Here is a 72,089-nt window from a genome sequence, read left to right as displayed (position 1 = left end):
GATCGCCTCTCCCTCTACAGGTTGGGTACCTGTGGGCAATTTTTTTGGCGTGGTTGTGCATGTTTATCTGGTTGGGTCAGATGTTGATGCTTTGGTTTGGGAGAAGGAGCCTTCTCGGGTGGAGGAAGGTTGGACAAAGGTTAAAGAAAAAAATACAAATATTCCCAACAGTCCTCTGATTGACTTCTTAGATGTCACTCTTTTGGGAGTAAAGGGTCTTAAATGTTTTATTGAGTTTTATTTGGTGGCAGAAGTGTGCTGTGTTATCTGTGAGGCCACCCCAGTCACATTATTTTGGTTGATGACCTATTTCATCTCTATCCTATTGTATCTTTTGTTCAGGCTCCATTGAATTTTTTTTGATATGTAAAGGGTTTTAGGCACCCTTCAAAACTTATTTTTCTTAATCAAAAATATGTATCTCTTTATATTTCCCCTAGCATGTGATTAGAGAAGCTTCTCTTTATGTATATGTATGTGTGTATATATACATACACACACACACACACACACACACACACATGTGTGTGTCTATGTATATATGTATGTATATATAGAGAAGCTTCTCTTTATGTATGTATGTATGTGCATATATATACACACACAAAGTTTTCTTTGTTTATATACATACATATATAAACACACACACATATATGTGTGTATGTATATATACACATATATACATATACATATGTATATATATGTATATACATACATATACAAAGATCACAAGTGCATGACAATGAGATGCAGAGATCACAAGGGCACAATAACGAAATGTAGTGATCACAAGGGCACAACAACGAAATCCTAGATCTCCACACATCTCCACAATCCACAAGATCTCTCTATATATATACATACATACATAGACACACACATATGTGTGTGTATTTATGCATATATACACATATATACATATACATATGTATATATATGTATATACATACATATATACATACATACATACATATACACACATTATACACATACATATATATACATACATGCATATATACATATATACATACACACATACATACATCTGCATATGCAATTTTATCACCTTGAAAAATTGTATTTGATCCCGCTAGCTAAGAACAACTGATTGTTCATTTTATTGTACCTAATCTAATGACAGTTCTATAGGAATTTATAATCAACCCAGCTAATCAACAACTAGACCCATTTAACTGGGTTATGACTTGTTTCTTTTTGAAAATATCTGCTACGATATGTTTTTGTAATTTTTCTTGCGAACTTTACCCATTTTTCCTAGTCTGCATTATTTGTGAGTAGGATTTTGATGTAAGTCACTTAGCATGAGTTGAGTGAGTTTTATTATTTTATTATTTGGATTCTGGAATATGTATGCAGCTGGATCAATTTTTATGTTGTGCTAAGATGTAATAAACACCTTTAAAAGATATCTCTGTATATATATAGACATACATTTATAGACACACACATAAGTGTGTATACTTATGTATATATACACATACATATACATAAAGAGAAGCTTTTCTATTCACCTGCTGAGGGAAACATAAAGAGATGTTGAAGGTGATCAGATTTTTTACAGATTTGACTATGAATGTCTTTTCTATTTTCATAACATAATTATTAGTAATCTCTGCTCTTTATATTTGAAGTTACTGAACATCAAAGGGAAAGACATTTATTTGCTATGATAATTTTTTTTGTAAAATTTCTTCCAAACTCTGCACATTTTTTCTGGTCTACATTATTTGTGCAGGATTTTGAGGTAAGTCACCGAGCACAGGTTGAGTGATTTTTATTGTTTTATTATTTGGATTCTAGAATATGTATGCAATTGGAACAACTTTCTTGTTGTATTAAAATGTAATAAGCACCTTAAAAAAGATCTATCTGTATATATACATACATAGACACACACATATGTGTGTACATATTTATACATACACATACATATGCATAAAGACAAGCTTCTCTATTCACCTATTGAGGGAAATATAAAAAGATGTTGAAGGTGATTAAATTTCTTATAGATTTGACTATGAATGTCTTTTCTATTTTCATAACATAATTATTAGTAATCTATGCTCTTTATATTTGAAGTTACTAAACACCAAAGGGTAAGGCATTTATTGATTTTGATATCTCTCTTGGTTGTTCAGTTGGGTATAATTATTGTTTCAAAAGACACAAAGCCAAAAAGCATGTCACAAGAGGACATGTCCCATGTCCACTCATGACATGACTGTTGATGTAAACAATTATTAACCTTATGCTATTAGTTTAGTTACTGCTTAAACAAACATGATTTATATTAAGTCGCTGATCTGTATAAACATAAATGGATCATCTACTCAATCCTATTACGACTTAATGTGAATGCATCTGATCATTACCTAGATGATATTATACACAAGATCTTTACTCAATCACCAAAAGATAATATAATTTGTAAGTATAGATTTATGGATAATTAGTTTGGTATGAATAGTTTCGATTGAATGCAAGGATAATTGCTTGTGTGAAATCAAGACATGAATGATTAATTTAATTTAGCACAAGTACTATACAACTGTGTATGTATGCATGTAAATTAGTTCACTATGTAAATTGATATACACACATACATGCACATATGCATTAAATCATCATAATTAGTTATCCTTGAATCTAATAAAAGCTATTATATATCAACAAGAGATACATGTTTAAAAGGATAAAAAAAAGAACATTTACATAAGTACCTCTTCTCCCCTTGAAGAAAATCACAGAGCTTAGGGCATAGAGATCACAAGGGCACAACACGGAAATGAAATGCAACGATCACAAGGGAATGTCAACAAAATCCTAGATCTCCACTGATCTCCACCCTCTTTCGTACACAACTCTTCACGATTGATCAAAACAAATGGGGAATGATTAATGTCGTGTTTTCTTTGTTTGTTTGTTTATAATCCATAATCCACAATCTACAAGATCTCTCTATATATATACATAAATCCAGACATATATATATATATATAAAGAGAAGCTTCTCTATTCACCTGCAGAGGGAAATATAAAGAGATATATGTTTAGAAGGGAAAAAAAAATTTAAAAATTACATAGGTACCTCTTGTCCCCTTGAAGAAAATCTCAAAGAAGAGAATGAAGATCACAAGGGCATAACACGGCAACAAAATGCAATGATCACAAGGGAACAACAACAAAATGTTAGATCTCCACTGATCTCCACCAACGTTCAGAGCTCTCCACCCTCTTTCATGCACAACTGTCCACAATAGATCAAAACAAATTGGGAATGATTAATGTCGTGTTTTCTTCTTCTTTTTGTTTATAATCCATAATCCACAATCCACAAGATCTCTCTATGTATGTGCATATGTACATACATAGACACACAAATATATGTGTCTATGTATGTATATATACAAAAATACATATATTATATACATATATACATACATACATACATATACACATATACATATATACATACATACATGAAAACAACAATGCACTTTCTGAGAGTTTACAAATTTTCAACAAAATTAATGTTTTACAAGAAAATGCACCTAAAGAACTGTTAGCTCAGAAGCAAGAACATGGTGTTGAAATAGTAAAAAAAGCACTTGACATGAGAAGTCTACAAGTGAGGGTGTTGACCAACCTTGAAAACATGAATGCTGAAATGAAAGCTATCGATGATCAAACAACTATGTCAGAGTTACAACACAATGTGGCATTGATTTTATATATGGTAGAGGCAGATATTCAGAAGTTTGATAATCAAAATCTAAGGCACACAAGAGAAGGAGAAGAAGCATCTTTAGAAAGAGACTACACAGTAGAAACAACAGCTCGACAACATAGAGGATATTATGGGAGCCATTCGATAGAATCAAGGAAAGTGTTGTGGTATGTACTATGATATTGGAATCACTTGCAAGTGTCTTTGAGAATTTACAATCCAAATATCGAGAGGACTACCAGTTGTGTAATTTTTCATGTGTTTCATATTCATTTGCTTGTAAGGGTGTTTCCAATATTGACACAGTCTCCTTGCGATGATCCCAAGTATCAATTGCTTATAAAAGTGTTTCAAGGTTGGGAACCACTTCAACATCTTTTGCATGGTTTAAAGGTAATGTCATTGTGGCAGAGGCTTATGCATGAGAATGAGCATCATGATTATGGCATTTACACAGAAACGGAACTTGCTTCTTCAACTCCTTACACTCAACTCTTCACTAAAGCTATTATTCCAACAATGAGAATAGTTGCTACAAATTCCTGGTAGCGAAGGGACCTTGAACCTATGCTAAATTTTCTAGGGACATGGGATAAGTTACTACCGGCTTCAATACTTCATAACATTTTGGATCATATAATGATGCCCAAATTAACAGCAATCGTAGATACTTGGGATTCCCACTAGGAGAGTATGTCAATACATGCATGGTTACATCCTTGGCTTCCATTCTTGGGCTAGTGTATGGAGCCTTTATATCCAACCATTCGTTATAAATTGGGGAATGCACTTCATGCCTGGCATGAAAGTGATGCATTTCCATATGCAATTTTATCACTTAAGAAAATTGTATTTGATCCTATTAGCTGGGAACAACTGATTGTTTGGTTTATTGTCCCTAATTTGATGATAGTTCTACAAGAATTTGTAATCAATCCAGCTAATTAGAAACTAGACCCATTTAACTGGGTTGTGGCTAGTTTCTTTTTAAAAATATCTGCTATGATATGTTTTTCTAAAATTTCTTATGAACTCTACTCATTTTTCCCAGTCTACATTATTTTTGTGCAAGATCTAGAGGTAAGTCACTTAGCATAGGTTGAGTAAGTTTATCTATTTGATTATTTGGATTCTGGAACATATATGCAGCTAGATCAAATTTTTTTGGGTGTTAAGATGTAATGAGGGCCTTTAAAAGGATCTCTAAGAAATACATGTTTAGAAGGAAATATAAAGAGATACATGTTTAGAAGGAAAAGAAAATAACATTTGCATATCCCTTGAAGAAAATTAGAGCAAGGGCACGACACAACAACAAAATCACAGGGCAAGGGCGTGAAGATTACGAAGGCACAATGCGACAACGAAATCGTAGAGAAAGGGCATGACAATGAAATCATAAAGCAAGGGCACAACAACAAAATGCAGAGCAAGGCCACGATATTGTCCACCCTTGTTTGGAGCTCTCTAGCCTCTTTCATGCACAACTCTCCACAATCAAAACAACTAATGAATGATTTATGTCATGTTTGTTTTTTTTAATACTCACGTAGGTGTCACAAGTATGACGCCAATTCTGGTATTGCGATGGTGTCAGGGACAATTGCATAAAACAAACATGAAAATCATCACAAATTATACTGCCATCGTAAATTTTCGTTGCAATTTGACCCCAAATGTTGTAGTGAGACTTAATGTGACAAAAACTAGTGGTGCATAGATCAATCGTTGTCTATTTCTACGGTAAATAAAATAATAGCAAAGAATGAAAGATACTGTGACAAAAACTAGTGTGGGCGGAGGAATTTTTATCCATTCACACCATTTAATACATTCATTTGCTTATAATTTCAAATCACCACCATATCATCAATCCATACGGCCAAGCAGGGAAGATGAGAAGTCAAGTAAGTTTATGGTTATCCAGTTCTGCACAAATTTGTGTTTGGTTTTCAGCCAAAGCATCCTTTAATAAATTCATAAAACAGAAATAAATGTTTCTATTTTAATAAACAAACATACTAGAAAAAAATCAGCACATCATGGAACTCTCTATTGGCAATATGGCTAAGTAGGACAAGTTAGGATTGTCATTTATGACAACATATATCTCAAGATGAGAAGACACAATGTACAAATAAAGATCCCACAGTTGGATGTAGAAAATTGTCTAAGTGTTGGACAAATTAACTAGCAACACAGAAACAATTTTGTTAAGTACAGATGATAGAGTACTATTTGGCATGTGTGTAGTTAAGGATAGGTAGCACGAAGTGTAATGATGACGTAGCTAAGTGCACAAGTTTCTATGGAAAAGTTATGCAATTAACAACAGTAAAGGCAATAAACAAAGCATAATAGTAAAAGGTGAATTACAAGTTAAATAATTATTTTGGTTATGAAATAATTACTTCACTAATTAGCGACAACATCCTAGATGTTAACCCTTTGTTAGCAAGAATTAATTTTTGTATTATACTAAGTGTGTGAATGCTTGAAGGCTGACAGGGAAAGTTTTGTAAAAAGATGAGGTATAAATAGACGATCAAATATGCAAAGTAAATATAAATGTGAAATATGATATGCAAAGTATTATGCGAACTATATGATGCGAAATCTGATGTATGATCAAAAGATTGCGAAGTACAACAAACAACAATAAAAAGGTTTTGTATCCATCTCTTTTGTATATAAGAACTACATTTTATAATTGCATGTTTGGGCAGTGGGCTCATCTTGCATACATTTGTATTTGTATTAGCAACTTCTCACAGGGTTGAAGCAACTCCTAACAAAATTGAGACTATTAACAAGGCCTAGTCCTCTAACAAGGACCGAGATACTATATGTAATTCATAGACTTCTAAGAGGATCAATATCCTTAACATGATTCTTTTGTTTACTGAATCATTTTGTGGGTGCCATCCCCACTGGGGTTTTCCCTTGGTCACAGTTTCCCTATGGATTTATTTATTGTTCATTATTGTTGAGTTACTATCATATGCATGTTATAAAGTAATTAAAAATATTCAGTTGTAGACAAAAATTTGTAGAATACAGATTCACCCCCTCTCAAGATTATCTATTTCTAACACTCTCAACACTACCTTTACATATACACAAGTTTTGACCAATATTTCCTTCCATTGTTGTCTCATACAGAAGAGTGAAGCAAAGATGCACAATTTACTTATGTATTAATTGGCCATATAAACCAAAAAAGGCGTGTTTCAAACCAAATGTTCAAATAGCAAGGTTATAAACCAAGTACAAGAAACAGTGAAAAAGGTCACTGGACGATCGAACAGACAGACCAAGCATATTAAAAAATCTTGACAGTTCCATTAATGATTAGTAGTTGCCCATACTTAAAAGCACCAAGATTCGAATAAAAATTGTCAACACACAGAAAATCATATGTTTAGGCACTAGCTCATCACATCTCTTGATACTATCCAACTCAAGTCGAAACACCTTGGATTAGATATATGAACTACATGCAGGGTGCCAAATAGTTTCCTACATTTCTGAGAAGTTGCTCCAACATGGTAAAGAAATCTATATCTGCCACCCAAGTGATACAATATTTTCACACGTTGCTAAAAAGCCGCTTCAAAGCACGACATACTGATGGTTTCCCCAAAAGAAACTTGAGGCCATGCATATTTGTATATCTATTCAAAATTACATGAATGACATGCGAACAACATGCGAAAAGCACTTCAATTGCAAACTGAAAAAGAGTGTCATGTGATAATTCTAACCCAAAAAGCTTTGGAGGAGGTCTTCCTCTTTGAAGATGCACTAATGCTTTACCATCATGAATTTTACAAGCCTGCAACTTCATAACCTAATTTGTATTCAATGAAACAAAAAGCATCTAAATCATTTTAGCAAAAATATTTCTCAAAATTATCCACAACGGAACTGGTTGTTTTAAAGTAATACTTCTAACTACAAACAAGAAACTATACAAGCTGTTTTAAAATAGTACCTCTGACTGCAGACAAGAAACTATACAGATTGTTTCGAAGTGATACCTCTAACTGTAGGCAAGAAACTATAATAGATTGCAGATTTGTCATGTGTGCATATGACAAATCTAGAGTTGTCAATGTTGAGAGACAATGATCGTTGAATAAATTGCGATCTCATTAAACAAAGTTATTTATATTGTCATCAAAAAAGAACAAAGGGCACATGTCTCAAATGTAGCAACAAAAAAATTAAGCTAAAAGTTAACAGTAAACAGATAAAAATAACCTGCAAAAGGAATCATCAAGGGACTGCAAGGATAATATTTCAAGAGTTTAGGCATGATAAGCAGTTAGAAGCATTCATAAATTTATTATCTTCATCCATTACACTGAATGATTCATAATTCCTTAAGTAATGAAAACACATCGTGCAACAAGGATACCATTTTAAATTATGTAATTATTTATTATGGAAATTGAAGGTGGAAATGAGGTGATAAAAGCACAATCATAAAAGAGGTGCAAGCTTTAAGTAAAACACGTTTCACAGCATGCCTGTTTGTTTCGTAGAATTAACAAAACTAGGTTTTGATTCAAAATCAGATTTTGTTAAAATCAGATTTTGTATTTCGAAATCTAGTGTTAGGAAATTTATTTGTCCCCCTTGGTTCACCTGGAAGATGAGTAAGAAGTTGCGTTTAGTACGCAATATTGGAATTAGAATTAGATCTTTTTTACTCTTTTCAAATTTTTTAATATTTAATTTTTATTTATTTATTCGATTTGTATTTTATAAATTTGTTAAAATAATTGTTAATTTTTTTAAGTTCTTGAATATTAATTTTTTAAATTTATTTCTAACAAGGTTAGTTTTGCCAAGTTAGAAAAAGTAGTTAAAATAAAAAAGTATTTCTAATGTTACTATAAATTTGGCATAAACATGTGTACAAATTTGTAATTCAGCTTAATTTTATTTATTGACATTTCCATACAAAAATGAATTAATATTTATTATACAATAACAACTTATAAACAAAAAACATGTTAATTTTATTATTAATATTTATCATACAAAAACACGTTACATCATGACATTACAGCATATGGTCCAAGTATGGTTCGAAAAAAGAAGTCAATCTATATACAATATCATAATTTTATGACTCTTTTGCATATGGTCCCAACAAAGAAGTTCAAACATAATACAAAGGCATGGTAGAAACGTAATGTATGCCTTTGTCATAGAAGCAACCAAGTCCTTATCCACCTCTCAAACCTTGCATAACTTGCACTCAATTTCTTCAGCAATTTAATGTCATACTATTGTTTGGAAAAACCAAGAGTGGTGGAGTGTGGCAGCCAATGTAGAGCTATCATATCAAAAAATTCACAACCAATTTAGAGCTATCATATAAAAATATTCAAGCTATAATGGCAAAACTAAGCCTAAGAGTTTTATGATATGTTCAATCTATTCTCCTCCAAACTTCAGTCGTATATATTTGGCTCTCTCCCTTCCACTCATTCTTAAGAACCCTTTGGCTCTAGTGCTTTCAAGCAAAAAACTATTTTATATGCCTCAAGCATTTTATCTTTGATAAGATAAGGAATGGCTTTGAGGGAATCATACACTTTATCATAAACTGAATCTAAATGCCCTTCATCCATTCTGATATTTTGAGTTTCTTTGAGACCAACATTTAAGCTATTGATGGTTTCAGATATGACATCCATCAAACCAGCCACACTGGCTTTTTTCCTTTTTGTTTTTCTTGATGATGATGGTGACACAAATTGTTTGCCAGTTGCACTACTTTGATTAGAAGGATTCATGTCATAATCCATATCAGCAGCACTATCCATTGGTATATTAAAATCCCCATTATCTAGATCAATTGCCTTATCCATGAGGTGCCTTTCTTCAATTTCATGTGTTGTTGCAGTTTTCATGCTTTTAGCTATGTCATTCCCCACAATGAAGGGTAACTCATTAAAGTATTGAAATGGTTTTCTCTTACAAACTTTGGCATTTTGAAATTTTCTCTGCATGTAGGCACTAGCACTAGCACTTGCAGCCAAAGGAGCAAGGGGTATGCCGATAGTGCAAAAATGCAGTAATATGTGTAAGATACATGCCCTCATTTTTTTTTTATCATATGACACAGATTAAGAGGATCAAATTTTTCTTTTGTATTTTACCATAGACAATATTGTATGGCATTTGAGAGAATAACACATCTCAAAAGAAATAAAAAAATGTGTTCTTAAACATGACCACATGCAAATCTGTACATCTTAAGATAAAATTCTAATTCAAGGTCATTTCGAATAATGAATAATTTGCAGTAAAGATGTTTAGTTGCCATAAAGTTTGGAACTTTGAAATGTAATCTCTTTTTTGAATCGAGGAGCTTATTCAACTAAAATACTTTGATGCGATCAATCCCAAAAGGGAAACCTCCTCTCTCCCCTTGACATACATCGACATGAATACAAAGGGTCTCTCCATGCACACCAGTCAAACAAGAGAACATCTGAATGTGAGTCACTAAATAACCACACGAGGTATCTTTTCAACATGCCTATATCACAACAACTTTGAACATTAGGGAAATATGATATTGAAATGAATAAATGCATCCAATTCTAAAACTAATGAAGTTAACACAAACAAAGTTCTATAAATTAAGGGAAAGGATGCTATTTAATACCTAACCACCCTAGAGGGAGAGTTTTTGTAGTTGTGATTCTTCTTGTTTTCTAATAATGGTATATGGATCATCCTTCATTCTTGAATATCGCTCAAAGGAGAATGGTGGCTCTATATGAAGGTTGTCCAGTGATTTAACTCTTGATATAGCCGTAAAAGTCAAACCTTGTTCTTTTGTTGTACCAATATCAATTGTTGTTTTTTGAAGCATCAACCCCTGGGATTTATGTATGGTGAGTGACCATGACATGGATAGTGGTATTTGTCTATAACTTCCCAAGGTGACAGGTGCTATAGGTAAACTTTTTGGGTTGAATTGGTCCCAAGGCGGGCCATTTTAATTATCAAATCATACAACCACATATAGAGGTAGTTCTGGGGGTTTACAAATAGGTGTGTACACAATATCTACCATCTCCCCAAGTGATCCATTTACAAGGCCCATTTAAATCTAAAGGTTTCTTGTTAACATTGTTTGTTGGCCTTTACATAGCAATATTTCTTTTGGAAGGTGATCGACATCACTAACGAGGTTTGGTTGTAAGTGTGGTTTTTTTGCAATACTAAGTGCAATAGGAAGATTGAGTAATTTAAGCATTTTTCAATTGTGTAGCCCGACTAAATTTTTTGTAGAGTAAAGGTGCATTGACTGATCAAACATACTTTTTTCGGAAGAAGATAATTTTCCATTTGTATGTTGCAGAAGTAATTCCCAATCTTGTTCAGTGGATTCTACATTTCACAAATTGTACAACATGTGATGAAATTTGATCTAAGTCTGAGTGTCACCTTGTTGGCGAAATATGGTTGTCAATGTGATAACCTTTGTAAATTTATCACAAAGGTATTTTGCATTTGAGTGTGATGCATAAATAGGTTTATCCATGATAGGGGGTAGTTGCGCTAAGTCACCCACAAGAATTATAGAACCACCACCAAAGCACTTTTTTTGTTGATGGGGGAAAGCCTCACACAATCTACTATATATTTTCAGAAGAAGTTTTGGCCCAACAAAGCTAAATTCATCAATAAGGAGGTATTTCACATGTCTCATCTCTTCTTGAAAGACTAGTAGTGATTGTCCACACTAATACATTAGGGGTCAATTTGCGACGTCAATTTGCGATGGTTGGAAAAGGTAATGTGTTTTTGGATTTTTTTTTTCAATTTTAGCCCGATGCCATCGCAATTGCGACGTCAGGCGTCGCAATTGCGACGGCCGCGGGATATAAGAGAAAAAAAAACCGAAAACCCTCATTTGAAAGAAATCACACGACACAGGGTTCTTCCGAAAAGGAAAGGCAGGAGATCACTTCAGTAGAAAGGAAAAGAGGGGCATTGAGCGAGGCGAACTTGAGGCATTGAGAGGGCCGGGCACAAACCTGCATCGGCAAGGTGCAAAACAAACAAACAGACATTCACCTTATGGCAATTTTTTATTTTTTTTCCTTTCCCAAGTTTGATCTTGTAGATTGACTAATTTAAGTTCATTTTACTTTTTTTTGTTCTTCCTTTGGAGGGAAAGTGGGAAATGCTAGTTTAAATGTCAAAATTCCAGTAAGGAAATTTGTCATCACACATATTCCTTTGTTTTTCTTTACCTCAGTCTAAGTCTCGGTTCCTCCTTGCTTGCGGGCTCTCGCAATCTCCCACTCTGTTATCGATCCTTTCTACTACCTTCTACTATCTTACCACTATTGGGTTTCATACCCGCTCTCCATTCTTCCATTCTTGAGCTCCCTCTATCGGGTTTCTCCTCTCATTACACATCAGCTTCTGCATATTAAATCTCCCAAAAATACTCTTATCGGCCTCCAAAACTGGTAGAGTATCAACTAATTTTAAGAACAACCTCTCACTCCATCGTTATTGGGCTCAGCCTCACATGCACCACTATGTCTCCCTTCCAAGTCGGGCTTTCACTTTTTTGCTATCCTGACATTTCTCAACCATCACCCATCATATCAGGTACAAGCTCATCTTTTCAAAAGAGACTCCATCCTAATCAACTGAATCCAAACTAACCTAGCTACATCAACTAACTCAAAATGAATGCCTTGCATGGCATAGGAATTGACATCAAGAAGACACAAAATGACTTACTAAGACACATTGCAATGTAAAATAACCATCTAAAACTATGTAAATTGCCTATGGCTTGGCCACATAACTCCCTAATGAAATAATGACTATCCACCATGATACCCAAATTCAAAATATCACCAGTTTTGTGATGCACCCGCATCAATTATCCTAAGTAAAATTAAGTAGTGTAATTAGTAAAATTTAATTACACTAACACCTCCTTTAAGTGCAGCTTATGAGAATGCAATTAAGCTTACAAAATCTAGAAGGAAATGCATGTTGAGTCCCAACTGCTAGACCATGTTAGGTACCAATGTGAAATATACAAAATAAAATATCTGTCATAAAGAAAAGAAAGAGATAAAACCTCATGGGAAAAACCCTCCCCCAAAAAGAGATGAGAAAAAACAAAAGTGAATGGATGGATAGAGTAGACCTCCATTATGACATACAACATGCATATACAATAAAAAATCTCCATACTAGAGAGAAGAAGTGGACAATAGACTAAGTAGCCCCCCTCAATATAGAATGTACACCTGTCGCAGATGTTCCATTCTTGATGTATAAACTACTCTATGAGTGTAGAACAACATTCCCCCCTTAGGAAGAAACAAAACCAAAGGTGCATCAATGAAGCCTCCCCAATTTGTAGGAAGGAACAATGCATGTAATCTCTAAAACCTATTCAAGTTTCCTCATGTCAACATTGGAAGGAACCTCCCCATATTATGTGTACTATGCTACTCTATTGAAAAAGATAAGTTAGGATCAATTGAGGATGAATGTAGAACATGTGTCAAAGACTCAAGTGTCTCCTTTGAAGATAAAGTAACATCCTCCAACTTTTGTATCAAAGTATCCACCATCATATCAACCTCAAAATGATGACCAACTAGAGAGTAAAGATGAGAAACAACATGTTCCCTTGAAAATATCATCTTAATCAAAGAGACAATGAATGCCATTAATAGTGTCTCCCAAAATCTACAATGTAAGATTCCACAAACAAACCTACAATGTCTATCAACTAGTCATTCCATGGATTTGACTTTAGAAGAAAATGAATATCCTATTGTATTAAATCACTTGAATCCATGGTTGTATGAATGCAAGCATCATCATGAACAATAGTAGAAATAATCTCAATAGGAGGTAATACATTTTCATATTAGTTGTCATTAAGACACATAGGATTTTGTATTTCATTTTAAGACATGGTATCAAATCCAAAGGAATGTTTATTTCATAGCCATTGGAGAACCTTACTTTCTTCAACCTTTGGAGGGCCATAACTCAAATCCAACATCAACACTTTGCGCGAGCATTTTGAGCAAGATCGGACCTCACCATTGCATCCGAGTGGCCATTCCAACGAAATTTGATTATAAATTTGTCTACCATTTCCAAAAGTCAAATTTGGAGCTATTTTTTTTGCAAATTAAACCCTTATACTTTGATTTTTTATTTAGTAATGGTTTATGATGAATTTTCATTTCAAATCTAATAATTATCTCATTTCCACTAATTTGATTTTCATCTTCATTTTTTATAATTTTCTATCTGTATCTACCATAGTAGTAAAAATCTTATTAGTAAAAAAAAGGCAAACCAAAAGATTTAGAAATTATCGAACTATTACGAATCAATCAAGAAAAAATCATATTTTCAACGCACGTAAAATAAAGATAAAAAAATTAACAAAACATGGTTTTATAGAATAGAGATACAAAAATAAAATAAAATTAAAGCTTATTCCATAAACTATGAGATACATTTTTTCTTATTTATGTTCATATTGTATTTGATTAAATTGTATTGCACAATACATACTACACACTGCATAAATGATAACTAATTGTCTCTAATGTCTACAACAAAAGAGTATCTGTAAATTTGTATGATGTTCTCCACAGATTTAGTTTCGATAACACTCGTTGAGTAGCATTTGGCCATGAAAGAAAAGAGGCGAAAATCAAAAAATCAGTGTTTAGGTTGCTGTGCTTGCTGGCACGTTTTGGCATGAGGGAGCAAGTACCAAAGTGTTGGGCCTATCATTCTTGCAGAGGGTGCTCCTGAGCTTCCCATTTCTACAAATGGTGTAACACTTGTTTAATTGCATGTTTAGTTTGGCATGCAGATGAGCATGTGTAATATTTTTCTTGTAGATCTATTTATTTTTCTTGCAGGGAGACATAGCATAATAAAAGGAAATATGGTTAAAAGTATTTGTTCATAGCTCATTTTCAAATTGTTTGAAAGATCACTCAAGTCATTCTTTAAATGTATGGATTTGTGGTTTTTTCTGTCGATGCAAATCATAGTGGGTACATTTCTCTTATTGGTATTCTAAGGGTAGCATGTATTGTTGAGGCATGTATGTTGAATGCCGCAATTCCTGTAGGAGCAACTGTAAGGAGTGGATTATTATTTTTGAGATACCAAAACCCAAAATGCACATCTGATGCAATGTACCAAGTATGATTTCCCTATGCCCGTTGTTCCTTGTATGATCATGTAAAGGGGTTGGTTGGAGGAAATTTCATTGTGATGCTCTTTAATAGTGGCAAGTGCTTGTTTTTGTTTGGGAGATAATGGATATGGTGGAGCATGTTCTTGTAATATGGAGTGATCATCTCTCTAGGATGTCTTGTTCATACTTATGAAATGCTCTGCAATGTTGTGCAAGTGGGAAGGCATAGAACATTCATCCCAATTGTTTATTTTATCAAAGTCATGTCGACCGAGCATTTCAAGGGTGTTCAAGCTCTCACTACCAACAACTCCCATATGTGATAGAAACTCCCATTCATTCATTTCACTTGTACTCCTTGGATCCACCTCAATTGTATCATCTAAATCTTGTTCACAGTCAACCTCTATAGTTATTAGTGATCTACATGCCAGATATGGTAGTTATTTAATTTCATATGTTTCCAATTTGCAACAATGTCATCTTTAGTGAGACCAATATCTATAGAGATGCTACAATAATTTTTGTACAAGAGTAGCTCACTCCAACAAAACATCTCGAATTGTTCAGACTCCTCATCAGGGATACTATAGAAACAAGGAAAAACACTGACAATTTCCTTATGTTTTCTAACTTTCCACTTGCACCCTTTGTGAGCAACCAAAAATGAGAATGCTCTAGCAATGTCAATTAATGACATTAGTTCCAACTCGGTGGGCCGTTGTATGTAGGAATGCAAATAACTCACTAGTAATGTATTATCACCTGGATTTTTGTTAATCTGATGGAAAACTTTACGTCCAACATTTAGTGTTATAAAAGAGCGACTACTAACCACAAGTGGTAACTTGTCTCTTGTGCACCAATATCACGATCTGCAATAATCTCAGACATAAATCTACGATATGTTGATAGTGTGTGGTCTTCATCTACTTCTTGTTTGCATATGCATGTTAGCATATCAATACAACTCTCTGATTTCCTTTCTGCCTTTGATGCATATTTTGCTATATATTTGAGTACAAGCATCTTCGATACAACTAGTTGGCAATCCATATTGGCTCTCCATATCGAAATCATAGTTGGGTTGTGTATGTTCATCCTATCATCATTCCATATTGGCATATACATTTTTTTCCCAGACTCATCACAAGCCAAACAAGAACTAAAACTTTCTAACCATGGGGCTTTGTAGCAACACTCTAGAATACTACCTCATTTGCGTAAGCATGTTGCTTCACTACATTGTGTGTGTCATTGGACATGGTTGATCGATTCCTCATAGTCTGCACACATATCTCTAGAGAGGATAGTAGTTGTATCCAACAAACAAAGATCTTCTTGCAAAGATCGATGTTGGGTGTTGTTTCTATAAGATTATGTGCAAGGATTCCATGCTTTGACATATTTTTCAAATAATGTCCTCACTCATTCTACCTCCTCGTGACTATGCCAATCGAGTCCATCCATGTCAGGTGCACCTAGAATCCAAATGAACCCATGTGTATTCCTGATTCTCAATGTTGCCATTCATATCTATACCAGTAATTTGACACATGAAAGAATTTTTCTAATACTTCTTCACGGAATATTGTGAGCCTTTCATGCAAGAATAAAGATGTGGTGTGTGGGTTATTGATAATGTTGTCTATGCATTCTTTATTTGTTCATAGGACTGATGGAAGGCCATTTGAAAATAGTCGTTGTAATTCATGCCACTTAGTATTTGTAGCACTAAAGGTGAAGAAAAGAGTAGGGGTTCCTAACTGGTTGATCATATTTGAAAGTTCACTACGATGTTTATTCCAATACGCACGAGTTCCCCTCAAGGAAGATCCAAAGTCCATCAATTCCTCAGCCAATTGAGTATCAGGTATTTGTTGTATGTGCAGGAAAAGGTTTTCAATGGTGATTGGGATGGAGTCCTCTAGATTTTTCTTGACAAAAATAGAAGAGAGTCCTTGAGTTCAATGTCGCATCATTAGATTTAGTACAAAATAGAAAAACTTTGGATGGCTCCCAAATCTACTATCATGGTATCTCATTAAGTGCAATACATATTCATGCATCTTAACTTCTCGATAGTGGGGTTGTATTGGTAATGCAATACCACTTGGGAAGAGTGTGGGAAAAGCCATATCCAAAAGTCCTTCAATGTTGTATTCATTTATTGGAGAAGGATCAAGCTCAGGCCAAAGAATAATAGTATCCTTGGCATCGAAAATTTGCATTTTTTCTTTGATAATATCTATTTCACGTTGTCTAGTTGGTAAGTTAGCCATAAATGATGATGAGTATGATATGTCATTTTCATTTTCATCCTCACCATATGGACCTTCAAATTCAATTGAGAGCTCATGTTCATTGCCTACATCAATAGTATGAAGCATGCTTGAAATGTCTATACTTCTATCTAGGAGTTGTTGTAGACATTCATAGTCTATTAGAACATCCTTATAGTTTGGGTCGTATTTTATCCTATACTGTAATGCAGCCCAAACACGATCCCTACTTACATAGCAATCATAGTAAGTTCCATGGATGTGGAGTCGTCAAACTATTAAAACGTCTAATTCTGAAATCCTATGTGGGAGGTATTTCGCTATTGATTTAATGTCTTGTGGAAAGCTAATTGTATGACCATAATATTTATATTGTCCACCACGAACATGAGTTACTTGAACTATTGGATTTACTCGTGCTATGAGCATTTCTTCAACTTGGGTTAGACTTTTTAACACATCTGGTTGTTTTCCTGAGTTCATATTATTAGATGTTGCAAATCGATGTTGCCCTTTTTCATAAACACATCTAGTGCACACCAAGACACAATCTGTTGAAGAGGTGTGCATGCTAGGGTAACATTCATTGCATACTTTGCATCTTCCAATGTTTGCCAATGCATTTATCTTAGTACAAAACTTCTTAGAGACTACTACAAAGTCTGTATCCATTTGGGGTGTTCCAATATCTATGCCACATATTTACTTTTTTTGTTCATTGCATATGACGACGAATACTAATTTCTTCTTTGTGCTGAGCATAATAATCATTATCTCTTTTTCGACGCTGGTTTTGTTTATTTTCAATTTTTGAAAGCTTTCTCTCACAAGTTTGAGGGGAGGAGCTCACTATCTGCAAAGAGATCATCATATTTCACGGTCAATATTATATTCGTAATAAATTGTGAAATAAGATGTCAATAATATCAATGTGAAACATAAACAAGTAATAACCTAGTTGATAATTCAACGCAAGGTAGTAGAAACACCAATTTTGGATTCAAATACCAATATTTTAATTCAAAAAGAGTATATCATAAATGATAAAGTTGTTGGTAAAAATCATATTTGGACTGAAGTAAATACAATCATAAAAATTAAAAATCAACAACCAATAGTTTTATTCTCTAAAGATATAACTTTACTAATTACAATTATAAGCAATTAATTTTGCCAAATACATGGTATTTTCATATGTTAGTATTTAGCAAATAATGTTGCTAGTAATAAATACAATTATAAACAATTAAATAAGATCACATTTCAATTGAAGTAAAACAATCATAAAAAATAAAAATCAACAACCAATAGTTTCATTCTCTAAAGATAGAACTTAACTAAATATGAATATAAACAATTAAATTTGCCAAATAAATGGTATTTTCATATGTTAGTATGTAGCATCAATGTTGGTAGTAATAAATACAATTATAAACAATTAAATTTTCCAAATACATGGTATTTGCATATGTTAGTATGTAGCATCAATGTTGGTAATAATAAATACAATAATAAACATTGATATTTATTTCTTTATTCTTTAAAGATGATGATATCCCAGGCATCACTCTTTCGGAAGGTAGTTGTAAGGCATCATTTATTTTAAGCACACATGTCGATGGAGAACCCAAGTCTGGGCCTTGTTCCTTGCATACATAGAGAGATTCACCAATAATGTCATGATGCAAGCAAGTGATGTCTAGTTTAGATACAACAATCCACCTGTAAAAGACCATATTGAGTCAAAGTATTATATATTGTAACATATCACAAAAGGGTAGATTCAAACATGTTTATGTTTTTAGAAATAGACTATATTGGATAAATTTATAGAAGAGCTTACCTAAACTTGCAAATTGTAGGGTAACTATACCCTTTGAGTAACACTATAGACCCCTTTACGATTTCTCTTGAGCCCACATAATCATTATATTTCTTTGGAGTTGTTGCTTTTTGTTTGGAAAATCCATCAGAGAGGTCCAATCTATATCAAGGTGTTGCCTTACGATTCGGCCCCAACTCAAAAATGTCTACGACTTGGAGGTGTGGTTGTAATTGTAGGCTCCCATCATTAATCATTGTAATTGCAGATTCAGTCAAGGGAGCCATTTTTAGTCATAGGAGGAAAATTAGATCTATAAATGAGACATCACATGAATCAAATATACATGTATGATATTACTTTGTTTCACACAAAATAATTATTATAGTTGATAGTATATTCATTATTGTGTTCACAAATGCATACTAGATATATATGTGTATATCTCATTACGAATGTAAAAATTCTTCTTCATGGAGCAATGATATTATAAATCCAAACAACCCAAAAACAACAATATTGTGTGACAAATACCTCATTGTAAGTCTTTTGGTTTGTTGAGGATTCAACAATAATTTTTTTAGTTGGAAGGCACCTGAGCATTCAACAAAACATGTGATATTAATTAGCCAAGGCATACAATCAATTGAAAGGTATAACATCTACTATTAGAGAGAGATACTTTTGTCAAACAACAATACCCATAGAGAGAGCTCAAGATCAAGATGATGTGAATAATGATATGTATAGAATTGAACACAATGTGGAACCAAAAGAGGGTTACAATAAAATTCATATCATGAAAATGAATAGTATTGATGGCTTAATTCATGGGAATGACCAATGTGATTCTATAATGGTTGACCTTATCAATGGTAATCTTATTCATAGAAATTTAATTAATAATAGATATATATTTCTTCTATCTAGCACTGATTTTTTACATATGGCTTTCCATTCAATTAACCCCAAATTATAAAAATTGTTTATTGGTTTTGATAAAAGTAATATCACGAAAATAAAGGGTGTTGATGGCTTAAATCATGAAAAGAACAATGCGATTATATTATAGTTGACCTTGCAAATGTGATTTTAATTTAATCAATAATAGATATATATTTCTTGTATTTTTTTACATATCGCTTTCCATTCAATTGACTCCAAATTATAAAACTTGTTTATTAGTTTTGATAAAAGTAATATCGCAAAAATAAAGGGTGTCGATCTCTTAATGCCTTTTACAATTGGTTAATCAGCCCCCTATAAGACTATTGGACTTACCATATATATATATATATATATATATATATATATATATATATATATATATATATATATATATATAATATGTAAATAAAAGATCAAATTAAAGTTCACTGTAATGAAAGTATATTGACTTGACAAAATGAAAATAAATATAGAATTCTAAAAGTTTGACAATAGGTCCATGTACCAAATTGTGTACATGGACTCCAATCTCTTAAATGACTCTGCACCTCATATTATCCGATTATTTGGAATTTAGTGCTTTTTCCTAAGAAATCACTTCACACTATTCAATCTTTGATCACTTTCCACGGTCCTAACATTTGATTTGACCTATAAGCTTCTTTCTCTATCAAACTCTACAAAAACCACGCGTATTCATGCTAAGATTGATGGGAACCTTGATGATCCAATCCACCACATGTAAAGGAAAAAATAAGTTTTAAAAAATTAGCCAAATTTCACTATTTAGTACTCTGTGCCTAACAATCAAACATTAGTATTAATATGTGATGTTTAAGTAGTCTGTAGATGATCAAAGGTAATCCAACATAGAGAAATCATTTGATCTAACTTGAATTGTTATGGTTGGAATATTGAGCTTAGAAACTAATTTCAAGAGTCTTAGAATTGGGCTTTACACCTGATAATTGCATTTGCCTAAAATTTGCTAAAGCTTTTCCAATAGATCCATTTTGTGCATATCCTACATTGGCTATTGTCAATGAAAAAGGCAGCTAAGAAGAGTTGTCTTCACTTCAAGGGAGTTGTCTATTACAATTGTCATATGGCCTTCAACAAAGCAGTTGATTTTATAGCAAATTGTGAGGTACATAAAACTAATTTGGTTGGGTCATTCTTTGTTAGTGGAGATATCCCTTTTACAAAATTGGCATGTGTTCCCAGCAAGGTGGCTCTGGTTTGCTAGGTGCTTGTTGTGGGTGTTCATATGATAACTTGAGTCCTACAACAAGAAAATGCCTATGTCCTATTTTCATCTATCATGAGATGGTTGTATTGCTATTTGTAAAAGTCATGCTTCTCATTCAATTTGCTGGTGCTGAAATGTTGAGTGTGGGTCTTTACCTTCCTCTAGGAGGTGATATATAAGATGTGGAGAAATGTTGAGTTTGTGTCTTTCCATTTCTATGCAGGTAATTTGGAGAATCTTTGGATAGAGAGAGAGCCTATGATGGCAATAAATTGTTGCAAAAGTAGATTACACTTAAATCTAAATTATCTTGAAATGGCTAACATAGAAATCTGTAAATTTTTATTTGGATAAAATTGCAGACTATTGAATAAAATAGTAGTGTAAACTAGCAAAGCAACTAATTGCTATTAGTACATATCAAAATAATGTTCACTACTTTTTCAACTGAGATATTATGAAAATATTAAGAAAGTGTAAATGTGTTTCACAATACATCAATGAAGTTCTATAAACACTGTAAGAAATTGGGATATATCAATGGACAAAACTATTGCCAAAAATGGCACAGATATTTCAACCTGGTTTGAAAATTTCAAGAAAGTGAAATTGCATTACAAAGTTCAAACAACAATATTTTATGTAATTTGCATGAACTTATACATAGGAACTCAACCAGCATAAACAACTTTTGACATACAAGTAAAAGTAATATGAAATTAAATGGCAAAAAAACACAAGCAAAGGTCATATTTTTTCAGCCTATACTTGGATAGGGTTGGAGAAGGCATAGAACCTAGTACATGGCTAGGCTGGGAATTGTTATCCAGTACAATAATCCTTGCTAGTAGAGATGCTCTCACCAGAAACCTAATATCTTCCAAGAACTTCAAACATTGAATCTTATCATGTTCTTTTTATTCTTCAGGTTGCTGAATTTCCAGTACTTCAAGAGAGGGCGTACTTTGAAGTAAGCAACTTATTACTTCACCTTCTTTCTGGCCAAACTCAAAAAATGTCTATGCTCATTTTCTTGAGATTAAGATGTGGAGTGATGTAAAAAGGTATAACCATCTCCTGCATTGCAAGGAATAATTTAAGAATTTATGACAAACTCTAATAACTTACTAATTAAAAATAGATAAATAAAAAATTCCATATTATTTATCCAAATTCTACACACGTGACCTAAAACTACTTATACAACTGGTTCAAAATTTGTGAAGCTTGTACATACCTTAAGAGATAAGCCCAACAAAGAGAATATTGTAGTCGGTAAATAATTGTAAATGAGCCGATGGGTAGGATAGTATGTTATGTAGCCGACTTGTGCTCGATGGGTTCCTTCGGGAACCTTCCGAAAGGCCCTTCGATGAGTATTTATACCCCCTTCGGGAAGCATTGTAAGGGGCAGATATCATCAAGCATAATGTAATATTTGGCATATGCGAATAAAGGAAGCAGTTCTGTTGTTCTCATCTATTGTCTGTGTGCATCAATCAGTTAATCTATGCGGTAAACAAATATCTAAAGATTCAGAAGCATTTGAAATAATTTGAATAGAGGAAAATCTATATTTTCATGCCTTTCCAAGGCTATGTTAAGTTTGTTCAAGGACTGAAAGTTTGCTAGGATTTCAAGAAACCTTGCTGCAAATTTCGTATATCTAAGATTAATATCTGCATCTATCAATACCAGTTGTAGCTCCATCATAAGTATTTCCATAGTACATTTCAAGATGAGTGACTTCATAAGAAAGCTCATAAAAGAGAGCACCATTCACTCTCAAATTCTTAATCATGAACGCCTTCATAAGTTTGAGCTTTGGGCAGTCAACTAATACAAACTTAACTCCATGCTACCCCACATATTTTGCGGTGAAATTAAAATTCATATCACCTTTGATGAAGATTTATTCTGATATTTATTTGATATGATTGAGCTTATTTTCAGATATTGCAGATTGTGAATTTATGTTTCAAGTAGCTATATTACTAAGCATACAGATTTTGGGTATTTAAATTTATTGCTTTTGCATGCACAAAACGTAATACACAAAATATATAATTTAGACAACACTATATTAAACAATATACAACAAGTACAAGAGTACATTTAAGTAACAAAGGTTGAAGTTGTTTACAAAATATGCTTCATTTCAGCACGCTTGTCTAACCGGACATAGCTGTAGGTGGCCCATTCTTCCAAAGAAAACAATAAGGTGTGCACACGATCATAGTTCAGAGTTGTCTACAAAATAAGGCTCATATAAGAAACCTATGCTTGGCCAACAATATGTCTAGGTGGCCACTTCCTCACAAAAGTACAAAATGACATACATTCTATCAAGTATACTATTGTACGATATCAAATTTATTATATTCATAGGTATAGATGGTATAAACTACACATTATTAAGGTAATTCTAAAATGCAACTTTGATATTAGGAGCACAACCGAGAGCATAGTAATCATCTGCATGCATGTCACGTAGGAAGTTACAATATCCAGTTAACATGTCACACGTCGTGTGAAACTCAAGGACTCTTGCCTCCATTAGCATCACATCAGTATCTCGCACAGATTGAATTGTTGAGCACGTTTCCTTTGCATGTTCGAGTATGTTAATGCAACTAAGAGCAACTCCACTTGAAAAATTTGGAATATTGTTTGTAAGAAATCCAGTCTTATTGATTGATTGTGGTGACTGATTCGGTAACATGAGGGGCACATTGCTACTATTAATCTCAATAACAATCATAGAATTGAGTGCATTTTCCATAGTTGACTAAAAAAATTCAATAAAATATTAGTTTCAGAAACATGTGTCCAACATGTGGCAAGAGAGTAAATTTCCAATTCTAGATTCGAGTAACCAAAAAAATCTATCAAAAACAAAAAATAGAATATCATAACTTACATAATTGGGCCTGAACTTAATTAAATTAAATTTAAATCTTGAATACAATTAATATTTAAAACTATTATACAATTGTTTGGTGATTATTTAACATACTTAATAGCACAACAAGATGCAATTTAGTTACTACATAGCTGATTCACAGAAAATGACATGAAGTGGCTATCAATATACAAAAACTTAAACAACAACCTGTATTATTTGAAAGTATGAGATGCATGCTAGCACCGTAACTAGTTCAAGTTTCATAGTAATTAATTTTGAATACTCTTGAAATTAGTTCCTGAGTACCCAAACGCCAAGTGATGCTAGCTTTTTAAAATTTATAGGCAAAAAGGACTCCAATACCCATCCACATTATAGCACGAAGAGGCCAAACTGAAATTTCAGCTTTCCTATTATTTTAGTAGTAATCAGCTATTGCATAATTGAAAGCAATTCATGCAGAAACTGATATGAAGTGGCTATCAGTATGAATATTAGGTGCTACCCTGCAAAGTTTGACACAAAGTAAAACCCTAAATCTACACCACTAAAACTGATACAACAACTGCCCCTAAGGGAGAAATAAGACATGTATCTACATAGGAAAAGATAGGTAATTTATACTTAGGTCAAAGGCATTAATTTCCCCCAATACAAACTCTGATAATTACATTGGAAGAAACATTGAATACCCAAATCATACATTGTAATTAAGCAAACAAGTCCTATGTTCATAGAGATCCTATTTTCCAAAAGCTCATGATATTTATAATCTCATCCTACTATTTGCATTGTGTATCATTTTTTATAAATGAAAAATTTACATTCTTAAAGGCAATATTGCAAAGAATCCCCAAGCTTTTTACAAGCCTAAAAAGGGAAAAAGGCAATGGGACAAAGTTGAAAGAAAAGAAAAAAAGCCGCAAATAATGCTGTGAAATAACTAGGAAATGGACCAAAAACAACAGATGATCCAAGAATTATATAGAGAGTTTTCATATAAAAACAGATGATTATGCACTTCAAAGGACTCAAATCATAATAAATTGGGCAAATTTGGAGCTAATATACACCACAAAGCCTAGCATATATTTTAAAACTAGCCAGCAACTTTCCCAATACAAAAAGCAAACTCCTAGCTTTGTATTCAAGGAGCTGAAGGTGATGCTTCCATGGCATAGAGTTGGCAAGAGGAACTCCTACAACATCACCCTATAGAAGAAACAACTTTATGATTCAAAAGAAAGGGAAAGTTTATCAAGAAGGATACATGCACACATTTAGATTGTATAAAGATAAGTTTGAACTAGGAATCTTGAATGGGACATTACGAATACTAAAAATTGCAACAACACTTAATACAGACAAAAACAAAAGAAGCAGTCAGAAAGAGCAAAGCACAATACAGATATGCATAAATACAAAACTATATTACTTAATAAACTCGAAGTCAACCTACTATTTTTAACATGATTTTAAATTGAGAAACAATAGCATTTTATAAAGGCTTATTGAAACAAGGGTTTCCAAGATTGCTAACAAGACACAGAACTAATGGAACTAAAAAATGATTAAGTTGATTGATTATGAATTTGTTGAGGATTGTGAAAGAGAGAAAGAACAAGTGAAAGACCAACGCCTATATCAAATTCGGCAACACAGTCCCTAGAATCACCAAAAACATGTAATAACTGAAACTAAGGTGATACCTTGATCAAGATATCACAAAAGACTATGTTATTGTGAACATACAAGTGAATTGGACTCTACCACTACTGGTTCATCATATTTTAATAAAAATAATTGCTTAGGTTGGAAGATATAAACATAACATAGTTAAATTAATTAAACAATACGGAAGGACATACAGAAGGACATAAATAGTGTGATAGAAATAGGACAAGCTTAGCTGACCTTATCCAATATCTTTGAACATTGTGACATCATGAATGTGGTCATTTATGGGAGGAAAAGAGAATGTCGCTTTGAGATGCTACTGGTATAAAAAGAAAAGCCCCAAAAATATTTCCCCAAAATAGGTCAAATCAGAATGTACATGGAGAAGAAAACATTTTGATCTTATCTGTAGCAAATAATACTTCAAATCACCACCAAAATAACCAGGAATCCTATTTCACTGTTTACAATCTTCTTCTCAAATCAGACTTTAAATTAAATAATCACCATGAAAATATCACAAACCGTAGAGGGCACTCAAAACCCACATTTTACACCAAAGAAAAAATCTTTAACCCAATTGCTTCAATAGATTAATGTTTTTCAAATAGTTTTTAGACAAACAAATATATAGATTAGCAATGCATCAAAGAGCACGATTGAATACGCATCATAAAAAATGAAAAATAGAGTAAATGCTAGAAGATAAATTGAAAAGATTTGAAAATTAATGCGAATATGGGCAAATTTTGATTGCAGAATGAGATGACCTTAACCCCGGCAATGATTTCTATCCTATTATATAGAACTCAAAACCGTAAAGCCCAAGATAAAAAAAATGATCGAGATTCATGGACTTACCTAATTGAAAGAGACAGTTCACAAAGCAAGTTTCTAGCTATTTACGTGTTTAACAGGATAATGTTTAGACTATTCACAGGACGTTTTAGAGACATTGCAAGCAATGGGATAAAATGAAATAACTCCACATAGTATCTGGCATAAAAAATCAATATACAAATATCGCAGATCTGTGGAAGATTTATTAAGATCCTAATGGATATGGTAATAGATATGTCAGTGCAGGAAATTGCATTTATTACTTGATTTTATTAAGTAGATAAATATCGCCTTTAATGTCTGGTTTTCCAAACAGACAGGGTTAGAACAAAAACAATTCTAGAGTGTAATAAGAAGATTTAATGCATAGCCAAAGCAACTGTGCCAAATGTTGAGGAGAACTAAAAAGGTTAGAGAGACTTCAAAATGGGCATAGAAGATTATAATCTAACTCGGTCAGAACTAGCCAAGAGATTGTTTGGTCACCAAATCTGGAGAAGCTAATTTATATTGTCAAATTTTAGTGCCAAATAACATAGAAATTACGTATGCCAGCCGTCAATATTATTGGATCTTAATATCTCATATCCTTACGCTAGAAAAATTGCCATTTCCTAAGCTAAAATTGGAAGTTAATATGTCTTAAAAATATCGCAATCAGAGGAATCTCGAAGATCACGTGTTAATTTATTTACCTGATTTTATTGATTGAGTAGATAAATACTGCCTATAGTGTTCAATTTTCCAAACGGATAGGTTTCAATGAAAAGCCCACCTATAATAGCCTATCGGTTAATAATGAATGAATTAGTTTAGTGTCTTTCATTAAATACTTTATAAGAGAGATTATACTTTAAATCATATGAATTTGAAAGAGTAAATTACCTCAAGAAGCTCATCTCATACACTCTCCTCAGCATCCATACACTGAGTGGCCTCGTTCCATGCAAACCCACTTGCATTTTTCATGTTTTTAATTTGTTTTTGAAATTATCTTTTGCCAAATGCAAGTTCAAGTCCGCATTGAACTTCCTTTCAGTTGCAGTCAATGCCTATTTTCAAAATCCTCCCTCCTTTTCTGCAGAGTTGAACTTGCTCTTGGAGAAATTCAAGATACTTGTGTTCCATTTCACAAGTCCATAATACCTTCCTCCCAAAAGGAGGTAGATGGGTTGCCTGTATTTCTCCACCCATGCTATTGACCAATATTCAATCTCACAACGAGTCTACAAATTCAATCACATTGAGCATATAAATCAACATAACCAATTCTAAATACAAAGTATATCAGCATGTTGTTTATAAATCAGCACAACCAGTTCCAAACCAACATAAATCAGCATAGTCAGTTCTAAATACAAAGTATATCACATGCTGTTTATAAATTAGCACAACCAGTTCCAAACCAGCATAAATCAGTATAGCTACTATACTAGTTGCTCAACTATTCATTATGGAAGAGTGCATAACCACAATGAGCATAAATCAACATAGCTACTATACTAGTTGCTATACTATTCATTATAAAAGAGCCCACAACCACAATGTTATATTTCAGCAGAACACTATTCATTATAAAAGAGTTCACAACCATAATATTATGTTTCGGCAGAACTCATATAAGTGTAGCTACTAAACATTAGCATCGATGTTATGTCCTTAATTGTATTTATGAGTGATCTATTTTTATTGAAGCTGACATATTTGCATAATCCAGACTTTTGACAGTATTATGAAGGTTCGACCATATTTATGTCTAATCTTGTAGTGAAATGGGTTTAGTTAATCAAAGAATTTAAGGCCTACAGATGATGACATAGAAACTTTGGGTAGTGAAAGACAACTGGATACAACCCAAGGATAAGAAAATCAGTAATTAAAAACAAATAATAATCAGTTTATAGCCCAAGGAAAAGAAAATAATAGCACATAGAAACAAGAAGCACAACATTTGACTAAACCATAAAATAACTCATACAAATAGTAAAATAAAATAATAGTTTGAAATTGAAATAATACTCCTAAATTTCCTCCTATGCTGATAAAATGTACGTCATAGATAAAGTAGAAACACAAATAAGCTTTTGATCAATCATATTGACAGGGTATTCATGAATAATCTAAATGGTAGAAGGTACAATATCACAAATACAATATAAAATAGATGCAATCAAATTCGGTTATAATGATATATCAATGAGACAAATATCATATCAGTATGTTCATGCAATGTTCATGTTTTCTTTTTTAGAACTACGAACGAGATCTATAATCTTCCCACATTCTTCGTGCTATCTCATCTCAAAATTTTCCCCAATCATCTCTATCTCGCTGAGTCATCCCATACGTCTCAATTACTGGTACATTTATCGCATTACGATCATCATCCTCTTCAATTTCAATTTCAGCTGGAACACCATTCTCTATTGTAATGTAGTCATGTAGAATGCAACATGCTAAAAAATGCTTAGTTTGTGTCATGATTTGATAAGACATTGCAACATAAGGAGGTTCTTCCTCAAATTGACCATCTACATTAGCCCCATGATCACTTCCCTTGGGCTCAGGTTCATAATCATAATCACTTGTCTAATTAATTTCTATGTCTTCTTCACTTTGGCCGGATCTAGATGTCATTTATAAAACTACATTTCACAAAATGAAAATAAAATTATAACAATGATCATGATACATTTCAGCCCAAGTGAAAATAAGTTATACAAACTAGTTTTAGCCTACTTAAACCTTTACTATTTAAAAAAATTATATATATAAAAAAAGAAGCTAAATATTAAATTTTAAATACGTTTCAGCATATTTTTATTTTAAGAAGAATGAAAAAATTAATATAGATAATAAAAATTATAGAACTATCAACTATCTACTATCGACAAGATTCAAGAATGAAACATTCAAAAATTTAAAGTTGAAACTTGAAAGTAAAACTAAATACTAAATTTAAAAATTATAAATTGATTTCTAAAATAAATAAAATGTTGTAAAATTTTAAAAAAAACCTACCTTGAACTTGAGGAGACACTTGCCAAATCAAATCTTCTTACTCATCTTGCTCCTTTTGATCTTGCAATCCCTTGCAAAATCACCCACTAAACTCTCACAAACTCCTGCAAACTCTTTTGCTCACTTAGCGCCTTGCTGCTCCAAAACAATGAGACCCACACCTAATAAGGTCTATTAGTCTTATTAAACCTTCAAATAGACCACATGGGACCCACACCCAATTAGAGTTAGCATGCACAAAAAACAAATCTAAAAATAATTGTAAATTTTTTAATTTTTTTTTAACTTTTTCAGCCATTCAGCCGGCCACACCCCACGAGCACCTTGGGAGCACCCCCGCACCCATGCACCTGCCACACACTTGGGTCTCATGTCCCACCCGGGTGCTCGACCGATGCGGCCGAGGTGCGGCAACACAATTTCAGCTCCAAAACAAACTCCTGCAAACTCTTTTTCTCACTTAACGCCTTGCTACTCCAAAACAATGAGACCCACACCTAATAAGGTCTATTAGTCTTATTAAACCTTCAAATAGACCACATGGGACCCACACCCAATTAGAGTTAGCATGCACAAAAAACAAATCTAAAAATAATTGTAAATTTTTTAATTTTTTTTTAACTTTTTCAGCCATTCAGCCGGCCACACCCCACGAGCACCTTGGGAGCACCCCCGCACCCATGCACCTGCCACACACTTGGGTCTCATGTCCCACCCGGGTGCTCGACCGATGCGGTCGAGGTGCAGCAACACAATTTCAGCTCCAAAACAAACTCCTGCAAACTCTTTTGCTCACTTAGCGCCTTGCTACTCCAAAACAATGAGACCCACACCTAATAAGGTCTATTAGTCTTATTAAACCTTCAAATAGACCACATGGGACCCACACCCAATTAGAGTTAGCATGCACAAAAAACAAATCTAAAAATAATTGTAAATTTTTTTATTTTTTTTTAACTTTTTCAGCCATTCAGCCGGCCACACCCCATGAGCACCTTGGGAGCACCCCCGCACCCATGCACCTGCCACACACTTGGGTCTCATGTCCCACCCGGGTGCTCGACCGATGCGGCCGAGGTGCGGCAACACAATTTCAGCTAGCGGGGGTACTCGGGTGCATGATGCACCCACACTGAGTGCATACACAAACCGGGTGCTTCAGGTTTTTGAATCGGATGTGTGCACCCGAGTTACATTGGGAAAAATTCTAATTACACCAGCTGATTATAATCATGTCTAACAATGGCCACAAAGAAGAATGTAACACTATGCTATCAATGTTGTCTTCAAAATAAAGATATCATTACATGTTATGATGTTTGTATACCTTATACAGAAAATAAAACATCCTCCAAATTGACGCATTAGAATACAAATATTTGATAAATGCAAACTAGCCAACTTTAAAAGTAAAACATAGCTACCAAGGTGTGTGTGATCATGTAAAATTTACAAAGTAAGGGTGGGGTAGAAGGCTGCATCTAGTGACATTCTGAATGCCCCACGAATGTCTCTCAAACATTTAGAATGTGTAAGGCAAGGTAGGAAACAACACTATATCTACTACTTTTACCTGTAGTAATGTCCAAAAGCATCCATCCTCATCAAGATACTATTTGATGATCAATTACCACCCACCATATTAGTCAAGAATATTTTTTAGTGTCACATCCCACTCCTCTATTATTGCTATTAATTACATTAGCTAGCATGCAGTCCTCTAGCATTTGAATGCACATAATCTCTTTCTTAATTAGTGGGTCCTCATTTAGAACAAAGGAAAGAAATTTCTAGTTAAAAAAATATAAGGTATATGTTGAATTGCTGAAAACTATAGACATCGCATTCTAGGCATTGTAACATAGAAAAGAAATCACAAAGATCTAGTTATTTCAAGTGAGAATGGTTGTACAAAAAGGATAGTGAACCAAGCCAAAACACATAAGAGCGCATGGTACCTAAGGGTCCGTTTGGTTGCTAGAATATGATTTCAGAATTGGCATATGAAATCCTTGATTTGGGATTCTAGAACTTAAAATCCAAGTTCCGATTTTGAGAATTCGTTTTGGGTCCGTTTGGTTCACCAAGAATTCAATATGAGAATACGCATTTCCTCCGTTTGGTTGCACATTAGGAATTGGAATTGGAATACTGACATGAACAAGTTTTTTTTTTAAAGATGAATGAAATATATTTTTAATACATCATTTTAGCGTGATTACACATTATATGATTTTAAACCCATGATATTTATTGTCATCAAAATTGTGGAAAATACTTAGTCCACCAAAATAAAACTACATTAATTTATAATTTGTTGTGATATTACTAAAAAAATGGTCGAATATTTGTATACAAAACAAGAGCTCCTAAAGAGCTTGAGTCGAATCCGAAATCAACAAAATCTCAAATTTTATCTAAATTTTGTATTGTAAAATTTAATATAAAATAGAAAATGCAAGTATGCTTCTAATAATACAAATATATAAAATGTAAGGTTCAAAATAATAGAAATAAATATAATATAACATTTGTGAAATATAAAATATCTTTTAATTTAACTAGAACAATTTAAGTAGTAAGAAACAAATATAAAAAATATTGTACAATATTTAAACAAAAGAATATTTAAAATGAGTTAGAATATATAAGAATTGTTGAACATCTTTATATTATTTGTATTTTTCAAGATATTTTTGACACAACATAAAATACACTTTATTTAGAATTTTTCATATTTCAAATTTTCATATAATTATCTTGAGATTGTTAATTTTGGAAAAGAAAGTCTAATAATTTCAAATTTTAAATTAGGAACTAAATTAAATTTACAAATTTTCTTTTAACTTAACTCATAAAACATATAACAAAGTTCTATCTTTATTTAATCATTCTCGCATAAGGTTCCAATATACAAGGCCGAGTAAAAGGCCAAAAGGCAACGTAAAACATGTAATAAAGTTCTATCCATATTAAGCGCATTGTCAAAAAAGGGCCCAAAATACAAGGCCGAATAAGAGGCCAATAATTACACATAGAAGGTAGCGTAAAAAGATTATTTCAGCCTCTCGTGCCTTAAACATTTTACACATTTCATCTTTTGTCATTGAACCAATGTTAGCCCTGGGCACCTCTCGTGGCTTACACATTTTCCACTGGTTTTTTTCATTATGAGTAGTTGTAGAGTCGAACAACTTGAAATGTCCACAACCCCTGCCCACCTGCAATACAAAATATTAGGTCATACTAATATTATTACATGTCATTAGTTTGAAACATACAATACATAACATGTCATAACTAATAACCTTTTTACTCTCAGGACAGCACCAAAATTCGCGCTCAAAATTTTCACTCGTGCACAAGACTTTTAATATGCACGCCCCAGCACCACATGGGCAATTATAAATGAGCACAACTTTCAAATCCATGAATCCTGTATCAAAAAACAATGCACCATGTCTTAATTGGTGTAGAGGCCAAACAAGCATATAAACATTTAGGAAATCAATTGCAAGGAGGATTTATATTGTTATTACGTACTAATGTATAAATGTTATGTAATAAATAGTAAGATAAAATGTTTATCAAGTGGCTGAGATGACCTTAACTTGTTTCAGCTTTACTTGGTTCAACTATGGCAAACTTAATGAAGTCCAATGCAGTGAAATTCAAACAGAACACCACCCTTCCACGTGATTTTAAGATGAATTTGATCCATGGTTGTGTTGAACCAACTATTGGTTATATTTTGCCTATAGAAACTAAAAAATCAATTATAATATATACATACATAGGTGGCTAACATTTGTGCTCTTCAATAGAGGCTAACATATCATTTTAGTTGCAAGTATAATGACATCTCAAACCGAACCAAAAACATCAAATGAGTAGTTGTTTATCGTACAGGTAAAGTAAATGAACGCATACAGACAATGAACATGAACAACATAACTTATATTATTATTCGCAATAGTAGATGGATGATGCTTTACAATGATCCCAGACGGGATATAAATACTACCGCCGAACCTTCCCGAAGGAGTCTGTCGGCCACAATTATTCTATCTGCTACAAACTATTTACCGACGATGTCAACTACAACATACAAAAACACCGCCAGACCGTCGGCTACAGAAACACCGCCGGACCGTCCGCTACAGAAACATCGCCGAACCATCAACTACAGAATACAAAATACCGCCGGAACCATCTAGTAACAGCAGAACTTATATTATTATTCGCAATAGTAGATGGATGATGCTTTACAATGATCCCAAACGGGATATAAATACTACCGCCGAACCTTCCCGAAGGAGTCCGTCGGCCACAATTATTCTATCTGCTACAAACTATTTACTGACGATGTCAGCTACAACATACAAAAACACCGCCGGACTGTCAGCTACAGAAACACCGCCGGACCATCGGCTACAGAAACATCGCCAAACCGTCGGCTACAGAATACAAAATACCGTCGAAACCATCCAGTCGGCTAACACCATCCCCCCCAAAAAGAAAAGTCGTCTCCTGACGACTGACAATATCTGAGACAAATTAGCAAAAAATACATTTACAGAGTGACTACAATAAGAGAAATCTGCTTCCGACACATCACTGTCACCTTCGTCCCGTGCCTATAGCCTCTGCTAACACAACACTGTCTCCTCAAGCTGACCTTGATAGCCACCAGTGCTGCTTTCTCTGTTTTCAATTCCTCGGTACCCTGAGCCAAGTGTCGCTGCACTACGTCCAACTGGATGATTAGCTCCTCCCGAGCTCTCTATGCATCCACCAAGACAGCCTCATAGCCAACACCTGCTCCCACTGCCTCTAGTACACAGAAAGTCCATGCCTGCAGCAACTTCAACTCTTCTCAACTGATCAGACTCCCACGACTGATATCCTTCACGACTAGGGGTCTAGGGGGCAACGCCCCCGACGGGGTCGAGTGGCAGCGCCCCGGGTGTGCTCCCTGTCGCAGTACAGGGCGGGGTCGAGAGGCAGTGCCCCTCGCCGCCAAGACCAAATTAACACTTCGCAACCCACACAGAAATGCACGGATCACACCATTTCTGTTATTATCTGCCGATTCTGCACTCTTTCTGGCAACCACGGATGCGTCCCCTTCCCTTTGGCATCATCTGTCACTCATTCTGAACAACTTGATTCTGTCGACGATTTTTTTTTTTTTTTTTATAGTACTGAACCTCTAACTGGCACCCGCGTCCTACTCCATGGCCTTTCTGTCCTCACCCGCGGCCTTCCTGTTCTCCCTGCGGATTCTTGCGTCACCCGCGGCCTTCCTGTTCTCCCTGCGGCCTTTCTGTTCTCTTCGCGGCCTTTCTTTTCTCCCCGCGGCCTTTCTTTTTCTACCTGCGGCCCATTCTTTCACCGGCGGCTAACTAGGCGAGGATTCTATAAAATATTACGCCCGCGAGAGCTTTTTTTCTTTCTCCGTCGAAGCAATATTATCCCCGCGGGGGCTCTTACTTTTCTTGTCGGAACCTTCGTTCTCTGTCAAAGCAATCATTATGCCCTGAGGCTTCACACTCCGCGGGGGTCTCTTGCCCGCAGACCCACGGAACTTTCAACTTCACTGGCCGCGAATAGCTGTTGCCCGCGGGGCCTCCAACTTCGACGCCCACGGGTATGCTTGCCTGCGGGGCCTTTCTTTCGTCGGCCACGGGGTCCTCCAACAGCTGTTGCCCGCGGGTAGACTTGCCCGCGGGGCCTATCTGTTCGCGGCTTCTTTTCTTTCTTTTTTTTTTTTTTTTTTTTTTTATCAAAAGAAAAATACAAAGCACCTCAAATTTACCTCGGACCGTCGCCATTCGGCAACGACCAGGGAGTCTCCTTCTACGACAATGACAAAGTCTTCCTGGCACCATATATTTTGAATTTGGATCCGTTGACTGCCGGAGGTATCTTCTGCCCGTCCAAAGTTGATAATCTGACCGCTCCATTGTCGCTGACCTTCCACTTTCATTTCATTCTTACCGTCGTACACCTTACGTTTGTTCTGTGCCACCCCCGTCGCCCACTGTGCCTGCGGTCATCACGCAACTGGATTATTTCCTTGCTGTTGGTGCCCTTCCATTAATTTTATGTTGCGGTGTAACCTTTGCTTTCCACGCCTTCCATTCACCATGTACCGGACAGTGGGATTTTTTGTTTTTCTGTGTTCAGACTGTATGTTCTTCTCCTCAGCTTCAGCCATGGCAAATTTTCCTTCTTCCACTTCCCTGCATTCCTCCGGACATTTATTTTCCTCCTTTTTCTCATCTTCGTCGACCCTTAGCATATTGCAACTCGGAAAGAGTTCGTAGTCTTCTATCTGCCAGTGGTAAAGGTCATTCACCGAGTCCAAGTTGTCGTCATTCGATCCTCCGTCAAGTCTCAATACTCCTTCATCCGGTTCCATTCTCCTCTTTCCTTCGTCATCACTCTCGCCTTCACTGTCAGAATCTGACAATGCTGCCTCCTCACCAACCATTTGCATGTGCAGGTCAAATATGAATCTTTTGCCTCCGCGCTCCATTGATAGGGTATTGCGTTTCCAATCATGTTTTACTTTTGCTTGCACCAACCAATCCCGTCCCAGAATAGCATCATAGCCTTTTCTTTTTAATGGAATGACCACAAAATCCAATAAAAATTGTTGCGTACCAATTGTTACCGGTTGCGCTTTTAGAATTCCCAATGGTTTGATTCCATGTTGGTCTGTTGTGAGCAACTGAAATGCAGGTGGCCACAGCATCAGTTTTCCCAACTTCTTCCAAGTATCCTCCGGCAACACATTCATGCCGGACCCTCCGTCAACAATTGTCTCTATCAAAACATTTTCCAAAATCCCCATCTCGACAACCGTCGGATGCCGTCCGGATGTGAGTGCCAACAGCATTGGGTCGATTGTCATCACTTCCCTACTATCCATTCCTGTGTCCTCCGGTGCTTTTGAAAACGATGTATGATTCAGAATGACCGTCCGTAACTGGGGCATTGTGAGAAGGAGGTCACTTATCTTGACCGGTATCTCCGTTTGTAAGATCTGTCGTACAATGTTTTGTTCTACAAAGTTCTTTGCCAAGGTGTCGGTGATATCCTTCAACTGAAATGTCCCTACCGATGATGCCTTTGTAATTGCCGCCTGCGCTTCCCCCACTTTTCTCTTTTCCTCCGCTTGCCTTCGTGTAATTGCCAGAACCTCCTCTACATCCGTGCCAATAGTGATCAAGTTTACTCTAGCCTTTGGACACTTGGAATCTTTGTGATCGCTGGGTCCACACCATCTGCATAATAATTTTGGTGTGTTTGCCACTGTACAATCTCGCGCAAAATGACCCCACAAATTACATGCTCGACATTGAACGATCGACCGTCCATTTGCATCATACTGAGTTCGACTTCAGCTCCCATTATTATTATTATTGTTTGTAATGTTATTTTGCCCTCTGCTATTATTCCTGTATCCTCCAGATGTAGCACCGGCGGTATTCGTGTTTCCGTTACTACCCGACGGGAAAGCCTCCTGTGTGAGAAACACCTGCGGAGATCCTCTTGTCTTCATGTTAAAGGGGCAGTCTTTTGTTGAATGGCCCATGATTTGACAAATGTCACAAAATTGGTTTTTTGGACACGATCCTTTAGTATGGCCGTCGGTCATACATTCTGTGCACCACAGTTCACTTCCTTTTGGTTCCTTCTGCATATTTTTAAACTCCATCATGCGAATCATATCCTTTTGTAGGGCCCGAACTTTCTTGCTGCTGCCTTCGTCGTCGTTGCTATCATCTCTGGCAGGCTCGTCGTCATCAAAATCAGATGAGCTAGTTTTCTTCTTCTTTGTCTTCTGTTCACTTTCAAGATCCAATGCTCTGTTATACGAGTCCACATATGATGACGGTGGCACAATTTTCATTTTCCTCCGCAACTGCGAGCGTAGGCCGTCCACAAACCACCTTTTCTGCAATCCATCCGCTGGCTTGCTTTCCATTTTGTTTATTAAGTCTTTCAATGGGTAAAAGAATAGATTTGTGTCACCGTTTGTGATACAATAACCTGTTTTGGTCAAATCTCATTTCTCTATCAAAACTCAATTTTTAAAAAAATTAAAAATACCCTTTTATAGATTTCAAATTCAATATCATCATTATATAAATTTTTGAGTGTTTTGACTAGTTATAATATATTATAATCTCAAAATATTATAAGTCGATATTTCAACATTTTAGAAGATGCTCTCTCAAAAAATGATAAAAAATAGTAAATCATATCAAAAAAATAAAAAATATATATTTATCACTAGAGGAGAGAATCCTCTTCACGAATATGTAATTTATTTTCAAGAAGGTATAGATTTGATAGGGAAGTTTTGACGGGAGGAAAAAACTGTTGGATTCTGACAAGGTTGAACTTGAGTACTTATAACAAAGAAAATATACATCAAAAATAATTATTTTTTTTTTTGTGCACTAGCTATACATGTCATCTATAAAATATTTTCAAATTAGAACAAAAAAATGTGATTTGCACATACTTGTTTGACGGGAACTACATCCTATATTTTTTACAGTTAAAAAAGGGACTTCAAAATAAAATAAAATGAATAAATTCTTAGTCAAAAAAATTATAAAAATTATAGGCATAAAATTCATACAATTCTACACATTTCGTTAGTTTACATCATCTTCATATTTTAAACACAAATACCATTTTTTTTGTCATTAATGTTGAATTGTCACATTCTGATATCACATTTCTTTATAAAAGGTGACACAGGTTTGTGCTTTTACCCCAATCTCCTGGCGTAGACACGGACAGTTTCGTGCTTCCCTTGCTTGGTATTGAAAATTTTTACTACAATTTCATTATCATCCCGCAAGAGTTTAAATTCTGCCAAGAACTCCTTTTTAATGTTATCCCATGTATCCAGCTTCTGCGGATTCATATCCAAAAACCAATCAACCGCGACACCCCGTAGGGTTGCTGAAAATTGCCTGGCCCATTTGTCGACATCAGTAATTCCATTTGCCCGCCAGATTGTCTCACATGTCTTACAATGTCGGAGGGGGTCGACTGTACCATCGCCTTCAAATTTCGATAATTTTTCTTTGGGTCCTGCCATAACTCTGGAGGTCTGCACTCCTACAGTGGTCGGCACTCCCACACCGGCAGTCTGGACTCCCACACCGGCGGTCTGCACTCCCACACCAACAGTCTGAACTCCCACACCGACAGTCTGCACTCCCACACCGGCGGTCTGCACTCCCACACCGACAGTCTGAACTCCCACACCGACGGTCTGCACTCCCACACTGGAGGTGTCGACAGCTGCAACCCTTGGTGAAGACGGAGGATGCTCCGAAATTGTTTCCCGCGGAAGTCTATCCTGGACGAAGAGGTCACTCCACGCTTATGCTCCGTTGACACTGCGAGCCGTGCGAGTTGATGCTCTCCCGTCTGAATTTTCTTCCCTCGGCGAACACAAATTCAAGAACTCCTCCCGTGCTTCTTCCACCAATTCCACCCGTTGTCGAGTCTCCTTCAACAATTCCTCCGCACTTCGGTTTCCGTCGGTAATCTTCTGGAATCTCCGTCGGCGTTCGGCTTGTTGTGCCAGAATTAAATTTTCTTGCGCAATACGGATTCCATCTTTTTGCCTTTGCCTTATTCCGATCCTTGTTAAGCTAATTTGGCATTAATCTTCATTCCTCCCACCTTCCAGATTCATAAGGCAACGGCGCCAAATGTTTACCGTACAGGTAAAGTAAATGAACGCATACAGACAATGAACACGAACAACAGAACTTATATTATTATTCGCAATAGTAGATGGATGATGCTTTACAATGATCCCAAACGGGATATAAATACTACCGTCGAACCTTCCCGAAGGAGTCCGTCGGCCACAATTATTCTATCTGCTACAAACTATTTACCGACGATGTCAGCTACAACATACAAAAACACCGCCGGACCGTCGGCTAAACACCGCCGGACTGTCAGCTATAGAAACACCGTCGGCTACAGAAACACTGCCGGACCATCGGCTACAGAATACAAAATACCGCCGGAACCATCCAGTCGGCTAACAGTAGTGTTGTCATTAGCTAATACAATGACATAACAGAGTAGCATCAATCTAAAGTTTATTCTAGTAGAAAACCTAAGCAGTTAACAGCAGTTAATATCCAACCAACAGCATGTTAACATCAATTAAAATCTAATATCCAACCAGCATGTTAACAACAGTTATATCCAACCAGCATGTCAACAGCAGCTCTCCAATCAGCACATCTCAAACAATAACTAAATAGATCTTGAATAAAAGATCTCCAACAATAAGACTTTCAAAAGCAGATAAAAATGACTATAATGATCGCCAACAATAGATGGATATATAAAACCATACGATCATATTCAGATCATCAAAACATAATTAACAATGTCAACATAAATATATATTCTATAAAAAATAAAACCATATGATTATATTCAAATCATCAAAACTTAATTAGCAATGTCAACAAAAATATATGTTCTATATGAAAATCGAAAGGTCCTAATAAACTTTTGCCAAAAATCTGTAAATCCTTGGTCACATCCATCGAATGGGATGTGAACCACCAAAATTAAGCAACACCCAACTGTTATAAAACGATTGTCATAACTATGTCCAACATAGTAGCTAAAGCCCTAAAAACTTCGTTCGAACATATTTTGCTCTCTCATCATCATTCATAATCAAGAACCCTTTGGCTCTATCAGAATCAACCACAAATGTGTCAAACGCCGTAATCAAAGTACCCATACTAAGTTCACCAGTCGCTTTTAGTGCAACATAGACCTTTTCCAAATCTTTTGTCTTACGCTCTTCACTCAATTCAATAACTTGGGACTTAAGGAGAGTCTCATTTAGCTTATCGATGGAATGAGACATCCCATCTATAAAATTAGCCATACTAGCCTTCATCCTCTTTGGCCTCCTTAAGGATGATGCTGAACGACTATGTTTCCCAGTTGCTGCACTAAATTGATTGGACACTGGAATACTTGTTTCTTCCGCATCCAGATCAGCAGCAGCCCCAATAGGTGTATGAATTTTATCATAATCATCATTAAGATCTTCTGTCTCATCCATATTGTGTTCTTCTGCTTCTTGTGCAGTGCCGACAATGGCACCCTCAACGATATCATTGCCCACAATCAAGGCAAGGTCATTATAGTATTGGAAAGACTGCCTTTTAAACAGTTTCACACTTTTAAATTCCTTCCTCTGCATGTTGTCAAAGATATTGAATTATTCATTTGATTATCAATAATAACTTAATCACTCATTAAATAACATTAAAATATTCAAATGGACATGTTAACTTAAGCAACTCATCCCAAACAATTTCATCAGCATCCATAAATTGCGTAGACTCATTCCATGCAAAACCACTAGTATTTTTCAGCTCCTTCATTACTTTGTAACCTTGTTTCCAAATTTTTAGTTTATTTTTGAAATTGTCCTTAGACAAGCTCGTGTTCATATCTGCATTAAACTTTCTTTCAATAGCTATCCAAGCTTCTTTTTTGAAGCCTCCCTCTCCTTTCCTTTCAAGTGTGACTTGTTCATGTAGCAAGTCCAAAAGCTTACGTTCCATACACAATTTTCAAAATACCTTTTTTGTCGAAGGTGGTGTTTCAACAACTTGAACGTCATCATTATCCATGCTCATCAGAAGCATTGTATATGACATCAACTATTGTGTAATGCATACAAAGTAGATTTGCAGAGGGTAAGTTAAAAACATGTGTATTATAGTCTCTTGAAAGTCATTACACCTGAAACACAATATTTTAAAACTCATTTGAAGTCAGAAAACATAATTGTGCATAGACAACTCGAAAGGAGGCAACATCTAAAGTTAGATCAGAAAATAGTTAGCCTATGGTGGATGGAACAAAAAAAAACTCAATGGGGAAATATGCTTGAGTAGCAGCTCACCAAAATTCTATATCCCGTATCAAACATGAATGAAAATGGCAACCATAAATGTGAATGAAAATATGTCTGTAGACAGCAGCAAACCAAGCAGGGGCTGATAGCAAGGTGAAACAATATAGAGTGCTTACATAGAATAGGATCACCATCTACTAAATGTATCAGCCATATTTGCATTAAAATTTTAAACAAAACATAATAAGTTCAAAAGCATAAAAATGCATATTAATGAACCAAACAAGTTAAGAACAAGATGAGATATAATTTTTTCAAATACCTATGCTGAAGTATATTGTCAATAACGCATAGTTTTGGGACTAAGCCTGAGATTGATTTAGTGTCAGCAAAGTTCTACCAAAAACAAACAAATCCAAAAGATACTGTAATTTTTTGTCAAAATTTGTGAGTTGGCTGAGCCAAGACAAAAATGTTTACTGCTGTTAATTCAGCTCAAGACTTTGCAAGCCCACCACAGATGCTTGGAGATGCAAACTGACAGCCTACGAATCAAAAGTCACAATCACATGGATTCCTCAGATTCAGGTGACAAGTCTTGCAAATAATGGCTTAATTTGGTTGGAAGCAATTGTTACATGATTACTAAAAATGGAAAGTTAGTGGTCTGTTGTGAGGTAGTGGTTTGGTCAGAAAAGGAAGGATACGTTTAAGTTTGAAGTTTGTAAATATTTTACTATGTTAATAGAAACATATCTTCTGCATTCCCCTCACGGTTCCTAATAGCTGTATCTCTCTGCTACTATACAGTGGATGCTCTTCAATTTCTCTTTGCATGTATTTTAAAAGGTTTGTAAAAGTTTCAAGTGTTGCATCAGTTTAGTATCAGAGCAAAAAGAAGAGTTAATGAGAGAAGTCCATTGAGTTCTATTCACAGTCATTCTTTGGCAGCGAAGTTGTTGTCAATACCATATGAGGCTTAGGTAAAGAAGACATTGCCACTATCATTGAATCATATGGAGTTTAAGCCTTAAGAAGCAGCTGTTATGGGAAGAGGAGAATAGTAGGAGCCAAAGATAGAAGTCAATGTTCCCCACTGAATGAGAGAAAATCAAGGCCAATTGGCATGAAGATTTACAGAAAAGGAGGATAGCGACAAAGAAGACAGTAAATGATTTGAGGCTACATAGAAGCAAGACCAAGAGCAATACAATTCTGCATCTGACTAGGTATTTCTGGCAGTGTGAGTGATTGTCAGTAGCACTGCATTGAGGATCTTGTACTTGCTATAAGCAACATCCAAATTTTCTAGAGTCGAATGCAAAAACTATAATATATTGGTGTGGGATTTTCTATTAAAGCTTTTCCATATTGTAAGAAGGCTACTGAGTCAAGACTCAAAAGATTCCAAAAATATATTTATATATTAGAATTTTGTTAGTTCTGAGCTAAATAACATCCTTCATGCAAACTTTGAGCACACAATGTGCTCAAGACTCAAGAGTGATGCCTTGAATTATTTAACAATGCCAAGAAAATTCATCTTCAGTAAGCATACTAGTAATGTTTTTAATAAAAACAAAATATAAGAGGTTAAAAAACCAAAAACACATTGAAAAACACAAACAAGAAAAAGCATGATGACTATTTTTTTCAACAAAATGCTGAAGCATATGTCAATAATAACATCATTAATTAAAAATGTGAATAGTCGATATAATGACTAGTACTGATTTTAAAATATTAACTCAGCAAGCTTGTGAACAAGCTGATATGCAGAATCAAGATTTTAAGTCCTAAAGTCTGTAAACCTGAGCAACTAAGCAATGGGAAAACTGTGTATTTGAAATCATCCTATTTACTGACTGTTCCAATTGACGTGAAGGGCAGCTGAGAGAATGTAGGCCAAATTGGAAAACTCTCCAGAAATACAATGCTTCATTACTGCTAGCTACTACGAACTTTCTAGAAGGAAGCTTTAACTAGCGTCTGTGCATTCATTGGGAAAGCTAATAAAGTTCAAGAATAGAGGTGCAGGGATTGGGTGGTTGTTGGCTGATAATGAAGGAAAGCACAAGGACACCATTTTTAATTTGAGGAGCAGGGTCTTTCAATTTGCTGATTACTAGCACATGTAATTTGTGAAAAGAAAAGGAATGATTCAAAATATGATTCAAAATGATTTTTCAAATTTAGAGCTACAATAAGATTGTCTTGATTGTTGTAACAAGATGCACAAATAGAAAATGGAGTTTACAACTAGTACTAAATACTACGCTTTCACATCTAAGATGGAGCTCTTAATCATCCCACATCCTTTGTGCTATTTCATCTCGAAACCTACCCAATCATCTCTATCACATTGAGTCATCCCATATGTCTCAAGTATTGGTACATCTATCCCCTCACGATCATTTTCCTCTTCAATGTCAACTTCAAAATTAATGTCATCTTCTATGGTGATGAAGTTGTGCAGTATGCAACACGCCAAAACAATCTTTGTTTGGGTTCTGATTTGATATGACGTCGCATGTCTTAGGATAGGAAAGTGTTGCTTCAAAATGCCAAATGTGCGCTCTACTGCATTCCTAAGCAATGAGTGCTGATGGTTAAACAACTCTTGTGGAGTGTTTATTGGATTTGCCCTTGAGAACTCTTTTAGGTGGTAACGTGTGCAACAATAAGGTGCCAGAAATCCAGGTACATTGGGATATCCAACATCCACTAAATAATATTTTCCTACATAAAATAAGGTATATTAATATATTTTATTAAAAAATGTCATATGCATCAATATATAAATATATTTGACATACCAAGGGGGACTACCAATGGATCGGATCTTGACAAGGCCAAAGCTAGAACACGACTATCTACAGCTGACCATTCCCATCCAGCAAGGACGTACTGAAACTTATAATCGAATGAAGACACACCCATAACATTTTGTGACAAGTTTCCTTTTCTGTCATGATATGGAGCTTGCATGTCGACATCAATAGTGACTGGAATATGAGTTCCATCGATTGCTCCCACACAATCCTACATTAGGAAAATTTATAATCAAAAGGCATGCAATAATAGAATTTAGAGTCGAGGAAACAAAAATGTACCAATAGGGTATGTACCTTGAAGTACGGATCAAAATGGTCTTTCCCGCTAATTTCTAAAGGAGTGTATGGACCAGGTGGCAAAAGATAATTCTCATGGAGTGCCAACACTACCATCAAAACCTTGTGAAAATATCGACTGATTGTCTCTCCTGAGTGACCAAAGTTGTGAGCAATCTTACGATTCCTCAAATTATGGCCAAGAGTATGGAGAAACATCATCAATTGTTCTTCTAGAGTTAAGTGCATGGTATTTGTGATGCTTCCTTTTTGCCTAAGAATATCTGCTAGACGAAAGAAGGCTCGTCTACTCATTGGAATTTGATCATGACAATCAGTTTCATTTGAATAGACAATATGTTTATAAAAGGGAATCTCGCCTCTCTTGCACTTGCATATTGATCTTCTACCTTCTTGTGCAACTGCTGCTATTGATGCGGCAAAAGCTGCAAGACTAACTACAAGAGCACAAATGACTCATCTCTTCCTAGCAACGTGCCCTAGAATACATTTGTCTTTGACTACATCCATCAACACCCTAAAACCAATGTAGAGAAACTTTTTATTAGACTAGTGTTGTCATGAGTAAGGACTAACTATTCATATTTATAGGATAGTGGAGTCTTATATTTATGATATTTCTACAGCAAAAAGAGACCATCTTTTAACATATGCCATGATCACATGAAAAATGTATTCCTATAAGCCAAATATTAGTTGCACATTTTAATAGAACTGGGATTAAAATATACTGCACCTAATAACTTTTCAAGAAATAAATCTACTATTCTTCCAGCATATAAAATATATTGCAGCAAACAATGACTATAAATGAGAAAAATTAATATCTAAATCTGTTTGTATTAAAAATTTCACTACCTTCAGCTTGAATATATAGTCGTGCTTCTTTTCTAACTAGTGTTGAAGGAATGAAGGAATGCTGGAAGATATAACAAAGGAAGCGTACAATCTATTCTCTTCACTACCTACAGCTTGAATATATAGTCTTGCTTCTTTTCTAACTACTGCTGAAGAATTCTCAATGAAAGGAAGTAGCTACTACTGTAGGCTACAGTGAATTGTGTGGAAGTATCTGCCCATGAACTAGTAGATAGACAAAGTTCTAAACTCTTCTACACTATGACACATAAACCCACTTGCAAAAGATCCTTCTGACCACCTTAACACAAACAAGAGAGCATAACCACAATCTCCAAAGCAACTAATAATGGGTTTCCTTTCCTCCCATAGGGGAACAGAGAAGACAGTACTCAAAATTTAGCTGCAACAACTTTTTAGTAAATTTGCCTCTAAATGTCCACATTCACCATCCCAATACAAGGCGGATGACAAAATGAATAGAAGTACAACACCACCACAATGCTTTTTGCTTAAGCCTCAACTCTCACTTCACTAACCACGCATAATTGCTGCTATTTAAGCAAATTTCTCTCTCCATTGAGTTGAAGCACCTTCGACGGTCAACTCTTCCTATGGTTATGATACTCAACAACTATGACTAGCAAAGAACCTTAGATTATTGAGCAATTTCTCAGAGAATTTTAAAAGAAAGATGTTGTCTGTCTTATTTTCTGTTATAACCTACCATTGTACAAATCAGTAAATTCAATTTATTTTTCTTTTTCAGTTTTATTCCAGTTGTGCCTTTTGGCTAATTGGATTTAGGTACAGCATACAATTGCCTCTATATAGGTCGTGAATTTTGAGTCTTAGGTACAACATCCAAATGCCTCTAGTGTTGTGTCTCTTTCTTTACAATATTTATGAGATAATTTCTCAAGAGTTCTAAGTTTTAGAAGAGAATATTATGGAGCTCAAGCTAACCCTGGTGGTCACTTTCTTTAGCTCCGCTTTGATCTGAATGATTCAAGGCATGGTGAAGAACAAAACATCGGCTGCATATAATTCTCTTCTAGGGACATAAATTATATATTAACATGACTACATTTAAGATTATATTTTCTCCCTTGTACACCATAACAGTGAGGTATGGCAGTTAGAAACAGTTGGATTATCTTTTTTGTAGGCCACTGTACTTTATGTTATTAAAAACTCAAAGTTTAGAGTGTATTTAGATTTAGTATTATTAGCTTCTAATATGTTTCACCTCCCTCATAGAATGATGATGAAAAATATGGGTATTACATGTTCAATCTTGCAAATCGTATGATCCTCGTTGTAATTAATACTTTTTCTCCTAAGTTTCATTAGTTGTTTTCTCAATTTTACTAAGTTTATATTCTATATACTTTTCTATTGTAAGTTATGAGAGAGAACCTCATCTTGTCTATTCTAAGAACTATAGTCCCATTACCCTAGTATACTTTCCTTGATATTTCTTTTTTTTGAGTCCAAAATCAAATTTATATATTAGCATTTACTAAATTGTAAGCTTGTATGTATCACCACCATTTTTAGAATCAATCTGAGATATTGTCATGCTCCTTTCAATGTTTTTTTGTATAAATCACATTTGTGGACTGTCCATTAAGCTTCCTACTAGCTCTCACCTCCTTTGCTATGATAAAGTAACTCTGTCACAACTTTATGATTGTTATACTTAACATTTTCTTATTGTGAAGGCTATACGGATTCCCAGTTGATGCCTAACACTTATCTTAATTCACGTTGAGAATATCTTACATGTATTCTTCCAATATTCATTCCTCCTTTTCATTTCTCATGGCTTTTATTTTCTCCATTTTCATTTCTCGTGTCTTAGTGAAATAGGCTCTGTAACTTGTAATATCACTTGTGAAATTTTATGTGTTTTCCAAGTTACTATATGAATGAATATATATGTAAAATAAAGAGGCATGTCTCTTGAAGAGACATGTCTCTTTAACATATTAACTTACATTAGTAATAGTTATAACACAAGTAATATACCATCAATATATATATATATATATATCACTCTATATATAAGTTAATTATTCCATATATAATATATGTCATATATTATATTTCTCATATATATAATATAATTTATCCGACAATTATAACATTAACACTCCCTCTTAATGAAGAAGGATAAAACACATAGATATTACAACATAGGTAATATTTCAAAAATAATACATATAGGAAATCTTTGATCAAAAGGTTTCTAGAATATGATATCATGTAAGTATTGGCCTATCAGATTATCAACATATGATATCCACCAACTACTATTAGATATCATATTTGGTAACATGAGCATTGGCCTATCAGAATATCAATCAAATGATATTCACCAAATACTCTGAGTAATGGCCTATCAGAATATCAATTAAATGATATCCACCAAGTACTCAATGTGGTAATGGCCTATCAGAGTATCAAGGCAAGATATACACCAATTACTGAAATATATCTATACAAGCAACTTGTAGATAATCAAATTAATGATATCAACCGCCTAGTTGTTGATTTATAAGATAAAGCCTTTACATGAAACAATTTCGCAAAAAATGAATCATGCTACAAGTTATTGTAAGGACGTCACTTGACAAGAACTTCTCCTAATACAAGTGATAATCATTTAGAAGTCGTCACTTCCTAATGATGTACACAGGGGACAGGCTCATACATGTATGACATCAAAAGTTCGCATGAAGTCTCCATGAATACTATCATGTGGTGTTGTCACAACATTCACCATAAAACATATTAGAGAGTAAAGTTTCTCCCTCTTAGTTTGATATCAACTTTTCTTAACTCTTAGCACAAGGTTCTCTCCGATGAAGTGTTGGACTTCCTCTGAATCTATTATTATGCTTCTAACCTCTTGGAAGCAAGTCATATCATGCTTCCCTAGTTCAATGGGTATCCTAATAGCATAATGCCTTCCAGCCTACATACATGAGACTTTATCCCATGAATCATAATCCTTTAGCTATTATAGTTTCTAACTATTGTTGAATCCATCAACAAGGTCTACTCCTTCTGAACTAGTATCATCAAAAGTTTGATTTTTGCATTTTTATTTTCTGCTCCCTCTCTTTCTCTAAGGCTGCTTCTAATGAACTGTCAAACTCCCTCTTATAATTTCAATCATCAAGGATATTTGCTTCAAAAAAATCACATTATCCAACCTAATCATCAAATGATTCATGAATCCTAAATCACAGCTTCTTTGGAGCTACAATCATGAGATTGAGTCTACACAATATTTGGTAGCATGCCTAATGTACCAATCATCTTTTCCTGAACATCCTCAAATACAAAGGAAAAGGTCAAGGCAAATAGCTCTTTATAGTAATTATAGAAATACAAAATAAGAGAGAGACTACAATGAGTAGATGAGTGTAATACTAAAGGATAATAAATACATATCTATGCATTCTTGATACGAGTTTGCTTAAAATGAAGGTCCATATCTAAAAATATCTTCTTAGATTGTTTGAGAGACGTTTTCTCTTTTGAATTAGCTCCTCACTAAGAATGGTTCAAGTGGGAATGAAATATTGTTTATTATTTCTCCCCCACAATGTAAAATTCCCACTTTTATATCATCAAACAATTTTGTATCACATTCACACTTAAGCTGCTCCAATGAAGGTCCAACACACCGTATAGGAGATAAGGTCAAGCTTACTCCACCCATTGGGTTTCTTTGTAGATTGTTCGCCAATAACAAACATAGACTAATTTAACAAGAATGAGAGTTGTGTCCCTTGTCATGTACATTACCACTGAGATGAAAGTTATGTTACCACTGGATGCATTTAAATCCTATGCAGTCTCTATCAATCTGTTTGAATAAATTCCAATCTCTAGAAATGAATTGTCTAACTAAATATATGGAATGTTGTAACCAATTACTGTAAGTGTTTTAACATAGATTTTGGAGTCCCATCGGATAAGCCTTTGTCCTTGCTGACACTGTCTTTATTTGCACTTGAATCGTGTAGGATTTGAGTTTAATCCCTATCAGCAATAACGTGCTCTTCTTTCTATGAATCAGATCCACTTTACTTTTGTTGTACCTATGGAAGTCTTTCCTTTATTTCTAACTCACATTTCTTCACTGTGATGCTTTCAAATCCACGTGGGATGGTGGTGGTTACAAGCAATTTGATACATTCCAATCCACATGCCGGCCAACTCCGAATCACTATAGAAATAGCTTTGCAATGCCACATTTGACCTAAAATTACCATGGCTTTTTCCTTGTCGATTCCCTAGATTTCAAATGTCACAAATCAGAACCTAGACTAATTCATAGATGATTCAATCTGAATCCACATCTGGGTCCCCTTCTACTAATTTGTCACCTTCTATGTAAAGTTGCATCGATTAAAATAACCAAAGTGTATCCTTAAAATGTTTCTGGTGCTGAATCTGTAGCATGCATTAGCGGCATGCTTTAGGGATTGGAAAATTTTAGTTTTAATCCAGTACTTCAAATCTGCTTTATTACAGATACAATACAAAATAGTGGTCTTGTATTCAGTAAGCTTGATGTGTATGGGTAAATGTATTCTTCATGTGAGGCATTAGCAAATAGAAGGTCAGCTTCCTGGCTAGTGGGATGAAGGACCTAAGAGTAGATTTGAATTTCTGGTACCTTTTGAGATTCCTCTTTCTGTTGGAAATATTAGTTCTACAGGATTGAAGCTACCTCTGTTATCTCTAGGAACTGAACTACATTTCTTGTAAATATAGCAGTCTATCATCATAAACCCTTCTGTCATTTAGGCTTCAGCCTCTACTTAAAATCAGGTCCAAATGAATTGAACTGCAATTATTAACTTATGATCGAGCTCATCAATGGCTGCTTTGAGACTAAAAAATAATTCTTGCTACAGAATATATGGAGAATGAAACAAATGGTACTCCTTTTTAATGTCCACAATGCATGGTGCCTTGCTTATAGAGTGGGGTACCAATCAATTATCACTACCCGTTTCAGTTGCCCGACTTGGACACTTCATTCCCTAAATTTTTCCATTCAATCTGCACATTACTCATTTCATCTTTGGTTTACCTACTTGGACACCTCCTTTATAATATGTATAGCCAGAGAATAAGCTACTATATGAGCACGATACATGTTGCGATAAATGAGGAAAATATATGCCACAACCTCTGATGAATGTACATGATAATTTTCCCATGAGCTCTGATATATATACCTAACATTCTCAATCTCTATCACAACCTCTAATGATGTTATAACCAGATGACAGAATTTTTCTTACTTGCCTAATAGAAGTCCATACTTCTTACGCCACAATAGAGCTTAGATTTCACATTGACCATTCGCAGTTGTCAAACACCAATAACAGTCCACCCAAAATCAGATAAGTATTTAACTACAAGTTTTAAGCTCTATCGATCAACCATGGGGGAGAAAATTATTTCTGTTATTTGTAAACCTCATAGGTTAGGAAAGAATCTGCTCTGATACCATGTTAGTGAAATAGGATCTGTAACTTGTAATAGCACTTGTGAAATTTTATGTGTTTTCCAAGTTACTATATGAATGAATATATATGTAAAATAAAGAGGCATGTCTCTTGAAGAGACATGTCTCTTTAACATATTGACTTACATTAGTAATAGTTATAACACAAGTAATATACCATCAATATATTATAATTGTTATATAACTATATATATATCACTCTTAATATAAGTTAATTATTCCATATATAATATATGTCATATATTATATTTCTCATATATATAATATAATTTATCCGACAGAATTATAACATTAACATCGTGGTTTTGTCTTAACAAAAATGCCTCATGCATGGTGTCAATGTTGGCCCATTTGGGGATGTTCTTGGCCTTTTCTCCATATGCTGCCCCTCTTTTAGGGATGTTCACTGCCTTTTCTCCATGCTCCTTGACTTTCCTTAATAGCTGGCTATAAATGTATTCCTTTTTCTTTTTCCCCTGCAAAAGCTTATTTTACCTTCCTTGGGACGGCCATTTGTGCATGTCAACACGCTGTCATATTCTTGCTCTTTTGTTGTCCTTCTACTATCCTATACTTCTCAATTTGATATCCTTTGGTACTTCTCCATGCAATGGACTATCCTTTTGCCCTCCCATATTCTTAATATGTTAAGAGATGAATTGGGTGCATGAGCTGCCTGCAATAGTAATTTCTTTTCTACTTCTTTGTCCTTGAGAGCTCTAACCACCTTCGTTAGCACCTTCAAAATTATAAAATGTAGAATAGTAATTTAGACCAAAGAGCTCAGAGATTATAAATAGAAAGTAGGATAGGTCATTGGGCTCCAAAAGAGAAACCCCATAGGTATAGATGCTACATATAGAGAACCTGGCAGAGAAAAAGCTATATAAATATGCCCATCACAGCCTAGAGTAGTGCAATTGTGAGCATATGAAGCCTACGAAACTTATATTTCAGGAAGAAGAATTCTAACAAGAATCTAGAAGCCACCAAACTAAGATAATTCTAGACGCTGATGAGTAAACCAAATGTGTTGATGTTGACAGTGGTGTGTCCTAATGACCTTCCAATTTGACCCATATTTTCAATTACTGTTAGTGTTTCTCAAATTCTAAAATTTTCTGCTAAGAATAGTATTATCATATCCATGCTTGCAAATGCCCGTAGGATGGTGAAGTCTTTTCTGGCCTCCCTTGAATGTTTTGGCAAGGTGGGATTTTCGACATTTGGATTTTTCATAGTTTTCTTGGTTTCTTTTCTACTGCTCACCATGTCTGCAAGCTCAGCTTGTTGTTCACTCATATTCATATGATTTGGAGCAAGGAACTTGAGTCTCCATTAGAAAAGATTTATGGTTTCGTACTATCAATCTCTGTCTTAAAAACAACTACATGATTTGACAACAGAAATAGCATGATTAGAACATAAACAACTTGGTATCCTAACTAAGAAACTCTCACCTTGTTCTACAACATAATCATAAGCATAAAAAACCTTGCCAGGGAAAGAGCAACATACAGAAATTAGTAAAATCCTTGACTTCATTCTCCTTTATAATATCTTTGGTGGGTTAGACTTTTAACATTACAAGCAGTAATACAGCAGAAGGTAGGACACCTAGAAGAAATATTAGGCCTCTTTCATCATGACCATTCATGGTTTTGAACATTTGGGTGAAGATGGCTCCACTTAACCCTAAGAAGCCCTTAGGAATTTCAAGCACACTTCCTCTTCCATATGAAATACATGTCTTTTGTATGTAGCATGTCTTGGTCTGAAATTGTCATATGCATTCTTTTAGATAAGCATAAAGGGAAATTATGTTCTCTGTCACTATCTTTTGCTTCACATTTTGACTTTATTCATTTGTAACCATGTTTGTGATCTTCTTTTATCTTTTTTGAAAATCCTCAACACTATTTGATAAATTTCTTCTTGCTCTGCACCTTTACCTATCTATCAACCTTGCCATTACAATCTTATTAGGAATTATGAGTGTCCATTCAATCTTCTTCCTCTCTTCTCCTAATCAGCAAATTCAATTGGCTGACCAATTTTAAGTCTTGCATTATCTTTTCATCTTTTAAGTTTTTCCATAATTCATATATCCTGTAGTCTCCCATGTCTTCTCATTCATCTTCTTCCAAGAGACACCACAAACTCTCTAGTATTGCCATGGAGCATACATGTCAATGGTATGTAAAACCCCCATCACAAAAACAATAAAAAGCAAGGCAAGGTGTTAAATTCATATTTATGGATATTGATGGTGTTATATTTTTTACAGTGAATAATACAATATTTTTATATTAGATTGTGCAGAGATTTTCATATCAATGGTTTTACAGTCTATTCTGATCAAAGGATGTGATTTGAAAAATAAAAAAGAAGTGCATTGCTATTTAAAGTTTGTCCATTTTTAATGATCTAAACTTGGATGTATCTTTCTAATAGGATTTTTTCTCAAGAGATTCCTCCTGATGTCACCATTGTCATAGGAGACATATTTTTCCCTACACAAGGTATAAACCTTTCCTGTCAGGGTGAGGTTTTAAGCTAATTTATAGAGAATTCGATGTGAGGAGAACATAGAAGCTCAGAGCTTGTACTGATGGAGTTTTAACAGATCGACTGTTTGTCTTGAATTAATGGAATTGATTTGCCTCTAATACATCAACTGAATATTTTGTGCACGGATCCAAAGCATGTATCTGTAAACCAAGTATAAATTTACACAAAATAATCCAATTGATTTGATTGTTGAAAGACACTTAATAAGAGATGAAGGATCTTGAGCAATTTATCCGAGAAGAGAAAAGTGAAAATTGGTTTAGTCTAAATATATAGCAATGGTTCAGGTAATAGCATCAAAAAAAGAAATGAAAAGAATCAACATCTCAAGCACAAAATCATGCCATTTAGGTATGATACCTTGTTTGTTTATAAGCTAAACATCTCTCCTGAAGGGATGACCTTCACAACTTAGATGCCATGGCTGAATGGTAAATCTTCAATCAAATTCTCCCAAGCCTTGCGCACCTAGCCTCATTTATTGCAGTGCACTACACCCAAATCCTAAATACAAATCGATTGCCAAGTTTATCTAATATATTCTAGGTTTTTTTTTAGTAACATTTATTACAAGCGATGAACTACTACAACTTGAACTCATTTCTAAAAGTGAGAAAGCTCAAACTTGTGAATCCACTAGAGAGAACTTTGTCATCTTAATTGGTATTCTTTATTAATATTCTTACTAAGAACATAGGACTACATAGCATAATGCAGCCTAAAGCCTAAATCTAGAGCCAAACTGCAAGACACAAACCCAATCCAAAACACGTGGATGTCCCAAAAGCCCAGAAACATCCCCCAACGAGAAGTGGTGAGGCAAAATGGTAGATTCATCTATCAGACAACACAGGTTCAAAGATCAGAAACTAAAGTGTTTTATAACAGTAAAAAATTGTTCGTTAGAGAAATATCTTTGAAGATTTGAAAACCTATCCAAACACAACTTTCTTAAAAACTATTAACCATAAAGTTAGAAGATGCTCTAAAGATCCTAAAAACCAGTTTAGAGGCAGTCAGTTGTTCTCAAGATTTTAAAACTGCTGGCAAATGCAAGGATGCCCAATGTAATAGGCGAAGTATTTACATAACATTGAAAAATATTACAGTGGGACCATAACCATATGCATTTCTATCGCCAAAAAACATAACAAAGACCATGACTATAAATTTCTCTCACAAAATAATTAACAAACATCATGACTTCACAAAATAATTAACAGACATCGTGACTGTCAATTTCTCTCACAAAAAAATAACATACCTTTTCAAACTCATTCAAAAGCGTTTTTGAAAGCAAATCTAGGGAAACATTGACCAAAAAACTAGATTGAAAAGAAAATTTTGTCTAGGCATTGTGGTTTTTCCACCAAACAAAACGACATGGATGGTACAGTAAAAAAACGACAAAACCCTAATAAATAGTAAGAAACAAAGCCAGTAGTAAGAAAAGAGTTTTATGCAACAACATTTACCTAGCCGTAGCGTGAGCAGTGTCGAATCCACCTGCATATAAATCAACCACCATTATTACTACCATCCAAACAACTGCATATAAAGGTACTCGATTTGCAATGTTGGCCCACGTGAGTGCAGAATAAATGGGGGCATCCAGAGTAGGGTTTGCCATACAACCCAAAAAATGACGCATACAAACAAACGATTTTGAAAAGTCCATACCTACAGCGAACGAGCAGAGGCCAGAACGAGCAAGGAAGGAACGAGCAAGGTGTGAACCAACAGAGGAGATGTGCGAGATGTGCATAGGCGGTAACAAGCAAGGCCAAAAATGTGGTGTTGCAAAACGAGCACCAAATATTAGTCAATCGGGCGGACACGACAAAACATTGTTTTTGCAATAATTTGTAATGCTCAATTTTATAAAAATGGAATTAAAATGGGAATTTGAACAATTCCACCTATTTTGGTGGAAGACCGAATCCTTGTTATGGGGGTCAAATAAGGATCTCGGATCCCACTTTTTTCTAATTCCCATTCCCATTCGGCAGACCCAAACAGTGGATATGAGAATCTTGAAAATTTCGTATTCTAATTCCAGTGCTAATCCACGAGCCAAACGGGCCCTAAAGGATGTAGGTGTGTAATCATGTCAAAATGACTTCTATGTCATTTAGGCTACTTTGTGTTTGAATTCTTAATAAGAATTTTATAGAGTAGCTATTTAAGCTTACTCATTAGGAAACAATTTTCACAGCAAGTCAATTTGTGGTGGTGCAATCAGGATTTAACTGTGCAATTTTTGAGTCAAACTCTTTGACCCTCATTTAATGAGTAGTGAATCAACACGAATCCATCTCTCATGAGAATAAATAGAATACTTAGTACTCAATGGATCTAGGTGATACTCACATAAGTGAAGCATCAGAACTCATTAGTCAAAAGTTCTCTTGTACTTCTTGTGGTTTCAAGATTCGAGATCTGGTTGAAGACAAGGATTTCAGCCCGCACAAATTCAAGTGGGCTTCTCATTGTTCCATTCCAGTGCAAGTGTGACGAGCTATTTTGAGATTAATTCAGATAAATGTAAAATTAACGGATTTTATTAAGAATAAAGAGCTATAAAATGTGGGGACAAGACCTGAAGGATTTTTTTGGTCGAAGAACTATAGAAGATAGTAGAAGTGCTCCGCAGATGAAGGCAACCATCTATCTTAAGTAGAAGACAAATAGCTCATCTCTATCTCTTAACTTAGTGACGTAATATAGTTTATCAAAAGAAATGACAGAAAAAGCCAGAAAAACTTCATCAAAACTGAATAACTTTCAAAATTTTCCATAGTACAATCTTAGGGTTACAGTTCTAGCATCTGTTATCCGTTTATTGAGTATGAGCCAAATTAGATAAAGCTGACGGTGGGCGAAATAAAGCCCCAGATATTTCAACCCTTCGAGTATCTCTAAGATCGACACTATTCAGGAAACAAGATTTCAAAACGGTTGCAATAAATTATCAACAAAAGGATAAATCGTTGCCTTACTAAGAAGAATATGCAGAAACCTTGCATTTCCCGCAGTTCAATACTCTAATTCCACCAAGCAGTCCTTATCAACAACAATAAGTGAAAAAGGCCATTACCTTATGCCGTCACAACATAAAGTGATAAATGATATATATTCAGCCTGCTCCTACATCCACCTCTTATTTTCCTTTCGTTCTCCGTTTCTTTCTGCGCCTGCCTCTTCCTCTTCCATTGCACCTCCGTATCTTTCTCCCTCTTACGACAACTCTCAAGCCCATCTGATTTTTTTTCTGTTTCTGACCAAAATCCACACTCCAAATTTACGAACTTGACCTAGGATTTTCCTAAGGATAAATTGAAATAAAGAAGGCAAATTGGAGCGATTTTCGAAACATCAATGTCTCCATCTGGAGGTACTTAACTCGTAGTCATGGCGGCAATTATAATATGGTTTTCATATTTGAAATGAACTACCTAGGTTGAGCAATGGACGATTGCTACTAGGATCTAAGACGACTGAGAACATCTGAGCCGTTCATTTCAAGCCTGAAAAATTAGCCTTCTCCTTTTAGCCTTTCCAGCAGTCCCATCGTAAAAAACAGTGAGCAGTCCAACATTTCCTGGTGGACGGCAAGCACGGATTGCGGAGTATTTATAAGATATATTTTGAGACGTGTGTCGCCTCAAAGACCATCTTCTCATTAATTCGGTATGCATCTCGGAAGTTCAACGGCTCGCTGCCCGAGCTTTGCAGTGGATACGAGGGATATGGTCTGCAGCTAATAATGGAGGTTGCTTGAGTTTCAAATTTTTTAAAATTTATTTATAGGCATGGGAGATCATTTAAACAAGAGTCCCTGCTTTCTGCTCTGAAAATTTACCGAGCAAATGAGACATTGTAACTATTAGCATAAATTTGACTTAATCTTGAAAGTCAGTCAATTATTTTGAAAATAAGAAGCACCTTCCAAAAAAAAATTTACATATCAACAAAGGTAAAGAAAATGAGAATGAAAAATCTCAAATAAATCTTCAACATAAAATCACTGTGACAACAACTTAACTAGCATATTTAAAAATTTAATTCAATTTTTTTAAAAATAAGTCGAGAGGTATCTAATTTCAAAAAAATAATATAAATTTAATAAATATTGTATTCAAATAAACACAAAAATTCCATGAATAAACTATTGCATTTGTTTTTATATATACTATGCCCTGAAATTAATACATAGAAGTTTTATGACACAAAAAAATTCATTAAATCAAATTTAAACAATGATTTATTTCACCGTGTACAAATTTTTAAAAAATCATATTCCATAAAAATCATAGCAATAAAAAAAAGTATATTCTATTGAAAAAATTAAATTAAAAAAATCATAGCAATAGAATAAATAATGTAATATTTTAATTATATTTAGTCTATTTCTATTTTGTTTTCCTGACATGTAAATTGTTATCTAGATATCAAAATTGTCTCAATGCCTACCTTATTGATGCTATGGTTATTTTTGAAATATGTCTTGATTTAAGCATTAAAATGGTCATTTCATCTCTGAGTTTTTGAGAGTTTTTACCCTTCCATGTATCTAGCTCGTTCTCAGCTCCGCCCAGCACTTCGAATTTTCAAATCCACCTTCCGAGTCCAAAGTTATTGCAGGTTAATGGAAGAACCAAAAATACATATTTTCGATCGCATCATTAACCATTAACCTCTCAAAAGGTTAAGGTTAAGCTCCAAACTACTTATTTTGAAGGTGGTTAATTAACCTCTCTGATCAAGTTAGTAAAAGAAGAAAATTGAAAGGATGAATCACTAGCTAATGTTATTGCTAACTATTCAACTGGAGATAATCTAGCAAAGCTTCAACACATGGAAACTGCAGAGGCATAAGCTATTAACAAGGATTGTGTGACAGAATGTTCAAGAAAGATAGAAGTGTTGCCCAATCTAGCAAAAAAAAAAAAATGATAAGACACGATAACTGTTTGATATAATGTTTCAATCTCCAGCTTGCGGCTTCCAATGGGAATCAATGGTATTCGCAAAGATTATAGACAAGGCAGGGTAACTATTTGGTAAAACGACAAGTGGATCAGCACAAGATCATAGAAAAAGCACGTGGATTGTCAGACCAGCCATCCTTCATCTTCCCAACAGTAGTACATTGAATGGTCTTTGTTGGTTGACCACTCATATCTACACTATGCTTGGTTCCTGAGTGCGTTTGAAACTTTTCTTTGAACGTTGGTATAGTAGAGATGATGCACGATAACCATTTGACATAAAACTCCAGATTCAAACTACAAAATTGATGGTCTCGGTCATCATAGACAAGCTCATCATCCACCCAAGTATTCCAATGCGCAAGTAGAGGAGATCAATATAGTCAAGGTGAAGAAATTGAAAACTATAGTAATATGTTTCACTATCTTCTCTTCACCCTCTAACCAGCAAGTCAAGTGGGAATTAAAATTGTACATTTTTGTTTTAATATCATTTGGTGATATCACCTTAAAACAAAGCATGGATGTACTTACAAAGATGAACATGGAGATATGAGTGCACATAGGCAGCAATATCAATTGACTCCAGAGAGGTACATGTAAAGTTTTGTGCTAAACCATGATTAAAGAAGTGGTATTTGATGAGAGTCTTATGAAATGATCACCAAAAAGTTTGAAGAGGGGCATTACATTCCCTTTTACGTAGTGAAAGATCAATACCAAACCATCACCTCAATATCTTGGCAGGTTGTGAGTTCATTCACCCAATGCATTTGATTAAGCTCAAGGCCATGCACTCAAACTATTTGACGAAGTTCCTCTTGAATATTTGCGGCAGATATGAACTTGAAGCTCATTATTTTGGAAAATCAACAATGTCTTCCTAGAATCAACCACGTATTTCACATGGATGGAGAACATTTGGAAAGCGAACCCTTCCAACACATATGGTCATCAGTGTTCCATGATCAGATGAAAAGCTTCAAGGCATTTGATAATGGAGTTTGATGTCTTGGAGAAAATGTGCAATGGCTTGTACCTTCATTCCTATCTGCACATAGATTTTGAAGCCATAACAAGGTTCTCTAAAAAGTCTTATCCTTCATGTGATGCAATGGTTTTAATCTTCTACCTATGTAATCAACGACTTTGTTCATTTTGGGTTAATATTGTAGAGGTTAATTAACCTCACCCAAATCATGTATTTGGGAAGCAGTTATTAACCACGAAGAGGTAGTTATTAACCTCTGTGTCTATATAAGGGCTCTTTTTGGCTTTGTAATGGAGAACTTTTTGGACTTTAGAATAAGGGAACACTAAGCTGAAATTTTGATCAGGAGACAAATTTTGGAAAGTATGTAAAGCTTTTTTCTATGAAATTGAAAATCTCTATTATGTTCTTGGTGCAAGAAAATGAAATGAGATACGCTTTTTGTTTCCTGTTATAAAATCAAGATTGTTGCAGTATAAACTATTGATTCTTTTGTAGTGAACGTTTTCACAGTATTGTGTGAATGTTTACGAATCATGAATCAACATGGTAATAATGGTCATTTTCAAGCGTAGTTCTCGATTGCCTTTGTTATCATTCTATGTTGACTCAAGAAAGTTGTGAAGTCATGTGGTGCATTCGTCCTAAATAGTTTTCTCTTGATCTTTAAAATTTTAGATTCTTTATTTGAAAATCTTTTAAAATTATATCATAGAAGGGAGTTGCCCCTCTAAACGCTGAGGAAGGATGCATATCAAGGGCCTATCCAACTGTTGTGGACGGTTTGCCACATACACTCCATTGGGCCATTATTACAGTGACAAATCTGTTTACCAATAGATTTTTGGCGACTCTACTAGGGACCGAAACAAAAAAGATTAAATAGTCACTTGCAATGAAACAACATGGTATTGTCACATGAGAATGTGCTTCCAGTTTTCCAGTCGAATCTTGGTTTCCAAGACACGTAGGAAGATATTATTTCAGATTTGAACGCTCTATCATGGAAGTGTAGACAAAGTTCTCAGCAATATCATCAAGTGAATCGATTTGTAGAAGAAGAAGAAGAAGAATTTGGGAAAATCTTGTGAAGAGCTTCTATTGGTCAAAATGTTGTAGTCATTGAAAGAATTGTCATTATTCCAAGAAGGAACAGGCAAAATCTTGGTCACATCCAAGGTCAAGTAAATAATAATCAATAATTCAGCTGATGAAGGTACCTTCCCTTGAATGAAGGTTGGCGACTCTATTTAAAAGATTGAATTATTGGCTACTCTATTTGAGGTTAGAATTCAAAACATGGTTTGGTACAAAGGGAAAGTGAAAAGTGAAAGTGACAGTGATAGTGATGAGGAATATTCTTCATATTGCAAGAAACAGATTCCCAATGAACCTCTACAAGTAAATTTCTTGAAGAATTTCTATGGCAGCAAGAGGTTGGATCCTAGAATGGTTCATCCTTACTTGCTGCAAATTTTTCAAAAGATCAAAAAAAATGATTGAAAAGACTATGGATTTCTTTCTCATGATCAAGAATCCTTCTTAGAAAAAGGTTCAACATATAATGATAAAGAAGGTCTTTCATCTAAATTAGCGATGAAGAATAATAAAAGTATCTCTCATGCACCTCTATCTGAACAAAATCAGATTTTTATTGATCCTAAGCAAGCTAGCTTCTTGAAGAGTTTCTATGGTGGATGAAAACTAGACCCATAAAATATCCATCCATCCTTGCTCCAAACTTTGCAAAAGATAGATGAAGAAGATGGTAAAGTTAATCAATTTTTCTCTCACAAGCCAAAATCATTTTGAGAAAGAAGTTCCACATGCGAGCATAAGGAAGAACTTGATCAGAAAAGTGATTCATGTGAATCAAAGATGGACAATGGTTGTCAAAAGGGTGCCCTAATTCCTGCACCTATTGCTCATGAAAATCATGCTTCCATTGATCCTAACCAGGCTGAATTTTTAAAAGGATTTTATGGCAATGCATGCCTGGATCTTGAAAAAGTACATCCTTCTTTACTTCAAACACTACAAGATCTTGAGAGAGAGAAGACCCATGCAAGAATTATTTTCTTGATAACAAAATATCTCTTGATCCAAATGTTAGAAAGGACTCATCTAAATCTTCATGCGTGAAAGAAGACAAAGATTCTATGTCTAATCAAGGAGAAGGTTGAAAAATGAAGTCTATAGGAGAAGAAAGGTCTACTAATGTATCAAGGCATCACTGTGAAAATTTCAAAACCAAGGAGGAACTTATTCAATCATCTCAATCCTAATGAGAAAGAAAAAGAAATATCAAATGTTTCTCAAGGAACTACACAACATGTGATTAAACATGAGGGAAATATGGATCAAGGTGAATTCAATACTACTTTTATTCCTACTTGGTGCCTCAATGCTTCACATGATGACTTCCTCTGTAGAGAAGACCTTCCTATTCATTCACCCCTAATCATTAATGATGAGTACTCTATTGCTGAAGTCAAATCTTTTAAATATTTTTCACAAACTTCTCCCATTACCACTAATGAAGAAATAACCTCAAGTGAAATCTTATAGACATATCTGTTAACTCCTAAGATCGAAGTCTTTACTTTTGAGGATGTTGAGGAGTTTTCAGAAAGTGGAATGATCATCATAAGAGTAGAAGATCATTTTAAAGGGAAAGATGATGGGTTGTTAAGAAATCTCTTTCAAGGTTACATGCAAGTGGAATATGAAGCTTTCCCATTTTGTGAAGGTGGTCATCAAGAATAATCAATGAACCAAGCTTGTGTAAACATTGATGAATATTTAATGACAAGTACGATGGAAATGGGAATCAAGGATAGGCTTCAAGTAAGAGAAGATGACACATCAAGTTTGCACTCTTCCTCGTGCATGAAACCTGAATTTGAAGCATTCAAGTTCACAAGTGGAGACTACAATGAAGAAAGCATTGTGATGGTATCTTGCACTAGAGAAGTACATGGCGTTGAAGAAATGTGTTGTGATCTAATGATTGAAAAATGTGAAGATGAAGGCATAGATGATGATGCTCTTTTAAAAGAATTTCCCTTACATCAATATCAACTGATGATCAATTCTCCTAATCAGATGGACTCATTAGAAAATGTGCGCTCCAAAATGGAAAAGATGATTGTTTCTTCTTTGAGCAATCTAATGGGAGAAGAGGAAGAAATACATCATGGGAAGATTCAATATGACAAGAATGTGCATTCATACTGGAATAATTTCATAGAGAATACAAACAAAATCATTCCTGTGGAAAAGAAAGAGTTTCTAGTATCAGAAGTAAGTTCAGGAATTCATGATGACCAATCACTAGAATTTCAAGTAGAAGGCTTGTCAAGTAGAGAAAAAGATCATAAATGCATTCAAGAACTTGAGAGCTTTATACTTCAAATCTTTCAAAATGAAGTTGTGAATGACATGCAACATGAAGCAGAGTTGATTCTGAAGTCGAAGATTTTTTGATGAGACATGGTTATTTGGATACATTCCTTTATCAAGTGATGTCAAGCATACTAGGAATCTCAGAATTGGAATTCAAAGAGTGAACTCATACTTGAGTCCACAAGAACCTAAAAGTTGCCACATGTTAGCACGCTATGGTATTTATTTTCCCCAACCAATGAATGGATTTGCATGATTATACCTTGAGTCACCAGAGGTAGGGAAACCTACCTTGTACATAGTCTAGATAGGAGTTTTTGTTGTGTTGTTTGGTTGTGCCTAGTCTTTCTTTCAGTTGTCTTGTTTTTGGTGTCAGGTTTCCCCTTTGCAAAGTAGTTCCTCAGGTGACTCTACAACCCAATGGATAAAGCATTGTTCTAGTTTTTTTGGATTCGAGCTTCATCCTTATAAAGTCCTTGTCCCCAGATAGAGCCAGCTATTGCCCGAATATCAAAATTGCCTCAATGCCTACCTTATTGATGCTATGGTTATTTTTGAAATATTCCTTGATTTAAGCATAAAAATGGTCATTTCATCTCTAATTTTTTGAGAAAATTTACCCTTCCATATATCTAGCTTGTTCCCAGCTCCGCCCAACACTTTGAATTTTCAAAATGTAGCTTCCGAGTCAAAGTTATTATAGGTTAATGGAAGAACCAAAAATACATATTTTCAATTGCATCATTAACCATTAACCTCTCAAAAGGCTAAGGTTAAGCTCCAAATTAAATATTTTGGAGGTGTTTAATTAACCTCCCTAAAATTACGTATTCTCCCCCATCATTAACCTCTCAAAAGGTTAAGGTTAAGCTCCAAAATATGTATTTTGAAGGTGGTTAATTAACCTCTCTAATCAAGTTAGTAAGAGAAGAGAATTGAAAGGATGAATCACTGGCTAATGCTATTGCTAACTATTCAACTGGAGATAATCCAACAAAGCTTCAACACATGGAAACTGTGGAAGCATAAGCTATTAACAAGGATTGTGTGACAGAATGTTCAAGAAAGATAGAAGTGTTACCCATCACTTCCATTCTCGTAGCCCATAGTATTTATCCAACAAAAAAAAGTGATAAGACATGATAACTATTTGATATTATGTTTCAATCTCCATCCTGCAGCTTCCAATGGGAATCAATGGTATTCGCAAAGATTATAGATAGGGCAAGATAAATATTTGGTAAAATGACAAGTGGATTAGCACAAGATCATAGGAAAAGCGCATGAATTGTCAGACTAGCCATCCTTCATCTTCCTAGTCGTAGTACATTGAATGGTCTTTGTTAATTGACCACTCATATCTGCACTATGCTTAGTTCCTGAGTGCATTTGAAACTTTTTTTTTGAACATTGGTATAGTAGAGATGATACACAATAAACATTTGACATAATATTCTAGATTCAAACTACAAAATTGATGGTCCCAATCATCATAGACAAGCTCATCATCCACCCAAGTATTCCAACGTGCAAGTAGAGGAGATCAATATAGTCAAGGTGAAGAAATTGAAAACTATAGTAATTTTTTTCACTATCTTCTCTTCACCCTCTAACTAGCAAGTCAAGTGGGAATTAAAACTATACATTTTTGTTTTAATATCATTTGGTGATATCACCTTAAAGAAAAGCATGGATGTGCTTACAAATATGAACATGGAGATATGAGTGCACATAGGCAGCAATATCAATTGACTCCAGAGAGGTACATGTACAGTTTTGTGCTAAACCATGATTAAAGAAGTGGTATTTGATGAGAGTCTTATGAAATGATCACCAAAAAGTTTGAAGAGGGGCATTACATTCCCTTTTACACAGTCAAAGATCAATACCAAACCATCACCTCAATATCTTGGTAGGTTGCGAGTTCATTCACACAATGCATTTGATTGAGCTCAAGGCCATGCAGTCAAACTGTTTGGTGAAGTGCCTCTTGAATATTTGCAACAGAGATGAAGTTGAAGCTCATTATTTTGGAAAATCAAAGATGTCTTCCTAGAATCATCCACGTATTTCACATGGATGGAGAACATTTGAAAGCCAACCCTTCCAAACATATGGTCATCAGTGTTCCATGATCAAATGAAAAGCTTCAAGGCATTTGATAGTGGAGTTTGATGTCATGGAGAAAATGTGCAATGAATTGTACCTTCATTCCTATCCACACACAGATTTTGAAGCCATAACAAGGTTCTCTAAAAAGTCTTATCCTTCATGTGATGTAATGGTTTTAATCTTCTACCTATGTAATCAACGACTTTTGTCATTTTGGGTTAATATTGTAGAGGTTAATTAACCTCGCCCAAATCACGTATTTGGGAAGTGGTTATTGACCACGAAGAGGTAGTTATTAACCTCTGTGTCTATATAAGGGCTCTTTTTAGCTTTGTAATGGAGAACTTTTTGGACTTTAGAATAAGGGAACACTATGCTGAAATTTTGATCAGGAGACAAATTTTGAAAGTATGTAAAGCTTTTGTCTCTAAAGTTGAAAATCTCTATTATGTTCTTGGTGCAAGAAAATAAAATGAGACACACTTTGGTTTCTTGTTCTAAAATCAAGATTGTTGCAGTATAAACTATTGATTCTTTTGTAGTGAGCATTTTCACAGTATTGTGCGATTGTTTATGAATCATGAATCATCATGGTAATAATGGTCATTTTCAAGCATGGTTCTTGATTGCCTTTGTTATCATTCTATGTTGACTCAAGAAAGTTGTGAAGTCATGTGGTGCATTCGTCCTTAACGACTTTCTCTCGATCTTTAAAATGTTAGATTCTTTATTTGAAAATCATTAAAAATTATATCATATGAGGGAGTTGCCCCTCTAAATGTAGAGGAAGGCCGCATATCAAGGGCCTATCCAACTGTTGTGAATGGTTTGCCTCATACACTTTGTTGGGCCATTGTTACAATTGCAAATATGTTTACCAACATAAATGAATGTCAATTTTTTTTCAAAATAGAAAATGTTTACATTGTTGCCACTGTAGAAAGCCTCTCAGCTTAATAAATTATAGAATTTAATTTTTTTTTGACAAATTTGAAAAATTATATACATCTTTAATTATTTAAAAGAATATAGATAAATAATAAATAATAAAACATAAGTTGTAAATTTAATTATTCATTAAAAGATATATTAATAATATATTTCATGTACATAAAATATAATATAATTTAAAATACAAAAAATTAATATACAATATATTAATATTTAACATTTTTTCTTTTAAAATGAGCTTTATATTTATTTTAAATAAACTATTAATAATATTATTAATTCATGATATACGCATTTATAATTGTGCATTTATTCACCTAAATTATAAAAATTAAAATAATCCCATTTTTTCAAAACTAGCAAATACTGCATAGATAAAGTAAATTATTCAACGAAACAATCCTTGCATGCTCCTGTCTTTGAACTTTGAATACTAAAATCAATCAGTCCATAATTTTTGTGCAGTAGATGCTTTTGAGCCAAAAATAAATTGTTGAAGTTAAATTTTGGCAGTGGCACATTAGCAAGGAATTATTTCAAGTCTGTGAATTATATACTTCAATTGGATAATTTAAACGTTATTTAGTGTGAATACACCTCTATTGTGCAACAAAAATTTATATTTGAGATGACATTTTTGACATTTATTAGTTAAGGTCAAAATCACAGAACAATACAAACTTTTTTGCTACATAGGCATTGTTGTGTTTGTACATCTCTTGGTGTAAAAGTTGATAGAGAAGGAGAGGCTCTAGATAAGAAGGAAACATCAAACATAAGACAGTGCACTGGTCCCACAAGTTATTCTGGCATAGTTATAGAACACCAATTGCCACAAAGAAACACTCTGCGGAATGACTCTGACCTAGCGATGGGATACTTTCTAACAATGACATTTGTTATAGTTATTATGACCTTATTTGTCTAGTTTTTTTCTTATATTATTTATAATTAAAGAAACATTACCCCAGCAAAATGCCTTTCAACCAATAGAAAATAAGGATTTAGAACACAAAAAATATTTTTTTTAAAATAATACATATTTAGCCTTAGGAAATTATAGTTTTTCAGATAAATGAAATTAATTGGGTGCCCCTACCAAACACACACACACACACACACACACACACACACACACACACACACACACACACACACACATATATTCCTTTGCATGCCTCTTCCTCTCATCCTTTCTATACTTCCTTATTTCTTTATCAATATATCTATCTCTTTTATCTCCCCTCTCTCACCTTTTACATCTCCCTACATCTCTTTCTATCTTTTCCTCTTAATCTATCTCTATCTCTTTACATATTTTTCTTCAATCCTCACACTTTATCTTCATCTCTCTCTATCTTCTTCTCCTGCCTCCATGTCTAGAAACATCTATATCTCTTTATCCATCTGCCATTTCCATCACACACCCCCTATACTTTTAAAACTTTACATCTCTATATATATAACCCCCCCCCCTCTCTCTCTCTCTCTCTCTATATATATATATATATATATATATATATATATATATATATATATATATATATCACTTCATATCGCTATCTCCATATGTATCACTCTACCACCTCTATCTAACCCTTATCCCTCTCTTTATAACTATTTTCTTCTCTCCACTCCTCTCTTTTATATCCATTCATATTCTACGTACCAAATTTATGCATGATATATGTCACTACTACACTATAATATATGAAGAATGGTATTAGGAATAAGCACATATCAAATCACATGCAACTTTCCTTTCTCCTGAAGTATTAAAATAAGACCTTGTATGTAAGTTGAAGATAAGGTAATTCAATGAGCATAATAAAGTGCAAAATACAACCAAAATTTTGTCTCAACTCGTTTGATTTGCATTGTATGTGTTGAAATTCTATAAAAATAAATTTAAAAAATTACATATGATTACAGGAAATGAGATTGTATGTGATTGTCAAAATTATTTATCTTGTTAGTAATTGAGCATTCAAGTTTTATTATACTAACATTATTTTATTTATATAATTATTATACATATATTAACTAAATAAATTAATATTACAATTATAGGATTTTATTAATATTATAAATAAATATGATTTTGGTAAATAATATTTTTTTAATAACATAATAATTTTGTGTGTCGGTCCCCATACTAGTTAATTTGTGCCAAATTTTATCTTATCGAGCCCAAACAAATTCAAATAGTAAAAGAGACTGCAATTTATTTTCTTTTGAATGATTTTATGATCTTTGTGTCTTTGACTCTTCTCCAACTCCGCTCAACACTTTGAATTTTCAAAATTTGTACCCAAGTCTCAAGATATTGCAAGTTAATGAAAGGTGTTAAAATACATGTTTTCATTCACAACATTAACCTTTAATCTCTAAGAGGTTAAGGTTCGGAGTACAAAATGTGTGTTTTGATCTAAAATCTTAACCTCTCAGGTCAAATAGAGTTAAGAAAGACTTCTCAAACACATATCCTCAACCTCAAACCTTAACCTCTAAAATTAAAAAGGTTAAGATTAGAGTCCAAAACACATGTTTTGGGTAGGACTATCAACCTCTTTGTTCAACTGTTAATGTTAGCATGAATGCTGATGCTATGGGGGAGTATTGCAAAACATTGATACAATGTATTCATGATTGTGTTTGTCATTGATGACAACATAGTAATAAGTTTGTAAAGACTGACAGAGCAAAATATTATGATTTTTTTAATATCTATTAATGTGCAATTTCCAGCGCATATTACAGTATGTCTTCGTTACAATGGTAAATGCATAGAATATGAATTGACAGTGTATGGAAGATATTATTGATCTATAGTGAACCGCATGAAAACAGAGTTTTAGGAATGCAGTTCCTATTGTGTGATTGCTACAATTCACCACAAATGTAATGAAAGGTTGCACAATACACTGGAGATAGTATACTGGCTATTAATGATGTTAAAGAGTGTGCATGTACAAAATTCACATGTGTAAAAGTATGTTTATAACTGTGAGCTAACAACATTAAGTAAATATGTATTCATTTAATTGATATATTATAATTAAATGGGAAGTCGACTCAAGGATTTATTATTGAGGATGGTATAAAGGAAAGATGTTTTCTGTGTTTAAGAGATAGAGAGTAGACGAGACTTGTGAATTATTAAGCAGTAGAGTGCTATAGAAGTAGAGTGACTTACCTATGTGTTTAAGTGACCTTAAGGGTTATTATTACTGAGTACAAAGTTCTAGATTTGATTGCATGGTCTGAAGGAGAAGAAGTCCGATGTACTGGATAGAGGAAGAAGTAGAAGCTTGTTTCACATCTATTATTCTGAAAGGAATAGTACTAAGGTCAATTGGACAGTGGGTTTATTGATCTGATCCTAAAGCTATTTGGACAATGGGTTCAGTTGCCTTCCACAACTCCTAATAGGGTTGGAATCTCCTAACAAGGATTCAAAGTCTCATAACAAGAACTCATATGTATTGAATGTGATTAATCGGACTCCTAACAAGGTCTAGCCTTTCACAAGGAACATTTATATTAGTACATCATCTTGTGGGTATCATTCCCAACGGGGTTTTCCCTCTGATCAAAGGTTTCCCTAGTCGATATATCTGGTGTCACTATGTATGTCTGTCTTTCATGATTGTTGATTACATCGCTCACATAATTAAGTTGAATTAAAGTTGATATTAAGTTTAATAATTATATAACTGATTCACCCCCACCCTCTCAGTTATATTGTGAACATTAATTGCTAACAATTGGTATCAGAGCATTGGTCATTGAAGGAAGGGTTTAAAAACCTAAGGAGATCCATGGTGAATATGTTCACAATGGAAAGTCTAAAATTCGATGGCACTAATTTTGATAGCAGGAAGGATAAGATGACGACTCATCTTTTGTGCATAGGTCTAGGATATTGACTTGTAACCAAGATATCTAAGGATATTGCGGAAGAAGATGGTCTTGAAAGTTGTACCAAGGGGCAAAGAGAAGTATTTATGTGCAACATAAGGACAAGAGAAGCAATATTATCAGCTCTACCTAAAAGTTAGTAAAGTCAGGTAAAACTAATCAAAACATCTCATGAAATTTGGAAAACTTTGGAAGCTAACTATGAGGCTAATACACATGCAAAAAGAGTTAGATTACAAAACTTGCATTGTGCATTTCAAGATGCTAGAATGATGGAAGATGAATCAAGAAGAAGTTATATTGGCATAATATCTAAGATTGTTGCAGGAATCAAATCTTATGAAGGAACCAAATTGGATGATGAAGTAATATGGAAGATCTTGAAAATTCTGACACCACCTTTCAAGACAGTTGTAATCACCTAAAAATGGCCATCTAGACTATTAGCCCCCTTCTCAACATTTTTGCTAAATTAATTAAATCATTTACCTAGACCAAAATTGCTAATAATCAATTTATTTGATTATAACCTATAGTTTGACTATGTTATCCTAAGTTCATTATTTGATTAAAAGAGCATGTCCCCTTTTAATTAAATGAAGCACCCCATTCTTCTAACCCACTTAAAGTGCACACATAAAGTCCTTTTTCTATTTCACAATTGAAAGAAAAGGCTTATGAGACTTTTTGTCTTATGTGACAAGTCAACTTATATTCTATTGGTTGACTTGTGTATGCACATGGATTCCCCCCGATTTTCAAATTCAACCGTTGATCATCAAACATCTTCATCTTGATTTCCACCATCTGTATGACTTTAAAAGAGAGAGCTCTCTCCTTCCCAAAGGATCCATCTTTTTTGAGTAAGGTTATGCTGCAGGTTTTCTAATAGGTTTCTTGGAGCTTTGTGGAGAACTTCATTTCCTTGTCTTCATTCTTTCAACATCATATCATTGTAGCTTAGATTCATATTTGCATGCTAGTCTAGTTTCCATTTTGAAAATAATTCTATCTCACATAGCTTAATAGTTGGTTGTAACACTCTCATCCATGCTTAGAGTAGCTGCACTTTGCATATTCATTCTAGCTTGATCTTCATTTGCATTGCATCCTTGAGGAACTCCTTGGGACATTTGCATTCTTGCATCTTGTCTTTGGAACCTCCAATTGCATGGTTTACTAGCAAGAAGAGTATTCCTAAGGCTCAGCTGAGAGCCCTTGAACTTGAAATACACTCTCTTGCACTCTATGGATAGGGAGCTCTAAGCCAGCATCTAACCATTCCAAACTCATGGAATCATTTGGATAGAAGGGTTTAGAGTGGGACACTTTTCGAGTGCACAACAGTAATAAAGATGATTCAACTAATGATACCCTATACTAGAAAATTCACCAAAGAAACATTGCTTGGTAGATTGAAAGCTGCAAAATTTGATCTAAAATAATCTAGAGAAGTAGCAAAAGTTGAGACAACATTTAGTGCATTAAGTGTTAAACCTAGTCTAGCCAAAAATACAAGAGTACAAGAAGACATTGCTAGCAACAACAAAACTATTGAGGAGAAGATCAAGAAGGAATAGCACTTCTTGTGGAAAGAGAAAAAGATTGTAAGAATATCTTTAAGTGTTGGAATGCAATGAATATGGTCATTATGCATCTAAGTGTCCTAATAGAGAAAGGAAGTATAAGGGAATATTCAAACCCAGAAGACCTAGAAATTGCTTATATGCTAAAGAAGAAGAAGAAGAAGAAGAAGAAGAAGAAGAATCTGATCAAAGTAAAAGTGAAGATGAATGAGGATTCGTAGCTATAAAGGAGGATGATCTTGACAAAGAGATTAGAGAAGAAAGTGTGATGATTTCACAAGTTGAAAGGAAAGATTGGATCATTGGTAGTGGTTGTTTACATCACATGACT

The 72,089-nt window shown here is 34.5% G+C and overlaps 2 protein-coding genes across 3 annotated transcripts; both read right to left on the bottom strand.

Moving 5' to 3' along the window:
* Positions 1 to 28,872: 28,872 nt before the first annotated feature.
* Positions 28,873 to 57,550, bottom strand: LOC149545085 (uncharacterized). Of its 2 annotated transcripts, none has more exons than XR_016355096.1 (2): positions 56,899 to 57,550; positions 28,873 to 29,361 (listed from the first exon to the last, which is right to left on the bottom strand). XR_016355096.1 is itself a non-coding variant. In XM_089795585.1 (2 exons), the coding sequence occupies exon 2, from the start codon at positions 40,878 to 40,880 to the stop codon at positions 40,428 to 40,430; it is 453 nt and encodes a 150-aa protein (XP_089651711.1). In that variant the 5' UTR covers positions 40,881 to 41,015; positions 56,899 to 57,542; the 3' UTR covers positions 40,204 to 40,427. The 2 variants fall into 2 exon arrangements, 1 of the variants encoding a protein (XP_089651711.1); XM_089795585.1 differs by lacking the exon at positions 28,873 to 29,361 and adding an exon at positions 40,204 to 41,015 and having other exon boundaries at positions 56,899 to 57,542.
* On the bottom strand, positions 32,600 to 33,626 carry LOC149545086 (uncharacterized). The gene is made up of 2 exons (XM_089795586.1): positions 33,046 to 33,626; positions 32,600 to 32,958 (listed from the first exon to the last, which is right to left on the bottom strand). Exons 1-2 carry the CDS (start codon positions 33,226 to 33,228, stop codon positions 32,722 to 32,724), a joined length of 420 nt encoding a protein of 139 aa, XP_089651712.1. The 5' UTR covers positions 33,229 to 33,626; the 3' UTR covers positions 32,600 to 32,721.
* Positions 57,551 to 72,089: the final 14,539 nt, after the last annotated feature.

Source organism: Cupressus sempervirens, chromosome 8, assembly GCF_028749045.1.
Source record: "Cupressus sempervirens isolate cs-2001-9-10 chromosome 8, ASM2874904v1, whole genome shotgun sequence".
In the NCBI taxonomy this organism is placed as follows: Eukaryota; Viridiplantae; Streptophyta; class Pinopsida; order Cupressales; family Cupressaceae; genus Cupressus; species Cupressus sempervirens.
The sequence above is the reverse complement of the archived record's forward strand: the minus strand, read 5'-3'. Positions and strand labels throughout refer to the sequence as shown.

Excerpts from the sequence above, each read along its gene's own strand:
- LOC149545086 (XM_089795586.1), bottom strand. The coding sequence starts at position 33,228 with ATGCTTGTTTGGCCTCTACACCAATTAAGACATGGTGCATTGTTTTTT. Across the intron at positions 32,959-33,045 it reads GCTGTCCTGAGAGTAAAAAG|GTGGGCAGGGGTTGTGGACA; the intron begins GTTATTAGTTAT and ends TTTGTATTGCAG.
- LOC149545085 (XM_089795585.1), bottom strand. The coding sequence starts at position 40,880 with ATGGATGAGACAGAAGATCTTAATGATGATTATGATAAAATTCATACA.